This window comes from Argiope bruennichi, chromosome 9 (assembly GCF_947563725.1).
Source record: "Argiope bruennichi chromosome 9, qqArgBrue1.1, whole genome shotgun sequence".
Lineage (NCBI taxonomy): Eukaryota > Metazoa > Arthropoda > Arachnida > Araneae > Araneidae > Argiope > Argiope bruennichi.
Genome location: NC_079159.1, coordinates 87,294,669 through 87,366,757, shown reverse-complemented (window position 1 = coordinate 87,366,757; position 72,089 = coordinate 87,294,669).

Genomic DNA, 72,089 nt, shown 5'->3' with positions numbered 1-72,089 from the left:
GCTGAACAAAATCACTTTTTAATAGCTTTTGTTTAATATTCTTCTGTTCATGCGTCTATATGACTTCTATTACACTTTTTGATAACATCTGTGCTTTTTTTATAGATATGCAAATGAACATTGAATAAAGAATAAATAAAATAAATTTGTTTCCAACTTTCTCCAACACCTGAAATTCTTTCGTATTCCAATTCTCGAACATTTTCCTACTGAAGCATACGTGTTAAATATGTCCATAGAAAAAAGAAATTCTCAACGATAGCGTAACAAGTAGGGATTGCAATACCGGTATACCGATATACCAAATACCGGTATTTTGAGCCATTTGTTCATTTTGTAATACCGGTATTCACAAGTTTAAATACCGTTTTTTCGGTATTTACTAGAAATTTTTAAAATTGTCTCCACTATATGTTCAGGGATCGCGAGCATAGCAAAATAGTATACGTTTTTGTTTTTATGTCTCCCTAACGGGCGAAATTAATTAGATAATTAATGGTTTAATTAATTGATTACATCTAAATTAGCGAAACATGGATTATCCCTGAACGAATATATTGTATCCATAACGACTGATGGAGCAACAGTTATGAAAAAAGTTGGAAAGTTGATTGGTGCAAATCAGTAATTGTGCTATGCGCATGGCTTCAAGATACGAACATTGAAATTTTGGTCCGATATTGCAATCCCTAGTAACAAGTTATATTCTTTGATAAAAATTGTTGAACAACAGCAGTTCAGTAAAGAAAAATAAATCCCATCAAAATCTAGGCTGAAAAGTTTAGAACTCAATGGAAGAAAAACATTTTCCCATTATTCATATGTGCTTATCACTACCTTCTTTTCTTTCCTGTATATATTTTATATTGAACAAAAAAAAAAAAGAATAGAAGAGGTCATTAGCATTATTCAGTAAAATTTCCATTCCAGAGTTTGCGATCCTAAATTCTAGAAAAACAACAACAACAACAACAAAAAAGACAGAATAGCAACAAAAACCAGGCAGTGATTTCAGTGGTGGTCTTAAAATTTTTGTTCATATGGTTGCTCTTATTTTTTGAAATGTTTTTCAGAATGCGTTTTATAGTAATGCATTTGATAATTTGGAAATGGATTCGCGATCTTTAAGCTTTTTTACTCAGTTTATATAGCTTGTGAGGCGCATAGATTCTAACCTTTTAAGCATTTATGTTCTACGCATTAGTTAGATCCATCGATATGTATTAGATCATAAAATATAAACATTTTTGAATTACAATTTGAATTGATCTGGAGAATGTTTTATAATAGGGAATGCTTTGATAAAAGAAATATTTGTATTTTGAAAAAAAAAAAAAACTTTAATGGGATTTAGAATCTATCCTATACTGTATTTTCAAAATTTTATTCTATATTTGCTTAAAACATAATTAGTTTTGCCACAAAATTTCTTAAGAAATCTAACTAAATTGAAGAAGACTTCTAACCACTTTAGAAAAATATTTCTTTTTTGTGGACTAGACTTTTTTCTTCTTTTAAATTAGCTTGACATTTCTTTCTAAGTTCATTAGATCAAAGTTATAAAGATTATAATATACTTTGTCTGAAGCAAATCTAAACCGGATTTAGCATTTCGAAAATAAAAATAGTCTAAAAATTATAATATTTCGATATTTTTCTTAGTTTTTGTACACGATATCTCACAATACATTTATGCGGTGAATTTCATGAAAAAATACGAATTAATGAATATATAGAAAAAAAAGATTCGAAATTCTAATTCAAAACCTATAAAGAAATTTACAAAAAGCATGAGGGGAGAGAAAAAGGAAAATTGACCTATCTCATTATAGATAAATTGCAAAACTATTATTTAATTGCAATTCATAGGATTAAAGAAAACTTATAAGATATGCAATGTGTTATGTGTCTTCAAATTTGTTCACGAATGAAATATCTATTCATTGTCAAGGCCCGAAAGACATTCATTATTGATGCAATATTAGGGAGTAAAAGTTTTGGCAAAAAATTCAAGCATTTCCACAATTTATAATGAACATAATAAAGCCTATTTATAAAATATTGTGTTATCAACAATGTCAGTGTAAATATAATTATAGAAAAAGGCAAAAGACATATGAAGATTTTTATGACACCTTATTGAACTCTGAAACAATATTTTGTAGAGTTAAAAATCAATGCTTTTATTTCTGTGCATCGGTTTAGTTATGATTAAAGTCGTATTAGCAATTTTGAGCAGTATAAGTATGAGAATTGGACATTCCATGCCAGAAGGATTGAGATTAATTGAAACTGAACTAGTTAAAAACTTCAAAAGATATTTTTCGCCAAAAACAAAAATTCAACGATAAAAGAAAGCCTTTAATCAAAAATAAATAAATAAAAAAAGCTTATAATATTAAGAAGTAAGGTTAGATCTTTTTTATGGGTAATTTTAAACATTTGTAACGATAAAAAGAACCGATTTTCCAATTACAAAAAAAATCTTTAACCAAAATTTTTTCAAAGCTTTGTTTTTCGTAAAATCCCATCACCTTCTATCTATTTAATATATGATTATCTACCAGAGATAATTGCATGAAAGTTTTACTATAGATTTCAAATAATATGAGAAAAGAAATGAGAGAAAATTGTTGGCTTTGGGGAAATACTTTTCCATTTAGGAATCTTTACAGCAAAATTCAATTGTAAATTAATGAGAAAACTGCATATTTACCCACATTTTTATTTCTAATTTTTTACGTTAGAAAATATTTCTTTTATTTTGGTTTTTTTATAGAACATTATTTACCTTAACTTGCGTGCAAAGAAAACTAAACTTCAGCCTTACAACATAGTGCAGAGTGCTGAACATTTTGGTCAAGCTTCATTAAAATTTACTTCAAATTCCGCTGACCTTGAAGGAGAAAATATTATAAATATTAAAAAAAACAAACCTTTTTCCACTGTCTTTTTATATTCATAATTAAAAAAAATAATAGATAATAAAAGTTTATTAAAAAATAAAAATTAAAAATATTGTTTCGATTGTAGTACTCCATCTAAAAATACCATACTGTTTCTATACTAATGGAAAATTCCAGCCCTGCTCGAAATTAAATTCTTTTCAAGTCTAATATTTTTAACGCAAAACATATTTTTTGTAAAAAAAAAATAATAATTATACTCAAATTCCTTTTATCGTCTGAAGCTTTTTTTGATTGAAAATATTTGTCAGACTAGGAGGCTTTTAAAAATCATCGATAGTTAATTTTCACTTTTAATTATTACTATTCTCTCTATAAGTTTTTCAAACTTTGTTCATAATTGCTGAAATATATAAAAAAATTATTTTAAGAATATTTTGAAACAATTAATTAAATAGTTAATTTGGAGAAATAGAAAAATATGAAAATAAAACAAATCATTAGCTGTTCCAGATGCAAATTTTTAATCGTCTGCCTTAACATTTTTCGAATTTTGTTAATATGTTCTGGCAACAATTCTTTATTCATTCATTCGACAACCTAAAAAAAACTATTTGATTGTAAGAGTTTTGCTTTCCTTGCTTTTATCTGAGTTTGAGAAACAGGCAAAAGCTTGCCATCTTAAATTTAACAGTAAAAAAAATATTGTCAAGAGATATGCAGATAAATAAAAGAGAAATTAAAAATAAAACAATTGCAGAGTAAAGTTTTAATGTTATCTGAGAAAATAATATCTAAAAGTTCTCTTATTTCCAAAATCGTTTGCTTTAAAATTTGAAGAACTAAAACAATTGAAAGGAGAAATTCACAAAAATGAAATTGGCCATGTTGAAAAGATAACATTTTGAATTTTAAGAGTACTTATGCTTTTTCGGAAACTTTTTCTCCGAAGTTATCGCACAGGTAAGTCAAAATATTGGATAATTTATCAACATCGTCAGAATTCATTTTATTTGTTTTCAAGAACTTTGCTTTTTTTACTTCTTTTTGATTAATCGACTTTTGCCTGCTTTTAATTATTGTTAAATTACTATCTTAGATGAGTAAAAACATTATAAATATATATTTCGAAAAAAAAGTTTAAAAAATAGTGGTGTGGTAGTTTAAAGTTAATATCAGAGTCATTATGCTTAAATTGTTAGAAAAGTAATATCAATTAAAAAATGACAAAGAAATAAATCAGATATTATTTAAATAATATGATTTTGAATATTAAAACGGTGTAAAAATAATTCTTGTGGATTAATTTGCTTTGAAATTCCTATGGACAAAAATATGGAATTTTGATTAATTTCTAATTAATTGAATTTTTAAATAATTTTGGTGCTTTGAAAATATGGCAATGCTCTTTCTAATGCCATACTTTACCCTTTCTTTTGTCTCAAATAATAAGTATACAAAATTTGACCAATAAAAACCTTTTTTTGTATTAAGAAAGTTTATAGTTATATAAGTCTTCAAAATACTATTTTATGTATTATTTTTTATATCTCATAAATTGAACGATGTATTACGGTACAGTAAAAACGTTTTTCATTCCTTTATGAGAATTAATTCTGACTCAGTTTTGGTATTAACATGATGATCCAAATGCAAAGAAAAGTTGCTTAGCTAAAATACATTAGTAGTGATGAAGATGCTGAACACCATGCTTGCATTTTTGTACTTTGATTAAAAATGTGTTTTTAGTTAGTTTAGATGCTGTAGATAGTGTAGGAAAAATTCTCATTTAATCATAAAATTAAAAATTATCTACATTGTTATTTATTATTACTAAAAGGAGGAAAAATTAAAATAAAATAAAAGAAATTAGTTCCTTTTAAAATTATTTTGGATAGATAGATGGATTGAAGCATACGGAAATTAAAATCGCTTTACAATTTTCCGGCAATAGTTTCAGTAGAAATTTAAAGAATTAAAATTAATATTATTGAATAAAAAATCATAACCAAAACTTTGCCATTAATGAAAACCAATTGCTCCAACAACAAATAATCATTCAGAATTTTATATAATAAATGGAGAAAAATGTTTCAACGTTAAATTGGTCATTTCTTCTTTTTTATTGAAGCAAAAAATTAATATTTAACAGACAGGTATTTTTTTATGTAATTAGGTGTTTAAAATGTGTAATTATTAAAGGAAAAATCATTTGAAGATAATTTTACTAAGCAATTTATACACCATTATCAAAATTATTTCCATTCTTAATACCTATTATATCTTCAGTGATAAGGCACCGAGTTAGGAAAAAAACTGACATTTGAAACATCTATACTTATAATAAAGCTCAATGTGTGTGTGTGTGTTGGCGCTCTACAGGCCAGGTCATTTGATATACAGCTATCAAATTTGGTACATGTATACCTTAGAGGTCGGGAATGTGCATCTGGGGTCCCTTTTTTTGAAATTTTAATTTTAATTTTAATTATTAATTAAAAACTAACTTTCCCGCCAAAAAAATCTTCCATTTTCCCTACCGCCAAATTTTCCGCCAAAATAATCTTCCATATTCGCCACCGCCAAATGAGTAAGGCTTCAGTTATTTTTTTCTCCCAACAATAATGAGACTAGGGTTAATATTTTTCGGCGGATTATTTCAAACGATTCTGTTAATTTTCTGAATGTTTGATGCATTTAAAATGAAACATTGTTAATAAATCCATGTTTCAGATTCATTCTGAAGTACTTTTGAATTAAAATAACACAGAATAAAGGAAATTAAAAATGTCTAATCTGCATAGCGTTACCCCAACTGGCGTAGAAAAATTCACGCATTTGCGTTACCTAACTGGCGAAGAAAATTCACGCATGCGCATTGTTCTGATTGTTGTCATGACAACCACTATCAACGGATGATTTAAATTATTTTTAGGTTAGTTGCATGCTTTTGTAAGTAAATTGTATTTATGTTAGTTATATATTTTTTGTATATGCTTATAGTTTTAAGTACATCGTTTTTTAAGTAGTTTTTTTAACCTGTTTTCAATGATTTAAATTATTTTTAGGTTAGTTGCATGCTTTTGTAATTAAATTGTATTTATGTTAGTTATATATTTTTTTGTATATGCTTATAGTTTCAAGTACATCGTTTTTTAAGTAGTGTTTTTTAACCTGTTTTCGACCGAATATTTTAAACGATTCTGTTTATTTTCTTGGTGTTTGATGCATTTAAAATTAAACATTGGTAATTAATCGATCTGTTCATGATGAATCTGAGAACATTTTGTTGACAAATTCTTGAGATATTACATAAATTAAGAAATATATTCTTTAGTGCCCATAAATTTTAAACGCTCAGTGACTCTATTATCAGTAATCATATTATTAAAAAAAATGCTTTGCTTCTGTAAAAAATATTATTATATTAATTGCAGATTAATCATTTACACTTTAATTTAAAGCATAAATTCTACGAGGGGTAACAGAAAATGAGAGAGATACATATCACGTTATGACTGAAGACCTTTATAATATTATGAGTGAATTATATGACTATCAAAATTTGAAGTTTTAAAATATTTTGCTGAAGAATCTATTAAAGTTGGAATTGCATAAAATATTTAATTATTAAAATTTTAACGAACATTAAGATTGGTGAACCGGCTGGTCGCCAAAGGCGGCTAGTTTCAAATAAAAAAAAATATTTTAATTGTTTCTAATTTCTAATTTTGCTTTAATCGTATACCATTTATAATATTCATAAAAATATGAATAATCGATGGAAAAAATTAGCTATTAGTGATTTTTAAAGTTCATTAACTAATATTACGATTTTAAACTAAGAATTTTTCAGACACTAAAAGATTTGTAATTACCACAATTATTTATACAAAATTTGTTTTGACATGAAAAATATTATTGGTCATAAAAGTATTTTAACTCCGACAATCCTGGCCCTAAATATTTATTATTAACACAGACACACACACACACACACATTTGAAAAGATGACACACATACATATACTTGAAAGATAAAGCTCAAAAATTCTACAAACATCAAAACTCTTGACAAACTCAAACTGACATTCAGTATTTCATTTTTTAAAAGCTGTTTCGATACATTTCCTCCCTTTCAGAACTAAGAAGAATTCGTATTTTCAATGTATGAAAGACGGCAGAAAAATATAATGATTACATTTCTTTTTCACCAGCAATCTAGTAATGTTTTATGCATTACAAAATTCTTTTTGAAGTAAAGTGAAAATTTCAAGAAGTTTCTTTCTTTTTTTTCTGGGAAATATCTTTAAAGTTAAATCGTCATGAAAATGAATGGATTCCATTCCATTATCTCGAATCCATACTTTGTCCAAGATATCATCAATGGATTTTAAAAGATATTTTTTATACTATATATTTTGAAAAGTGAAGACAAGTATACTGAATTTATGAGAATTCATTTCCAATTGTTGTGGCGATATAAATTTATATAAGTGTGCTATAATTTTTCTTCTTATAATTGAAATAAAGAATATTTAATAAGTTAAAAAAGGTAATAGATAAAAATATTAATTTATATTTAAATAAAAAAAACTAAGAATAATAATTAAAATGAAAATGATACGAAATTGGTATGAAATGAAAATATTGTGACCAAGATTATATTATATTATGAACGCAATATAATAATATAATGAACGCAACATAATTTTTATGAATATTATAAATGGTATACGATTAAAGCAAAATTAGAAATTAGAAACAATTAAAATATTTTTTTTTATTTGAAATGTTTCAAATGTCAGTTTTTTTCCTAACTCGGTGCCTTATCACTGAAGATATAATAGGTGTTGAGATTGGAAATAATTTTGATAATTGTGTATAAATTGCTTAGTAAAATTATCTTCAAATAATTTTTCATTTATTAATTATGAACGCAATATAATGTTATGAATCTTAAAGTAGTCTGCTAATTCTAATATCATAATCAATAGAATATATGAAAAAGTGAAAAACAAAAAAGTATTATTCAGCAATTTTTTTTTTATCTTTACAATTTTTAGTTTTAAGAAAATTATTTAAAATATTAATCGTTATATTAAAAATAAAAAATAATACTTCATACTAACTACACAGTGCTAAAGGAACAAAAGCAACGCAATTTTTTGAAAATTGAATGAGATCTAATAGAAGTTTACTTATGTTTTTTTTATTTTTCTGAAATGAATATAGTACCAATTGGTTTGATTGTCTTTCACAAATAATAAAAATGTAATTTCTTTGATATCCCAAATTTTAATAAAAAAATGAAAATAAATGTTTCAAACAATAATTTATTCCCTATGCCAAAAATTATTTCTTTTGCCTAGTTAAAAATATTTTCTTCCCAAACAATTAATTTACTTTTTATCTTTTATATTTATTTATTATATTAAATATTATATTTATGTTTATGCCCATGCATTCTCTGAATCTTCCCTATCTTGTGAACTTCAAATAACGTGAAGTAGCCAACGCCATCTATTTTTCTAAAAATGTATTAAAAATTGAATAGAATAACGTGTGTCTATAAATTTAAATTAACAAAAGTTATTTGCTTTAAATTTTGTGAGCACTGTTAAGATTTGGTTTGTAAAAAACCTCACATAATGGTAATTCTTTTAACGTAGAATAAGAAAATTTTCCATTTAAATATTTTATAAAGATGATGTAATAATAAAAGTTATAAAGAAGATTTGTTTGAATATTTTTCAGTACTGCAATACCAGAATTATGCAAGATTTATCTTTATTTCAAAATTGATATTTCAAAAACAAAAGATTTAGTGAGAACTAAAATACTAATCGAATTTCTAGTATACAGTCTCTATTACATTTTGAAATTATTACTATGCTATTAATTATTATTATTAATTATTAATTATTATGTTTTCTCATAGCAGAAAATTTCTGGCTGATTCGATTGAAATTATTCTTAATTAAATGTATCGAATATATTGTTTTATAAAGCGCAAATATAAAGGCTAAAAACATATTTTAATTTAAATTTATTTAAAAAAGGAAATCATAATTATTATTCGAGCTACTCGAATCAATTAATCACGAATGAGGGCATGAAATTCTACTATACTCATTCTAATTTGGCATATTTCGTGCTTACAAAAATATAATTATGAAATTAAATTTTCATTCATTTCTTGGCTATGTCTTGTCTATTCTTGGCTATTCTTTCTAGGCTATGTCTTTGAAATTTTGTACATTTATGTATTCCTGATCGAATTACATTTTTCTAATATTTTCAAAACTTTAGTTAATGGGTTTATATAATTAATATTCGATTATTTTTGCCAATATCTGTGCCTATTAGTGACTTTGAAAAAAAAAAGAATTGATTATATTGTTTAAGATAATTTAAAATAGTTACAATAAATATTTTCTTAGTAAACCAATAAATGTACGTTTCTGAATATTATTATTGAAATTATTTGTATTTTAATTGTTTAAAAGATAGCATTTTAAAACAAATTTTATAAGGGAAATTGGTTTTTATTAAGTTCAACATACTAATCATTCAGTAATATAATTGTAATGAATAAAAACTGATTTTTAAAATAAATAATTTTTAGGGATCAATCACGTAATTGAACGTTTCAGCATTTTGATAGCTAAATGAAATTGTTCCAATCAATATCCTACATTTCAATTTTAATGATGATGATGATGATGTGTTCGTGTTACCACGGAAATAGAGTGCAGTAGCTTCTGATGGTAAACACCCCTGCGCATCCGAGAGCAGAAGTCTAGCTTATATGAAGATGACACTCACACACTTGCATACACAACCCTTTTTTACAGCGGGGGGGGGGGGGCTCATTCACACAACACCTCACAGAAAGAACACAGGGGGTAGAACAACCATGCCCAAACCAGGATTCGTAACCGGAACGTCCAGACATAGGGGAGACACGCTACCCCTAGACCAGGGCTTCGGCTTCTATTTTTAGGAGAATTGAATGAAGCAATCTAAATGATAAAGGAATCCTCACCGAATAAATATTTAATTTTGCTTCAGATTTCAAAATTCAACTCGAACCAAATGCAATGAAAACAGGTCTGCAAACTATAACCATTCTGTCAGAAGCAAGCGAAATTAAGAGAAATAAATTTTCCGATCTGCACGCCTCGTCTGCAGACGATACTAAAACAGAAAATTCGAAATAAGCTGTCTATTCTGAGTCCCAAAAAGTAATTAAATCTCATACTAAGACTAATTAGCAGAGCACGGATCGTTAAATTATTTTTATTCCGATCAGCAAAAGGTGTTTTGGTTAATGGAAATCACGCCCGGTTTGTTAATTCGATATTCTAACGGGTGGAAACGATCTTGTGTTTAATTGCGATCATCTGCTTCTGGCGGAATGCGTTCATTCTTCTCAATACATGCGGGTTAATTATGGAGAGGTGTCCGAGCGAGGAAAAAAATCCGTTTCCTTTTCTTCTAGAACGTTGAGGATGTTTGCTAACGGTCTCAAAAATGAATCATTTATTTGTTCCAATGTCATTTTCAGATATTCTTAAGAGCCTATAAGATGGTAATAAAAAAACTTTTATTGTATTTTGTTACAAGAGAATAAATCGTCTCCATGCTGTAAATTAAGAATTTATTGCTTAGCGATACCTTGTTTTGACAGGAGTCAGTGGATTTATTATATTATAAGCAGAGAGATATTAATAAAAAATTATGAAACTTTTTCTATTGCTCCTAAAATTTTATCCTTTTCTTGGTGATATTATAGGCTATGTCACTTAATTTTTATAAAAATGTGTTGTATTTTAAGAAACCATATTATTTAAGAATATTAATATTTGAATTAATTAAGGTACCTGTATATTAACCACCGGACAGTTATCACCAAAGTTGCTGTTTGTTGCTAATGCCGATTAAATGTACAAATTATCATGTTAGTTCATGTTCACCAATGGTATATGGTAAATGTTAAAGCTCTCTGGTTGCTAAGAAAACAAATTATTTAAGAATACTAATATTTGAATTAATTAAGGTACTTGTGTATTAATCACAGGACGGTTAATCGCAAAGTTGATCTGTTTGTTGCTATTACCGATAAATTGCCCAAATTATCATGTTAGTTCATGTTCGCCAGTGTTATATGGTAAAACTTAAAGCTCTCTTGTGGCTAAGAAACCATATTATTTAAGAATACAAATATGTCAATTAAGTTAAGGCACTGGCATATTAACCACATGACAGTTAATCGCCAAAGTTGCTATGTTTGTTGCTATTACCGATTAATTGTCCAAATTATCATGTTAGTTTATGTTCACCAGTGGTATATGGTAAAACTTAAAGTTCTCTGGTGGCTAAGAAAACATATTATTTAAGAATGCTACTGCTTGAATTAAGTTAAGGCACTTGCATATTAACCACATGACAGTTAATCACCGAAGATTACATTTTTGTTGCAATTACTGATTAATTGCCAAAATTTTCATGTTAGTCTAAGTGCTATGTTCTCCAATATTGCATGGTTAAACCTAAAGCTCACCAGTAGTCTGTGGTTAGTTCAGAAATACATAAATAAATACATTTGAATAAATAATTTATTTTTAAGAAGAAGTGTCTAATTAAAAAAAACGCAACTTTTATATGTAATAATTCCTAAGCTTGTAAGAGTTTAGAAGCTCACTTAAAACTTCTAAATTTAATTCAAAATATATATCAAATTTCCATTTCTAAACATCTGAAACGTATATAAACATTTAGTAGCAATTATTTGTTTATGTAAACACTTTTACATTATTTTGATTTAATGTTTTCTCGTACTTTAAATTTTCAGTTTTACGGTACCCTGTTAATATCCAATAAATTACAGTCAATTATTTTAACTCTGAAACAAATATAGTAAAAACAATAGGACATATTTTTGAATATTTCTATTTTTTTTTGGTGATAAACTAGATAAAATAACTATCATCATTCGGAATGAAATTTTCATGTTTGTTATTAATGGAAAGCTTATGATTAAATTAACTGCTGTTAAAACCTCATTAAAATCTTGCTTATACTTTAGCATTTTTGAGTAAAGTTTTAATTTTGTGTGGTAAATGATAAATTGAGAATCCAGTATTAGCATTCGAAGGAAACCAGAAGTTTCTATAAACAAAATATTTCTAAATAAGTTACTTTAAATGCAAAAGTTTTTTTTTATTGTACAACAATTTTTTAAATAATCCTCAATTTTTATTTTAATGAATAAACTTTAATTTTTTAAAAAAAATAATAAAAGACAAAGCTATTTAAAAAATAAAACAGAAATATCAAAAATTAAAGATTGAAAATCTATAACTTTCTTTTTCCAAAATCAGCATCAATTGAATTATTTATTAAATTCTGAAGGATCAATAAAAAGGAATAGAAGTTAATATCTTGGAATAAGTGTAGATTAAAATAGTATAAATATAGCTATATAAAATAGTATAAATAAATTTCTTATGGGGTAAATTACTGTTAATTTACAGAAGGGCTACGGGACAAAACTGCTGTCAGTTTCTAATTAAATTAAATCCAACTTAATTTTTGAATTTTGAAAAGCTGAACAGATTTCTTTTCTTGACATAAATAATAAACAGTTTGGGTGATTCGAAGGGCATTTAGAACACAAATGCAAATCTACAATGACCTTCATTTATATAAAGATCTACCATGCAATATATTTAAAAATGCATTTTAAAAGACATCGCATCACCTATTAATTCTTGTGATTTCAGGAACTAATTCGAATTTTCTGACAATCATTCAGCATTTTAATATCGATCTTTTATCAGATTTAGAAAAATAATCACTTTACACGGCGAAGAAAAAGCTTTAAAAGAAATTACTTTCTATACATTAGATTTACATTTTGGGACATTCTTGTCAGAATAGAAATGTTCGCTTGTAAAATAGAAAGTTTCGAGGCAGAAACTGACAACTTTCCCATTGGGTGCAACAACCGCCATGGAATTCTAAAGAATAAAATTGCATTAAGTAGTAGTAGTGAAAACTGTCGAAACTGACGTTTTGCAATTGCAGAATTTTCATTCAATTTTCCAGCACGTATTATTACTTTATAGTGATGAATATTTAAGTCGGTTCTATTTACCAAAGAGGAGAAGACATCTGTGAAAGCTTTGATTTTCTCTTTTTTTTTTTTTTTTTTTGAAAATGTCAAATGAGTCAGTTATTTGAACAAATGTTAACTGAGAACATAGAAATTAAGTCTGCAATAGAATAAACAAGTTTATTTAAACTGATTATAAACATGCATTTTATAACTGTAAAGATTGAAGCAGAGGTAAATTATTATTAATAATAAAAAGGAATTTTTAAAATTTAATCATCCAATACTTTTGGGATTTTAATTTATGCTTTAGTATTATTCAAATATAATCTTTTGAAAGGAATTTTTTTCTCAAATTTATTATCAGAGGTTGCAGCAAGTATGAAACCAAAATTTAATTAAATAATCGACGAACTGAAAATATCAGTTAACTAACTGACTGAATTAAAAAAATAGTTACATGAAAATTAAGTGTCCAAAATATTGTTGTCGATTACACAGAAGTTTATAAAAGTTAACAAATAAACAAATGAATAAAAATTGTTGAAAAATTAAATTCGGTGGGAAAAATGTTTAGAAGAAAAAATTATTTTATTCATTATGTGGAACGTTGGATTAGTTGAAACAGTGGATATCATAAATGGCCTGTAAATGATACTATTTTAAAATATTTGAAATTCATCTGCAATGCAATTAAATAGTCTTTGGATGTCTTCTATTTTGTTTTCATTTGTTAGAAGAAATATGTTACTGAAACTGTCTGTTTCAATAACAGACAGTTTACTGATGGTCTGTTTCAATAACAGAAAGTTTACTGATGGTCTGTTTCAATAACAGACAGTTTACTGATTGTCTGTTTCAATAACAGACATTTTTTTTAGTTGGAATGTTTGCATTGGTAAACTGCCAATTTACTTTTCGAAAATCCATTAATATTCAACAAAATTATCAAGAAAATTATCAAAAATTTTTTAACAGCTGTTTTATTGGTTTAAATTGTTGAGTTAATTATATGAAGAATAGGGGATAATTTTATATAAATGAAAAAAATACCTAAATAAAATATTATTATTCTGTGTGAAAAATGTCTAAATTAAATATATACAGTGATGGCCAAAATTGTGGACACTTTTGAAAATGTTTATGTTTTCTAACTTTGTATGCTTATAGAAAATGTAACGTTTCACAAAATGGAAACACTTACATATCATTTTAAAGAGAATTTAATGCTGATTCCAATACCAAAAGCAAAATCCTAATGTTTGAAATACAAAAAAAGTTGAGAGGCAATAATTATCGAGATACATTAGATGCTGATGACTGCAGTGAGTTATTAGTCCTTAGTAAGGTAGCTTTTATTTTTTATTACAGCTTCACACTGATGTTTCATTGAGTTGAAGACAGTTTTAAGCTCTTCTTTCATTACTGCTTGATGCCAAGAAACAATTATAGACTCAATTAATTTTCTTTTATTTGATATATACAAGAGTATATATTATATATATATAAGAGTTTTCAAACGGTCCCATAAGTTCTCAATAATTTTGAGTTTAGGACCGTTTCCTGGACATGATAACAATTCAATGCTCTTTGTACTAAATCAAGTTTCGATATTTTTGCTGTATGGCAAGGAGCTGAATCCTGCTGAAAAATAAATGATGCATTGTTGGGAAAGGAAATCAATGATGGAAGGTGGAAGTTTTAGCTCTAGACCAGTGTCAATGTATTTTCTTGCATTTAATGTCCCATCGATAACATGAAAGAGTCTAATACCGTCTGGTGACATGCATGACCAAATCATTACATTAACTGAGTTCTTCATAGTTGCCTGAATGCAGTCAGGATGTAGTTCTTCGCCAATTCTACGTCTTACCTATTTTCGCCATCGCTACTAAATAACAATATCTTTGTTTCATCACTCCGTATAACTTGTAAACACTGATTCATCTGGGCAATTAATGTGTTCTTTTGCCCACTGTAATCTTTTTATACACTGCTGTAAATTTTTTCGTTGAATTACCTTTAAATCTAACATCTAATAATCTTCTCCTGATTGTTCTTGAACTGACATAAATGCCAGCCTCATTCAATTCATTTCTGGTGGCCGCTGATGACATTCTTTGATCATGCTGATATATTCGTTTTATTCTTCTGTCATGAACTGATGTGGTATGCCTTTTTCAGCCATTTCCTGCTTTGTTTTTTATTGAATTTGTCTTCTGGTATCGTAAACAAAACTTTCGGACGCCATATGTAGTTACTGAACCACCAACTAGTTTTGCAATTTCAGCTTCGGAAAGACCACATTCATGTAACACAATAATCTTGGTTCTCTTTCTAGGTGTCCAATCTATTCTTTTATTTGATGACATTGCTTCATGACTAAATATTAGAAATATTTACAATAATTCCTACTAAATATTAAAAGGCTTAAGAAAATTTCTTACTTGTGATTTGATTACATAAAAAACAGTCTTCCTTCTTTAGAAAAAGAAGGAAAGACCCGTTCCTTTAAACATGATGTCATCTTCTTCTGGCAGTTATTAACATTTTATTGGTTCCCAGAATAAGAACAGTGATTGGTCAGGAAAGTTAGAAATTACAATGCACTTCATCACTGTGTTTGTTATTCAGATTAAAGTAAGAATAACTTTTTTTTGTATTGAAAATATTCGAATTTTGCTTTTTGCATTGAAATCAGCATTAAATTCTCTTTAAAATGATATGTAAGAGTTTGCATTTTGTGAAATGTAACATTTTCTATAAGCATACAAATTTAGGAAACATAACGATTTTCAAAAGTGTCCACAATTTTGGCCACTACTGTATATATATATAGGTATTAAGAAAACACATAAAATGTGCTGCTGAGCATTATAACTTAGACAGTTTATTAAATCAGGAGCAAGTTTCAAAAATAAATAAAAAATGATAATTTTTTTCATTTGAGAGACATATTTTGAATTTCATTTAAGAATCTATTACACTGAAGGAAATAATCAGCAAAAAATTCAAATGGTTATTTTCCTTATCTCGATTTTTTTTGAAAAAAAAATTCAGGATAGTCGGAAAAGGCCTATAAGTATTTTTTTATCAATAAGAATTCGCCAGCAAAATATAATCCTATTCACCAATTTCAGATTGTATTATAATCGTTAGTTTTAACTAAAAATTGGTGAATTTATTTGAAGCTAATATTTTGTCTTAATTATATGTCTCAACGTATTTTTTCAGTTATGTTCGCGACGTTTATATTTAGTGTTTTTCAGTAATCAGACTTTGCAAAGAAGGGAATTTTTTCCTTTTTTAAATTTAAGAAATTATTTTTTTAAACATAGCTGAAGTTTCCGAAAAATAATGTAGTTATCTATATGGAATCTTTACCATTTATTCATTTTTATGTGCCACGGAATTTTAGAATTTTTCTCTTTAATTTTGAAGAAATAAAAGATTTTATTTAAATTTACATTTTTTGAAAGAAGTTTCCTTATTTGAAATTTTTACCGATAAATAACCTTTTGTAACATATATATATATAAATAAAATTCCGAAAATAATTTTCAAATTAAAAAAAAAGAAAGGAAAGAAATGTTTTTAATTTGAATGAATTAAATTTAATAAATTAAAAAACTATATTTTACGTTTAATAATTAAAAAAGTGCGCATTTCGAGACACATAGTGTACAACAAAAGATAAATATATCTCATTAATAAGGATTTTTGTTTACCTCTAATTATGCAATTAATAAGTTTTTTTTAACATTTTAAATCTTAACTTTTGAAAATGAAATAAATTTAGATTCATAACAAAGAATTTCATTTCCTCATGGAACCGAACTTATTTTTTATTTCAGCATTTAGAATTGATTCTTCATAAGAAGTAAAGTAAAAAATAAAGAAATAAATATGCAATGCTTCAAGAAATGAGAATATATTGAATTGATTAGACATAGTTTGCCGAGTAAGAATATTTTTTATTATTTTCCAGTTTTAAAGAAAAAAAAATATTTTCAATCCTTAATTATTCATTTTTTTTTCTCAAATTAAAACTTTTGGATATTTTCCTCTTACATTTCTTTTTACAAAAGTCATTTTTAATACGCATTCTATTAAATAAAATAAAATAAAAATTCGAGCTTTTTTATGTAAGCAAATTTGAAATTAAAAGAACAGAAAAATTTTTCCTAAAGAGGAGAAATTTTTACTTATCATATTCAAATTGGAAAATAAAATTACTAAACATTTGGCCATGTTTCATTAAAATTAAAAAAAATACTAATAAATGTTGTTCAGAAGGTTTACTCAAAATTAATCTTTCAGAAATGTCAATTTAATTATATTTTAACAAAAAACTAGTTTAATGAAAAATTAGAATAGGGAAAAAAATCCAGAAAAGTATATTAATCAAAAACTTGCTTCTTTAATTAAAAGAAGCTATATTAATTACGTGAAATACTAATTACTTCGTTCATTTAGTTGAATATTAATTTACCAGTGCTTTTTGAAAGCATTGCAGAACTTACCATGAGAGTGAATATCGATTAGCAGTTTCCATTCTACTGATTTGAATGATCAATTTATTACTTCAAAAAGAAAAGAAAATTAATCTATTGAAAATTAACAACGCATATTAGATATCAGATGTGATATTTGTATTAAAAATGGAATGGAATGATATATATATATATATATATATATATATATATATATATCAAGTGAATTAAAATCAAAAATAAATTTTTAGATTCATTATCATTGAGTTTTGATTCTGATTTAATTCATAACGACAAGCAGGAAGAAAAAGTGTAACTGTTTAGGTTTCGTTCTAATTTAAAATTTAATTACTGAAGTAATTTAAATGGAGCAAAGAATCTTTTCTGGTTTGACATTTTTGTATAAGGAAAGACTGACTTGATTCCAGGTAAGTTTTAAAATGAGTATTTCTTATTAAAATTAGTCATTATTATTTGGAGAAAAGATTAATTAATAATAGAAACATCACGTCCTTCATTTCATTCTGCATTAAAGTAAGGATGTTTGATGATATAGGATTTCATATAGACCTGAAATCTATAAACAAAGTAAAACTTTAATAGACTGAATTTCGAACATTACTGGCGGTCCTCTGAAATCACAAATCATCGTAAAAAACAAAAAGAATGATAGAGCCAAAAAATATATGCCATTTAATATTAAATTACTTTTATGTGGTGTTTAAATGTCACTTTTAATTTAATATAAAAAACTTCACATATATCAGAAATACATAAATAAGATAGACTTTTAATAGACTGGATTTTTAACGGTACCGACGATCCTTTGATAAAACAAATCATGGTAAAAAACAAAATGAATGATAGATTAAAAATTTTTCCAATTTAATATTAATTTCTATAGTGGTTAAATGTCACTTTTATTTAATTACTAGCCGCCTTTGGCGACCAGCCGGTTCGCCAATCTTAATGTTCGTTAAAATTTTAATAATTAAATATTTTATGCAATTCCAACTTTAATAGATTCTTCAGCAAAATATTTTTAAACTTCAAATTTTGATAGTCATATAATTCACTCATAATATTATAAAGGCCTTCAGTCATAACGTGATATGTATCTCTCTAATTTTCTGTTACCCCTCGTAGAATTTATGCTTTAAAATAAAGTGTAAATGATTAATCTGCAATAAATATAATAATATTTTTTACTGAAACAAAGCATTTTTTTAATAATATGATTACTGATAATAGAGTCACTGAGCGTTTAAACTTTATGGGCACTAAAGAATATCTTTCTTAATTTATGTAATATCTCAAGAATTTGTCAACAAAATTTTCTCGGATTCATCATGAACAGATCGATTCATTAACAATGTTTAATCTTAAATGCATCAAACACTAAGAAAATAAAATGAATCGTTTAAAATAATCGGTCTAAAACAGGTTTAAAAAAACTATTTAAAAACGATGTACTTAAAACTATAAGCATATACAAAAAATATATAACATAAATACAATTTACTTACAAAAGCATGCAACTAACCTAAAAATAATTTAAATCATCCGTTGATAGTGGTTGTCATGACAACAATCAGAACAATGCGCATGCGTGAATTTTCTTCGCCAGTTAGGTAACGCAAATGCGTGAATTTTTCTACGCCAGTTGGGGTAACGCTATGCAGATTATACACTTTTAATTTCCTTTATTCTGTGTTATTTTAATTCAAAAGTACTTCAGAATGAATCTGAAACGTGGATTAATTAACAATGTTTAATTTTAAATGCATAAAACATTAAGAAAATAAACAGAATCGTTTGAAATAATCGGCCGTTAAATGTTAACCCTAGCCTCGTTAATGTTGGGAGAAAAAAAAATGAAGCCTTACTCATTTGGCGGTGGGGAAAATGGAAGATTTTTTTTGGCGGGAAAGTTAGTTTTTAATTAATAATTAATCAATTTTATAATTAATCATATAATATCAATTTTAATTAATAATTAAAATTCTAATTAAAATTTCAAAAAAAGGACCCCAGGTGCACATTCTCGACCTCTAAGGTATACATGTACCAAACTTGATAGCTGTATGTCAAATGACCTGGCCTGTAGAGCGCCAACACACACACACACACACACACACACACACACACACACACACACACACACACACACACACACACACACACATACACACACACACACACACACACACACATTGAGCTTTATTATAAGTATAGATGAAAAGCTTCAAATGCATCAGAAATCCAAAAACAAGATATACATTTAATAAATAAGATTTCGAACTGCATCGGCTATCCTCTGAAACCAGAAATCATCTTAAAGACAAAAAGAATTATAGATATAAAAAAATTATAATTTAATATTAAATTTCTTTTTCATAGTGTTTAAAATTAATTTTATTTAATTATGAAAAGACTCTCATATATCAGAAATCCATAAGCAAGATAGATCTTTAATAGAGTGGATCTCGAACTCTACCGGGAATCATCTAAAATCACGAGTCTTCGTAAAAAACAAAAAGAATAATGATATACATAGTGATGATGATATACTTTAGTAATGATGATATACTTACTTAGTAGTGATGATATACTTTATAACACTAAATTTCATTTTTATAATGTTTAAATGTTACTTTTATTTAATTATGAAAAGCTTCACATGCATTAGAAATCCATAAACAAGATAGAATTTTAATAGACTGGATTTCGGACTATAGATAATAATAACTATAGAACTATAGAACTTCGGATAATAGACTGGAATAGATCGTAAGAAACAAAAAGAATGGTAGACTCAAAAACATATGCAATTTAATGTCAATTTTTAATAGCATTTAGAAATTGCTTTTATTTAATCATGAAAAACTTCACGTGTCTCAGAAATACAAACACAAGATAGACTTTAAACAGATTGGATTTCGAACTGTAGAGGCAATTCTTGGATCAACTGAGTATAATCTTATACAGTTTTATACATTTTTACAAGTAAAATTTTATACATTTTTACAAGTATAATTTTATACATTTTTCTAGAAATTCAGAGAAGCAATAGAAGTAATTATGTGTAGTAACTAACTATTATCCTTTCAGACGTATAAATGAAACTTACTGAAGTAATATAATTTCGTTCCAAAATCTTCTACAGAAGCACTCGAAATCAGTTGATACTTATTAAACTCGGAAAAAAAAAATGCGTATCCTTTGACCAGAAACAAAGCATAGGAGAATACACCTTCTAAGAGATTTGAAAAAATCCTACAACAATTGTGTTAACGTCGGGTTAATGGCTCCTTCTGGATAGTAGAAGAGCTATCCAATTCTTTTCTTTTCTTTTCCATTTCCATCTATCGCATTCAAAGAAAATTTCCTCTAGTATCCGTCTCGGATGCTTTCAGGGAAGAGAGATGCATTTAGCGGGAATTCGAAATATTTATTTTTATTTCTTCATTGTGCTCTTATGTTGTATTTTTTTAGATCAATAAATAAAAAAAAAAATATGTTCTGTCTGCATCAATTTTTCTGTTTTTTCAGTACAGAGTTGCTTTAAATGTATAGAAAAAAATAAAAGAAGTTTTTGATCTTTATTATGCAAAGCAGTATATTTAAAATGTGAATATCAGTAATCAGTTGCCGTGTCTTGTTACTTTCTCATTAATGAATTATTCAAAAAGTAATTACTATAGATGTCAAAATCACCGATAAAACGAAATTCTTTAAGAAATTAGGTAATTTTATCACATGATTTTCAAATTTTACGGAATTTTCCTAACGTTTTCGTAATAAAAACTTCTTTATAAATCAAATATAGAGCATAAACGTTTTATATTCAAAATTTTTGTTCTTTTAGTTGTTTCTGTTGTCAGATGAATATTATGGAATTAATTAATTTATTTTTAAATGAAATTATAATACAAACTTGTTGATGCTTATAAAATTCTTTATTTTGTTTAAAATTCATTTATTTCGGAATTTCCAAGTAGGAAGTTTTTAAAAAGCCAGTTCAGTATTGCATAAATTAACAATTTTCATTATACGTACTTAAATTAAGTAGTTTAACTACATTCGTTTTACTTTTTGAATCTTTACAAGACTGAGAAACAATTTTGCAATTTTCAGTATTACCAGGATGACATCAGAATCGACACACATGATTCCAAACTTTCACACCACACCTATTAAATTACAATTAATCCAGACAAGTTTAAAACGCATCAGATCCGTGTATGTGATACATGTTTTTTAAAATCAATCTTCGAATTTGCAAAAAAATTTACAAGCTATTTCACTATGCTTTAAATTTTGATACGTATGACGCTTTGAAAGGCTATACATTTGAGACGAAATAAATTGGTAGTAAATTTGCAAATTCAAAACAAGTATTTTTTGACAGAATTTCTACATAACTAAAGAAATCAAAAAAATAATATTCTTTTTAGTGTTGATTTATCTATTATTCGAAAAAATTAATTTTTAATACAAATATAATTTTTTTAATACAAATACATGTTTTTAATAAAAATATATTCATTACGAAAATTATAAACAACAAGATAATTGCTGAATCAACAAGTCATCAATTAAATTATCAGGATGAAGTGTCTCCAAACTTATTAAGCATGACAGGAATGATCTAAAAAAACTCAGCTTAGTCCAAATGATATATGGGAAAAAAATGGCTTTTGGTTTTCAAAAAAAAAAAAAAAAAAAAAAAAAAAATCCAGAAACGGCAGATAGAGGGCGCTAGAAATTGTAATTTTTGAAAGGAAATCTTACTTTTTTTATGTTATACGAAAAGCTATTAATGAAGTTTCAAGCAACTTAATAACCAGTGAAGAAGATATTTAAAGCAAAACAAATGAATGTCGTTAAATTATTAAGTAAAAAAAAGGAGAAAATTCAACAGAATCTCTATAGAAATAACGTTTTTATTCAAGGGATTCACTGAAATTTTAGATGCAAATAGTGAGAAAAATATTCCTTTTGATTTAACTGTAACCGTATGATGATTCATTCACCCTTTCATTTATTTTTTTCTGGCACTGCTTATCTCGTTTCAATTGTTTTCATTGTTCTAAAAAATTTCAAACTCCAATAAAAACTGAATTCGGAAACACACCTTTTCCTAATTGCTAATCTGATTGTCTTGCTAATTCAACCTGTAATTAGAAGAAATGAATGGTCTGTGGTAGGATAAATTGGATTATTAGAAAACCTATTCTGCTGTTGGAAAAAATTTCCTAAATTCACAATTAAGGAAATTCATTATCATGAGATTTTTCGATTTTTTTAAAAAAAATCTCTTTATTTCCTTATTATAATTGTACATCAGAAAATATTATTAAATGAATGGTTTCAAAATTATATTGGAATTTTTTAATATATATATATTTGTGTGTGTGTGTGTGTGTGTGTGTTTATACTTCAAATAATAAATAATTTCAAATAATCCTAAACGTATTTATGAAATATATACTGAAATAAATAATATAAACAGAAGCAGAAAGTATTCGAATTTTTTATTTCATTCCCATAATCTGAATTCTATGATTTTTTTAAAAAAAAACCCATTAAATGTTATTTAGAAATGAAACGATTCCTGCTTGTTCCCACAAACACGCATTGTGCCATTCAAATAATGGTCACTAAGACTAGAATACCAATCTGTTAACATTTTAAATTTTCATTATACCTTTAAATATTTAATTCTACGTATTCAATCTTCGCTTTTTTTATTAAAATATATACGCAAACTATATCTAATGAATAAAAATATCAATATATGGCTTGGCTTGAAAACTCGCCAAGTCATATATTGCTTTTAAAGAACCTTCTGTGAATACGGGCAAGAAAATCCTAAAGACCTGGCCAAGAAAGTCTATGACGTCTCCTTATAAAACTGAAATTCCAGTAGTTCCGAATGCTAATCAAATTTAAATTATATGGAAGAAATTCACTTTATGCTGCACATATAGAGTCCCCTTTTTTACTCTAATAATTTATATTTTAAGTTTGGGAAGAAAATCCAAGTGTTTTCATCCATGTGTTACTAGAATTCAGGAAACTTTCTCTGTGTTCGTAATCATATTTTTTTTTCTGTGTATAAGATATGTAAGATAGCGATTCTCTCACTTTTTTTAGAAGTTTAGAGAAATATTTCCATGCTTTTTTTGGTTTTTCGAGGTGTGCCTCATAACGTGTTTTATACCATAGATAATTGAATATATATATTTATGCTTCCGAAATGGAAGCAACGAACTCTATTTATGATGCAGATATAAAAGTTATATAATTGCATCTTTTAAAAATATTTGCGAAAATATATAGTTTTCGTTAAAATATAATAGTTTTTTTGAAAACAAAGACATATTTATATGAATCTTGAGAATATGAATTTTGTTAGAATAAAAAACGCAGTAATGGACTTCTCATGAATTTTATTAATAATTACTATTTGATTATTAATAATTTAAATTTTTTTAAAGTAATAATTAACATTCTTAAATATCTGTCTTTCTTTTTGTTTGTCTATGTGTCTAAAATAATAAAAAAAATATAAAATAATATAAGCAAAATAAAAATGTAACAACGAAAATCGAAAGTAATCTGGAGAAAAGAAAAAAATTGCCTAAGGCATATGAAAGGCAAATTCACGAATCTATTAAAAATGAAACAAATTATGATATTTTTATACTAAACCTACACAATTATTTAAAGAATTGGAGGTCCAAAAAGAATTCAGAAAAGTCTATTTTACTAAAAATTAATTAAGGTGTAAGGTAATTAATCAAGTATACATACTTGAAACTTCAAAAATCGTTCAAAATATCGCATATTTTTTTTATTGCTTAATAATGTTCTCTGATCCTTTAGCTTTCAAACGATACCAAGATGTTGTCAATATTCGAAATATTTCTCGAGTTATAATTATTTTTCTTGAAGTGCTTTCATTAAAAACTCTAGTTACGGATTTTTTTTAAAACTCATTTTATGAAGAATATTTTCCCACTATGTTGTTTCAATCAAATAATCATAACTCAACAAAAAATTAACCAAATACAATTATTTATGTATCAAAATAATCTGTATGAAATAGTGGATGTTTTGTGCCTCAATCAAAGTTCTATTTTAGAAATAAATGTTTAATAGCTAATTGAAAGTTAAAATTACAGAAAAAATCTCGCGTTTTCTATTCATCGTTGATGAAAAAATTGTTTAAAAAAACTATATATTTTTATAGCTTGATTGAGGCAGACAACAGGAAGACTAATATTAGGCATCATTTCCAACTAGAATTGTGTGATTGTACAAATTAGAATTTAAGATATCATTTTTCAAAAATATGCTGATTAGTTCATTAAATATTATTTAATTAATTAATAATTTGTGAAATATGGTTTTTTCTCACTGAAATGAGTTTAAACATATATTAATGACCTACTGTGAAAAAACTGTATTTTTAAAGTTAAAATTAAAAAAAAAAAATCTTCTAGTGTGTACGTACACCTTAAAGATTTTAATTAATTTTTTTCCATATGCCTAGGGTCATCTATTAGTAAATCGAATTAAAAACTGAGTATTGGATTCTATTACATTAGTGATAATGAATTATAGATTAAATATAAAAAAATCAAAGCTATTAAAATGAAAAAGGAAACATCTATTTGTTAATACACTGATGAAAGAAGATATTTTTCAATTTTTTAATTAATTACTGCCTAATCGACGAGCTATTTTGCCATGGATATTGGTCGTGTTTTTGTTCAATTAAATATTTTATTCAGAATTTAACATTCATTACTCCCACTGGAAACTACTTTTAAGTATAATATTGTGACAGAAATTAAAATCGGATAAGTACAATAGCTTACACCGGTTCTGTTCCTTGTTTACATGAACTATCTAAATAAAATCAAGGTCTATGATATCATAGTGTTATTAAAAATCTCAAATGTCCTTCTAATTTTCATCTTCCTTCTAATTTTCGTGGTATTGTAACTTTATTTTACTAATTCTTACCTAAACCATACATCTATTAAATACAATTCTTCTTTAGCTGTCAACAGGAGAAAGAAATCACTCTATTAAATATTTGATGAAACGGTAAAAACAGTTTGAATTTTAATGTCACAACGATATTATATAAAAATAGGGTAAAATGTTAAAAAAATATTCCAGAATTTAGGAAAACATTCCCTTTTTGTTAAATTGGTATCATTGAAATAGAAGTTCTTTAATTTTAAGATTGTAGGAAAATCATTTTTTTTTCGATAATAATTTCGGAAATTTTTATGGAGAAACTCTAGTATTTTCTGTATTTTTTAATGAATAAAAAATAGCATTTCAAAAAAATTACCACGAAGTGCACATTTTGACTAATTGTTCACAACGATTAATCATTGCCAGATTTATAAGTTCTAGGTTTAAAGATTTATAGGGCGCCAACATAAACGCATAAATTTTTTATAATATTGGTAGAGATTTGATTTCTCTACCAATAACTTCTACCACTTTTCTACTGTTAATAATTCATAAGTGCTAGCACAAAAAATAAATTTTTAATGTTAAAAAATTGCTATAATAAAAATCTGAGTTTTAAATTTCAAATTCTATTTAAAATATCAGGATTCCAAATCAATTTCAGTGATCACAAAATATAAAATTACATGATTTTATTAATTCTCAGAAACTATATCGAATTTCGTCATTTTGCGATATCTCAGATTTCTTCTTTAAGCTTTAAAAAATTTGCATTTTTGGAAAAGGTTATTAAATTATAAAACGGATGCATTCGAGAATTAATGTAATGACATTTCTTCAAAAGTTGTACAAAGGAAACCAAAATTGAAAATAATCCAAAATTAATTGAAATAATCTTGCATATATTAACTGTATTGTCAACGAGAACGGAAATGAGAAGTGATGTAAATTTATTAGACTTTTCTACTCTTTCATCAATCCTTGTAATTGTCAGATGCAAAACAAAAATTCTAAATAAGCCACAGATTCTGGTACCAAAAAGTAATTAAATCTCAACTGCTGAATAATTAGAAGCAGGAGGGTCGTTAAACAATTTTTATTTCAGGTTCAGAAAAGTGTTTTGTTTAATGGAAGTAAGGTATGACTAATTGAGGTATAATATGAGGTCTTTGAGTATTCTAATGGACGGAAATTATCTTTGTTTAATTGCTATTTTTTGCCTCCACAATTTATTCTTTTGAATATATTTTGATTTATAACAAGAGGTGTCTATACTAGAAAAACCATTTCTCTTTTTTATTCTTGCAGTTTAGGAATGTTTGTTAATGGATTTTAAAAAGAGTCCGAGCTATTTCTTTCTTTTAATTTGAGTTTAAGTTATCTTTAGATCTTTTAAGGCTTTTATGAGACACTTTTTTGTTATTTGCTTCATGGTAAGTCGCCTTTTTCCTAAATATTAAAGATATATTGTTTGGCAATTGTCCAATTCTGTCCTTTGATTAATTATATTGCAGAACATAGAAGCGAATAAAAAGTTTTTTTTTTTTTTTTTTTTTTTTTTGTGATTAAAATTTTATGTTTCCGTAAATGGCAATAGGAAATTATATTTTCTCAATAACATAGGATATTCTGAAGAATGTAAATATGGTTTTGATTAAAAATTTTGTATATTCACCACGTGATTTTTTTTCTTGAAAGTTAATACTATTTTGATTAGAAATGTTGTACAGTCACACATATTTTGATGAATATAAATATTATTTTGATTAGAAATTTTGTACATTCACATGTGATATTCTCATGAATGTAAATATTGTTTTGATTTGACATTTTATACATCCACATTGTGTTATCATGAATGTAAACACTGTTTTGATTAGAAATTCTTTACACTCACCATTATATTCTCATGAATATACATTTTGTTTTGATTTGAAATTTTGTACACTCTTATATTATGATATTCTCATGAATATAAATATTGTTTTGATTTAAAATTTTGTACACTCACACATGATATTCTTTTGATTAGATATTTTATACATTTAGATATGATATTCTCTTGAATGTAATTTTTATTTGGATGAGGAATTTGTACATTCACACATGGTATTCTCACGAATGTAAACATTGTCCTGATTGAAATTTTGTACACTGACACATAATATTTTCATAAATGTAAATATTATTTGATTAGAAATTTTGTACACAGTATCACACCAAATTATGTTCTCAAACTTAAGCTAAATTTAATACACGGCAAGCATTCCTCTCTCATTTGGAATGTTTTCAATTTTTAACGATAGCTTGAATGCAGAATTCACAAATAAGAATTAAAATTTAAAATAAACAGAAAATTTATCAATTCCTTTCAAAGATGAATCGGTATTAGCACCAAAAAAATTATCAATAACTCATGTAATAAAAAAAAACGCTGTCGATCTTGCCAATCAGTAAGATTTGGTAGTTCAAGTATTTTAGTCAATCAGATATTGGACTCGCATAGCAAAGAGTTGACACTCATTTTTTTTCCGAGACCACAATTGAAACTGAGATCTGCAAGAAGTTCAAATGACCAGTCACTTTAAGCTTGACAGGCAGCTTCGGCTCATTTGAAAAAGATTACAAATCTTTGAAATATTAGATCCAAAAGTTTAACATATTCAAACTACGAGAAAATAAATAAAATGATACATCAACAAAAGTATTTGTTAGATCTTAGAACTCCAACAACTTGGAAATGACCAATTTCGGTGCAACATTTTTAATACCAGCCACTTTTGATGATTAGCTGGTTTATCAGGAGAACCGGTTGTGTTTATTTTTAGTCAAATCTTTTATGCATCACTGGATGTTCATTATTCTTAGAAGAAAAGGCCATTATCCATTATGGCTGTGTTAATTTAATAGGCACATTTAGATTCTATTTATTTTGCACACAAGCATCCCTATAAAAGTCTTTTTGCACCATAAATAAAAATTTAACCGTCCGAATCATCTTTCTTCTAACGTTGGCAGTATTGTAACTTCACTTTCCGAATCCTTTTATAAATCATACATGCATTAAATATAATTCTCCCTTGAATATTATCATTCAAAAAATTACGCGATTAAATTTTTGATGAATCAATAAAAACAGTTTGCATTTCAGTTTAGCACTTAAATACATTGCAGAAAATTAAAAAATATCTTTAAAAAATTCCAAAAATTATAAAAACAGTTTGCACGTATATTAAATTGGTTCAAAAAATAATTGTTAAATTTTTAAATTGGTATAAAATTAGTTTTACATTTTAACATGTATGAAAATTAGCACTGAAAAACACCAAAAATGAGCTTCATTTTGAATAAATTACAATTATAATTAAAAGTTTTAAAACGTATCTCCCAGGGTCTCTTTTCCAGCTAACAAAGTTTATATGTGCCATACTTGGTAACTCTGAAACAAACAATTAGGCTCATAGAGCATCAAAGAACATATACAAAAAAAAGTGCAGACACTCAAAAATTCGTTTTCATTAATGCTAAAAATCTGCTACAATACATTGATAAAAATGAAACCGAATTCTTTGTTATATTATTCTTTTCAAAATAATTTTTTTTTCTAGCAATTGAATTAGAATTTGCATGTTATATACCTAATTAGATTGCGATTTAACCCAATAATATCACACGTTACACTGTTGTTTTGATAGTCAAAGGGAGTTAGGGGATTAGGGGATAGTCAAGGGGATTTAGAAGTGTAGATTGAGCGTGAAGTCCATTACGTTACTTATTCCTCCCCCCCCTCTCTCTCTATATATATATATCAATATAATATATAAGTATGTTTGTATGTATTTTTCCCTAGTTGGTTATAAGAATTTTAAAATATTAAAAAATCATAATAGCTGCAGCTTGAAACAAGTTAAGGTGAACTGTGAAAGTAGAATATGTCTTCAAGACATTCCAACAAACATCTAAAATAAATCTATCTTGTTTTCATTGTGGACTTATGTGGGTTTTTATGCATTTAAATAGAAGCAGCTTTCGTAACATTTTAACAATAACGGATATAAAATACAGATAATTTGAAAGTTACGTTGCGAAGAAGCAACTCCAGACCCCATTTGACAGTTACTTTATTAAATTTCATAAAATATCCTTATTTAATTAATTATTATTTATTTTTGGTGGACTCTATTTTATACCGATTGCACTGAAATTTAGCTAATATTCATTTCTTCATAGTAAACGAAAAAATAATCATTTCCTGTTCTGTAAATTCAAGTTCCAATTTTTAAAAAATGGGAAATTATTTAGTAACTTCGTTAGGTTTTTTCTTTGATAATTTTTATTTAAACTAGTAAGTATTTTCATGGAATACAAATGTTACTTAAAATGCTTTTTTTTGCTTGCATCCGATAAAGGTTTTATATCCAATTTATTTTTATGGATGCCAAAATAATTCATTAATAATATTGTCTTATATTTTCAGCCTAATAATTTTATTATAGCATTATTTTACAGTTGTACAAATGCAGCAGATAAAAATTCTCTCAAATAACTATTTTCTTATAAAAAGCACACAAAAAAACAAGCATTGAAACACAATCCATTCATTACCTGAATAATAAACTTTATGACATTTAGGAGTAGAATAAGTTTATTGATATACATTTTTTCACGAAAAAAAATAAAAATTCGATGCTTTAATGACTTAACTTTCCTGCCTCAGTCGCCGAAGAAAAACGTGGTTCAGTAGCCAAACAAGTAGGAGCAGGATGAGTTCATTTACATTAATTTTCGTAAGAACAGACATAAAGAATAGATATTTTAATGACTTAAATTTCCTACTTCAATGGCCAAATAAAAAGTTCTTCACAAATGCGAATTTATATTCATATACTCTTTCTTAAATTCCGTAACAATGATGTTCATTTCGGTCAATCGCATTGCAAAATACAAGGTTTTTTATTTCATTCCGAAATCTTCCATATAAGCAATAAGACATAGCACAATAGAATATTATTTGATTTACATTGAATTCCAACAGAAAATTCGTGTCCATTAGCGAGAAACAAAGCTCAGAAGAACATGACACATTAGAGATCCGAAAAAACCCCCCAGAAAACAACTGTTTTAACGTCCGGTTAATGGCCCTATCCGAATAATAGGAGAACCATCTAATTCTTTTATTTTATTTTTCCATTTCCATCTATCGCACTCGAGAGAAATTTCCTCCTGCGTCAGTCTCAAATGCTTTCAGGAAAGAGGTCCATTTAGCGGGAATGCGAAATATTTACTTTTATCTTTTTTGTCGTTTTTATTTGGCTTTTCTATGACTGATAAGAAATAATAATCTTCAGCAACAAAACTATATATATATATATATATATATATATATATATATATATATATATATATATATATATATATATATATATATATATATATATATATATATATATATATATATATATATATATATATATATATATATATATATATATATATATATATATATATATATATATATATATATAAAAGTATTAGAATCAAGTTAATAGGAAAAACAAAAATTAAACCAAAAAAATTTTGATTAACTTCGACAATACTAATATTATTACTAATTGCTATCCAAAAGATTTAATTCTAAAAGATACAAATATAAATCAACTTGAGGCTACCTTTCTGGATTTAAAAATCGAAATTGCTAATGATAAAACAATAGTTGGTATATACGATAAAAGGGATGATTTCAACTTTAAAATAACAAAACTATGTAACTACCATTCCAATCTAAACTCTAAAATTTTCAAAAATCTAATTTTCTCACAAGTTAACAGGATCAAAAGGGTTTGCAATAATAAAAATTCTTATATTGAAGCATCAAATATCCTCCTTAAAAATTTAATTAAAAATGATTTTCCTAGAAATTACTGTAATGTCAATTTTTTAATTAAACAAGGTATGGTTTGGGATTAATCTTTTGGCTTAAATAAAAATAGAAATTTACTTGCATATTGGATCACTCAATAGATGGCGCTGGGTGCCTACCTCTGTTTACATAATTTACCGTTAACTTTCAAAAACAGGAAATCACAATCGATTGTTTAAAGTTTCCTTCACTATTGGATGGTATGTTCTGGCCTTTTCGTTTTTAATTTTAATTTTAATTTTAATGCTGTTTTTGTTTTTATTGTTATTGTTTTTATTGTATTTTTACTTTGTGGTTTTTTTCTAATTTGTTATTTTGTATTTCCTTTCTGTTAAAATGGTATATCTCTTGAGCATAATTTCGGGGGATTTTCGGGTCACGAGGAATGATTATTAGACTTAATGTCTGTATGTCCTCACAGAAAAAATCCCTTTATTTGAATCCCTGCCTGAGGGTGACCCTTGAAAAAGTCTTGAGGCCGGATTCTTTTTTAATATTTTTTAATAATTTTTTTGGTTTAATTTTTGTTTTTCCTATTAACTTGATTCTAATACTTTTGTATCAATTCATCTGTGTTTTAGAAGTAGCTGCAATTGCGCTCTCTAAATACTATGAAGTTCCTTTTTGGTTTTAGTTTAAATAGGTAATAAATTTTAGTTGCGATTTCGAAACTGTTTTGTTTCGTTTTCATTTTAGTTTCGTTTTCAAACTTTTTCTTACTTTAGATTGGTTATATATATATATATATATATGTATGTATGTATATGTATATATATATATATATATATATATATATATATATATATATATATATATATATATATATATGTATGTATATATATATATATATATATATATATATATATATATATATATATATATATATATATATATATATATATATATATATATATATATATATATATATATATATATATATATAAAACAAAAGTATTAGAATCAAGTCAATAGGAAAAACAAAAATCAAATAAAAATTAAACCAAAAAAGTTATTAAAAAATATTAAAAAAGAATGCGGCCTGAAGACTTTTTCAAGGGTCACCCTCAGGCAGGGATTCAAATAAAGGGATTTTTTCTGTGAGGACACACAGACATTAAGTCTAATAATGATTCCTCGTGACCCGAAAATCCCCCGAAATTATGCTCAAGAGATATACCATTTTAACAGAAATTTCGAAACTGTTTTGTTTCGTTTTCATTTTAGTTTCGTTTTCAAACTTTTTCTTACTTTAGATTGGTTATATATATATATATATATATATATATACATTCATATATATATATGAATATATATATATATGAATATATATATATATATATTTAACATTTTTAAAATAATTTTAATATCCATTCTGGAAAGCATAATTATTTACAAGCGGAGGCGCAGACAAGGCCCGTCCACCCCAGTGCGACACAAAAGCAGAAGTAAGGAAGGGAGAGCGAAACAAATGATCACTAGTCTTATATAACATGGGATTTCCGGCCACGTGTCGATTGAATACTCGTGTTCATCTTGGCAAGTGCAACTGATGGAAGCAGTAATTTTTACACAGCCTCAGTTGAATGAAAAGTGGAATGAGATTAGAAAATAAGGGAATATTTTAGACTGACTTTTACATGGGCTGAATTAGGCTAGAAATTTAGGAATTTAGTTAGGATTAAATTAAGTTTAAAAATATCATTACACACACACACACACACACACACACACACACACACACACACACACACACACACACACACACACACCTTTATTAATATATATATATATATAGAAATTTCTATACTTCTTAAAAAACTGTATTCCTCTTTGGTAGAGTACATATTTTAAAATATGTTTATATGATTCATTTCACCGTGCAGGTAGGCTTAGACGTGCAATTCAGAATTGATTGTCATGTATTTTACTTTTAACTATTAAATTTGTAAATCTCGCTAATTAAAACTTCCTCCACGAAATTTGGAAACATTAAACATATTTTTGAAAATGTTTGATGTTCCTGGATTTTGAATTATTTTCATTAATTTTTGTAATTCATGTTATATTTAAAGAAGCTAATTTAATTCGATGAAAATTCCTGTTACCACAAAATATGCAGCTTATGGAAATTATACACTTAACTGTTATTAAATAATGACACTTTTTAATCACTCAATAGGTTGTTTTTGTCAGAAGTTTTGATAAATGAAATTGCAGAGTTCATAAGTATTTCTAAAATATAAAAGATTTCCAAATTAAGCGGAAGAGCTTTTTGACATTTGCATTAAATCACTGAATATTTTCATTTTAGATTTTTATAGATCAAATCTTTGAGAAGGAAACTTGAAAGATTCACACCAAGAGGATGCACAGTTTTAGATAAAAATATTCTTAATAAGGGAATATAAAGGACAAAAAGAAGTTAAGAGAGAGTTAACACATTTTGTATATATGAAATGAAAATATTTCAAAAATGCATGGCTATAATAATGCATTTCTAGATTTCATTGAAAGTGATGGTTTTAAGTAACTATGCCAGTTCTCTTAAGAATTTTCTAGAAAGTTACCAAAATCCTTACCATGTCTAAGATGGATTTATCTAAATCGGATAAACCCCGGGGGGGGGCACCTCGAAATGAGGATGAGATGCTTCCGGTATGATGGTTGGATCTCGCCACCCTGGAGGGTACACTAATAGGTGGGGGATCTGGCTAATCCCATCGATGACGGGACGTACTTCCTTCGGGGAGGGTTGTACCATGGCTGGTGACGGTCCTTAGGACTCAACCACAGTTCCGCCAATGTTGCTTTTGCGGCGGTCCGGCCTTTCAGTTTTATGGTTTAAATCCGTGTACCTTCGGGCGGGTCGGAGAGTTAGATGGTTGACTTATCTAAATCGTACCAATCAGAACTTGTATTAGATGATAGAGTATATGAAAGATTGTCTGGAAACTTCAGGTAATAGTTTGTATGTAACATTTATTTTGTATACGATATCTGCAATTTCCAAAATATACTTTCTTTTAAGATTTGGTTTTCTATTTATCTGCACTAAATTATAAATATTATCAAAGTATGGTGTGTTACACTGCTTTAGTAATGGCTCAACCTTTTTTGTCATATTAGGTATAAATCCTCTTGTATATTTTTCTCCTTACAGAATAAGCATTCTATAGCGCTTATTATCATTTTATCTCAGAGCTCCAAAGTATTGGAAAAATCCATCTTAAGGTCATCATTTCAAGTTTGTTTTAAACTACCCTTCTTGTTCAAATAGAAAATAAGGCAGCAATCTGTAATCCTTTAGATGCTATCGATTTCATATTCCCTGAAGCATTTCAATTTATAGTGTAAGTAATGGTTGGAACATAACATTCAAAGACAACCAAAGAAATAAAAATAAAAATTGAATGAAGGATTTTTTTTTTTTTTTTTTGAAAACAAATAGTCGATATTGGTGATATCGAAGCATTTTCTTTTTAAATCGTATTCTAAGACAGAACTGGAATTCTAAATAATTGTGAGCTTTCAGTCAGTCTGTAAATCAGCGTTCTAGGTTTATCGCTTTTGTTTGCGAAATGTCAAGCATTTCTGTTTGCAAAGCATAAAGCCCGGAGGGAAACTGAGAAACTGGATCTGTTGCTGTATTCGATAATGCTATTCGATATTTTGAAATTAAATATTTGTATTTTAGTCTGAAATCAGCTGGAGTAGTCTCCCAGAAACTATCTCGTATACTCTCTAATAATTTTATCATGCCCAAGAATGCTTTACATGGCATTGGCGTACAATAGTCACGAAATATTATCTTTTGGCTTCAATTTAACATTTTTATTGAATCTATGGTTTTATTCATGGCGAGATATTTGGCTATTAATCCTTGGCATGCATTCATAGCATCAAAAATCGAATGTGTGGTTTAGATAACGTTTTTCTCAACCGTTTGGAACAAAACTTTGACATAAAACTTCACTTCTAGTCACAAAATCCCATAACAAATTTGATATATGTAAGTCATTGCGTTTTTAAATGATCACGCTTACATGTTCCTGAAACTACAATCAAGTTCTTGTTAGATTTGGCACAAAATTCGATTGGTGTCCATACTATAGATGTTAATTCTGCGCATCGAATTTTATATATGACTCTCTTAGTGTTGTAATCATCGTATTAACTTACATTCGAACAGTCAAACAAACGGAATTCCTCTGAACAGATTTTACACAAAATTTGATAGAAATCTGCAAATGTAGTGTAAAGACCGTATACTAAATTTCAACCGTCTAGCTCAAAGTATTTTTAAGTTATCTTTGTCACAAATAGAGACATTTTCCAAAAATGCGTTTTTCGAACTTCCAAAAAATGCGTTTTTCGAAGTTCCAAAAAGTGGAAATTCGTCAAAATTCCGATTTTTTTAAAAAAATTTTTTACGATTACTATACTTTTTCTGTACTACGTATACATAATAATAAAATAGTAAAGATAAATGTTTTTTTGTGAATTTTGCCATTTCTACTTTAAGTACCAATTTATTTTCTAGTGCTTAAATTTTTTTTAATATTTTTTTCAAAAAATTTACATTTGAGAATAAATTTTTATAGAAAATATGTAAAGACTAATACGGTATAAATTTATGCCGTACGAAAAAGGGAAACAAACGTTAATTGATAAGAGATAAGTTGGGCCACATGCATAAGCATAAACATTCGGAACAATAATTTATTAACAGCATTACATACAAGTATATACTTTAAAAAAACAACTTTTTTCCATGCGTAATAATTAATTTTTTTTTCATTGAACAGATGACCCTGGAGATGTACACCATAAATTTGTAGCTATCATAGAGATATATTGTCATATTGTTTCAGAAATGCCAAGTATTTGTTCCAACTGCGCAGCTGAAAAGATTATGCGAGCAGCTCTTTAGTGTTAATTATTCAGTATGTTCATCAAATAATCTAAATCAGCATGTTTTGAATCATTTACATGTTTTCAGTTTGATATTTTCATAACATTTATATTAATAAGAGAATTAATCAAGAAATTCTTCTTATGTAGGACTTAGAAAAGAATATTTATAAAGAATATCATTATTGAATGGCGAAAAATCTATTTAACGCATCATGACTTAAAATATGATTGAAATGATAAATACGTTAGACTTTAAAAAAAAAATACTTTTTTAATTATCCATAACACCAAAATAAAATTCAGAGGGGAAAAATCTTTTATATCGTCAGTATGAGATCTCTAATTCCAGACTGATGGTAAACTAGAAAGTGCATTGGTGCTCTACAGGATATACCATTTCTCTTAGTATACAAAAATTGAGTCAAATATACTTTTGACGATGAAAAAATGCATTTGAGGGAGATTGTTTTGAAATTTGAGTTAGAACGTTGATTGAATGAGATTTTGATATTTCTCTTGTACAAAAACCGAAAAAATTATAAAACAAAATTGATATTTATATAATTTAATGTTAAAAATATTGCCCTTTTAAGAATGTCAGTTGATTGTCACGTAGTATTTTCTTGAATTTGAGCATTTTTTATAGATTTCTTTTACATAATTTTCAAAAATAAATGGCATTCTTCTATTGAAAATAAACTACTTTCATTGTTTCTCGAAATACTTAAATTGTTTAGTTTTCTTGCATTGATAAAAACTAAGGAAGGTGCATTCCATTGATTAAATGTGTAGTTCACATGAGAAATGAAAGAGAGTTATCATCCTCAAAGTTTCATGCTTACTTTCTAATAAATGTATTTTCTTTCTCTCCACCATAAAACTTTGGACCTTTTACACATATGTGAACAGCCAAAAACTCACATTTTTATTTTCAGAGTCTCGTGCATTAGAATTGTATACTTTGTTGTAAAGTAAATTAAATCTGAATTTATATATTAACTTCTATTATGTGAATTTTGCATTATGTTATAACCTTAGTATGGCGATTAATCGCTATCATGTGGTTAACAAAAAAAAATGACGGAAAACCGAATATATATTTTGGGTGTTTTTCGCTAGCTTGGCGTAGATCTGCAATTGTAATTACAAGATAACAAAGTTAATATCATTTTTAAATCATTGTGCTTTTCAGTTATGTTTACAGGTTTGCAAATGAGCTGACTGACAAATGATTAAACCTTTGGCTAATGTAGCGCAAAATTTAATAAGGATCTGAGCTTTAAATGCTGAAACTACGAACCAAACTCTATTCATCTAAGTTACTCAATTTTTGAAATGATAGCATTTAAATGCTTTCAAAATTAGAGGCAGACATACCCTCAACCCCTCAGACCCTTACTGCACTAATGGTGGCAAATCTAAATCTGGCATTAATTTTGGGGCATCTTTTACTAACAATATTTCAAAATCAAACAAATACACTGCAGTACTTTTATTTTACTTCGAATCATCCAAACACTTCTACTTCATTAAATTTTCTTGAAATGCGTGACTATTAGGTCTAAACAAAAACGAGAAAGAAAGTGCTATCCAAGCGATTTGAAAAAATTCGGTAGCCAATTGTTTCAACGTCCAGTTAATGGCTCATGTCGAACAAAAAGAATGCTGTCCGATTTTTAACATTTATTTTTTTCCATTTCCATTCGACGCACTCAGGAAGAGTTTCCTTCTTGTACCTGCTTTGGATGTTTTCAGAACAAGAACCCATTTGACGATAATGCGAAATATTTATTTTATTTCTTTTTCGTTCTTTTATTCAGACTTAATAAGATAAATATTTTTTCGCCAAGTGTTTTTTATTCGATAGTGTGGCATTTTGAAATATATAGAAGGAGTCTTTGATACTCATTTTACGAAGGAGATTGGTTTGGATGTGGAATACAAGTTTTTATATTTTAAATAAAAGTTGGTTAAGATAAGGAACGACTTAGTTTATGTTCATATTGTCATGTAGGTACTTTAGCGTGGAACCAGAATACTTTTCTGGAGACAGTAAGAAAAGTCCAGAACACTTGTCTGGTAAACTAAAGAAATGTCCTGAATCTTCTGGAACATGAAATAAAGGGAAACATAAAATCAAGAAATTAAATATTTACATAAACTGTGAATCACATTGTCTCTAGCGGGACTCGAACCTACAAACACTTTACCATGAGTTCAGTGCTATGACCATTCGGCCATGGAGAGGCGGCTGCCACTTTTCAATGCGGCAATATTACGCAAAAATCATCATTTTAAGAATACTGCTAAAGCGTTACACTGTTGGATACTAAAAGTTTTCCCAGTAAAGCCATTACCGCCATTTCATTATTTGTTATCTTTTGAATTGTTATTGATTTGTTACATTCTTCAGTGTCTAGTAAATAAGATCTCGCTACCTAATCCTATTTAATCATGCTTCGTTATGCATAAATATCCGGAAAACTAAACGTCGCTCCTTATTTATTTATTTATTTTTGTAAAATCGCGTTTTTTCGGAGAAAATATTTAGATACGAATCACATACTGATTACATTTGAATATTAAGGTTCCGATTTGTGAGCTGTAGGGTTTCAGGTTCGAGACCCGATTCCACCGAAGAACCATCGTGTAAGGGGGTCTGTTGTGCTTTAAATCCATCATGCCAAACGTACTAACGCTGGTGTGGTGTGGAGAGGGGGGTGCCAGCTCAGGTGTAGTCCTCGTCATCTGACCGTCATCTTCAAAATTACGAGGTCCGTCCCAAAATAGCCCTAGTGTTGCTTTACAACGGGACGTTAATATAACTAAACTAAACTAATATTTTTCGTTCTTGCCTTCATATGAACTGGTCGTTTAAATAATAAAAAACCCATGAATGCACTTAGTTTAACATATTATTCGAAACAACATGCTACATTACTGTATTCGTTTAGCAGTTTATCTATGATTATTTATATTTTTGAACTTATAATCAGTTTTACGATGGTGAAATCGTTTCCAAGATGGCGCTAGATGACATTGCCACCATCAGAGCAGATAGAAAAAAAGTTCTAATAGTTATTATTTTAAAAAAAAGTGTATTTTTTGCACGCGTGTAAAATTGCTTTTTTTTTAGAAAAAAGCACGTATTTAGATAAACTTATGCAAAAATATTAAATATAAATATTTAAGTAAACAAATAAAGCAAAGAAAGCGACGCCAACCGAAGATCCGCAACACAAGGAACATTCATGTTGTTCTGTCACTACATTGCACTTCCCATAATGAGATGTGGAAAATGAATATACTTCTTCTAATAATTAGTTGAAAAACAGTGGATTTTTTTCTGTGTAAAATGGCATTTTTTCAGGAAAGACACTTGTATAGATAAACTTAAAGAGGAAAAATTTATATAAGTATAAAATTTGATTTAAATCGTTATGACCGTTTCCGAGGCACATGAAATATATATATATATATATATATATATAAAGAATTGCACTTTTAAAGTTATAAGATTCTGGGTATTAAAGAAATCCATCAGATTCTGTCTTCAGAATTTTTTGAGTCACGCAGTTGTCAACATACAGTGAGAATTTTAGTTTCACTGCAAGGCTCTTCAAAGGCTCTTTTACTTGATCTAGCTCATAGTTCAAAATTGCTGCAAGGAGGAAAGGGCTGCATGATATCCCAAATACAACCCTACAATGTCTATAAGTGATGGTATTTTGGGGATTCCCATCATCACGATAAAACATCTCTATTTGATTCATTTAGGGTTATTTGCAGAAAAGCATGTTTTATGTCCGAGATAAATCCGATTTTTCACCATATAAATCTATTTAGGATAATTGGGATTATTTCAGTAAGGTTGGGGCATTTTTCAATGCATTCATTTATTGACACGGAGTTCCTAGTTTTAGCGGATCCGACAAATACAAGCTTTATTTCAGTAGTAGAATTGTCTTTAAAAACTGCTCTATGAGGCAAATAATGTATCCCTAGACCTTCAGGATTATTCTTATTTGTATTAATTTGCTCAAAGATATCGTCACTTTCCTACTGATTGAAAACTTTGTGGTGGTAACTTTATACACCAGATAACAACCTCCTGAATATTCATTTTATTTATTCTTTGATTTCAAGGATTTAACTGTGAATTTAAGCTTTTTGGGGGCTTTTATTAGAAGGCAAAGGCGGATGTCCATCTAACCAGAGTAAATTTGCCTTATGTCTACCTGTATTATCTTTACTAACCATATCTCTGAAATATTCTAAAGTAAGTTCCTGGGTTTCTGCTTTAGTACGTTTTGTACTATCAAGGAATCTAAATTCCATAGATCTGTAATCTTAGCATTATTGACATGCAATGATAATATTAACAGTGAACAATTTTTGTTTGCATTTATAACATCAGATTTACCCATTACAGTCCATACAACGAGTGTTTGTACAGCAACCTAGTTCTTTTATATCTTCCGTTAAAAATTAACCTGTGTAATCAGCTCCAATATGCAAATGAATTTCACTAGGATTTCTTTTCATATAGACATGATTTTTCATTTATCACCACATAATTTACCAGAATGCCCATATATTTTAACTGGTTCAAACAACGAGCATTGTAAATAATTATTACTGTTGCTTTTCTTGATTACACAATATTTTATTCGATAATGAAGACTGTGGTCTGGGTGAAATGACTTGAAGACACATGTTGTCTTTTATGTGATTTATTGGTAATATCAACAACAGAAGGCACATGATTGCGCCAAAGTGTAGTAGGCCTGGAAAACTACACATAAAATTTCTCGGGAGAGAGAGAGAGAGCTGATATCACACTCCCCCTCGTACTGAATCAAGTTCGCTTCTACTGGAAAAAAAAAGTATACTAAACAACAACAAGGAGACCACGTGATACATGATTGGCAGCTAGCTCCGTCCAGGAGAATCACGTCGTTAACTGAATTCTTAACAAGCATCATTCATTTTCGGTAAGGAAGCACAGATTTTCTTTTCATCGAGAACATCTAATTCGAAGTTCTAGCTTCCATCATCATTCAACAGACTAATGCGGTACCTTTGGTGCATTTCTGCATGTTCAATTATTCCGAATATATCATGATTTACGGATTCCTCTCCTAACCCCTTAAGTTTCATTTTCCTAGCAATAAATTTAGAAACATATGATCGTTGTCTGCCCATGTCAATAATTACCCTTATGCTTCGAATTATTTTCATTAATATAAACAATCATAGTCTGAAGATAAACTTCCCTCGAGCAACTATTATTTGCGAATGTTGTGTTTTCAATTTCTTACATAGATTCCGATCTCTCATTAACTGAACGTTTATTTTCATCGTAACAAATTAAAGTTACATGTCTCTTCCCACAAATGGTGCGGTTGACCTTTGCCCTGCATAAAGTGCTTATATGCCCATATGCCCTATCTTAACGCAACGAAAACAAGATTCCTTTTTAATGAGTATGGACTTTCGCTTTTCAAGTGGCAAGCTTTTACCGTAAAGCGCAATTGATGCTTAGATGAGATGAATTGTCACAGAAAAGGCATAACTTAGCTATTGGACCATTGCTATCATATACAAATAATTCACTCGCAGTAAGATTTCTGACTCTTTCATTCTGCGCTTTGACCTTGGCTCTTATCCAATTCGAATGATTTATGTATTGAGGCCGTAATGATTTTTTCATTTGTAAAACATAATTCGTTTTTTTCTTTCTCAACTAACTGCCTATTCAGAAAATAAAGCAAGTCCCTGAGTGAATATTTTTCTCCGAATTCGGCCGCGGCGGCCTGGTGGTAAGGTCTCGGCTTCGGAACCGGAGGGTTTTAGGTTCGTGACCCGATTCCACCGAAGAACCGTCGTGTAAGGGAGTCTGTTGCACGTTAAATCCGTCATGATCAAACGTCCTCCCGTTGGTGTGATGTGGTGTGGAGAGGGGGATGCCAACTCAGGTGTCGTCCTCGTCATCTGACCGCGGTTCAAAATGACGAGGTCCGTCCCAAAATAGCCCTAGTGTTGCTTCAAACGGGATGTTAATATGACTAAACCAAACCAAACCAAACCAAACTTATCTCCGATTTCCTTATTAAATTCCAATAATAAGAGTCATGATAGCGACTTTAAAATCATAGGAGACAATAAGGTACTAAACGTATCTGATTCAATTCCTAATGATTTTAAACTTCTAATATTATAGGTACAAAGGTTTATATACACAATAAACAGAATTGAAGTGAGATAACGAAAATAATAATGAAGGTTTGGTAGAATGACGACATGAAAAATCTAAAAGACTTAAATTAAATCCAGCAAACGAGCTGGTTTCCAAAAGCGACAAGTATATATACATAAACAACTATAAGGGGATGATAGAAATCACGTCACTAAAATGGAAGTAGTTATTGTTAGTCATTTTAAAATCTGTAAGAATGGTCTTTTATATAAAAAAAGTTTAATTGATTGATTTTTAATAATTACTCATAAGCATAAAAATGATAGCTTGCGCGCAATGTCTATAACGATAAATTAAGTTTTAATTAATATATAGACCAAAAAGAGTCTCAAGATTTTTTACTCTTTTCCGATTGCTACATTTAATGTTATGTATCTCCAATCTTTTACGAAATGACTCTGATAATAGAAATAATTTTTTCCCGATTTAGTGCTCATTTAAGCTAACATTATTACAAAATCGAATCTATAGATTGTATTTTTGTTTTTGTTTTTTGTTAAGATCTTTTCTTCAAAGCTGGGAAAAAAACTCATCCTCATTGTATTTTACTTGGAGTGTGTATCCATTAGGCTCAGAGAAAACGAAGAACACGCTATCGAAAAGATTTGAAAAAATATAGTAGGCAATTGTTTTAACGTCCGGCTAATGGCCATTTCCGTATAACGGGAGAAACATCCAATTCTTGTCTTTTATGTTTCCATTTCCATCCGATGCATTCGGAAAATATTTCCTCTTACGTAACCTTCTCGGATGCTTTCAGGAATAAAATCTACTTACCGAAAAAGGCGAAATATCTGCTTTTATTTCTTTGATCTATCTTTATGTGGCAAGTTTGAGATGATTTGACAAGAAATGAAAATTTGTCTGAGTCATGTCTTCTTTTTTTCAGAGATATGCTTTAATCACCTCTAAAGCTGTAGAATGCTAAATTCATGTATTTGTAAATAAATATAATAGAGTAATTTGTCCTTTTCTCATGATTTTAATCATTATATAAATATTAATAAACATTAAGTCGAAATAATGTGTATTAATATTAATGGCTTACTGGCATTATTACTGGGTTTATTATTATGAGGTTATATATATTGTAACATTCTCCGTTTCCCAGTTCTGATAAGACATTTACAGCCAGCTGTGTCGAGGCTGTTAAATACTAAACTCCTCGACATAGCCAGATGGTGGATCTTTTCACCTGGGTGGTCTCGCATCTGTTCATTAGCAACTACAGTGAAAGATCACATGTAGGGATTCCTCGTCCAAGATATATTGATAGTACCTTCAAAGAGAAAGGGGTGTCCAAACATCTGGATGCTAAATGTTTCTCATTGTGAAAGGTACTTCACTAAAAGGACCTTCCCACGACCGACTGGCGCCGCTGAGAGAGCATATTGCTGAACCCCGACTGGCCGAAAGAGAGCTCAAATGACCAATGTAAATTAAGAGGCGGAGAGAGATTGTTGGACTACGCCCACGAGTTCAGAGTTCGTGAACCAACTCAGTTTCAAGAAATCCTTTGACTTTGACTGTTGTATCTCCTACTACAGGAGTACAGGAGCAAACAACTATTTATTTAACCAAGATTAGAACAAGTTGTTCTTCGTATATATAGGGCTGTAAAATAAAGAATCAGTCTAGATCAAGACATTACAATATATATATATATATCTAATATATAAAATTCTCGTGTCACAGTTTTCGTTGCCATACTCCTCCGAAACGGCTTGACCGATTTTGATGAAATTTTTTGTGCTTATCCGGTATCTATGAGAATCGGCCAACATCTATTTTTCATCCCCCTAAATGTTAGGGGTAGTCAATTATTAATTAAAAACTAACTTTCCCGCCAAAAAAATCTTCCATTTTCCCACCGCCAACTTTTCCGCCAAAAAAATCTTCAATTTTCCCCAACGCCAAATGATTTAGGCTTTAGTTCTTTTTTTCTCCCAACAGTAATGAGGCTAGGGTTAAGATTTTTCGGCGGATTATTTCAAACGATTCTGTTTATTTTCTTAATGTTTTATGCATTTAAAATTAAACATTGTTAATTAATCCATGTTTCAGATTCATTCTGAAGTACTTTTGAATTAAAATAGCACAGAATAAAGGAAATTAAAAATGTCTAATCTTCATAGCGTTACCCCAACTGGCGTAGAAAAATTCACGCATTTGCGTTACGTAAAAGGCGAAGAAAATTCACGCATGCGCACTGTGTTCTGATCGTTGGCATGGCAACCATTATCAACGGACGATTTAAATTACTTTTAGGTTAGTTGTATGCTTTTGTAAGTAAATTGTATTTATGTTATATATTTTTTGTATATGCTTATAGTTTTAAGTACATCGTTTTTTAAGTAGTTTTTTTTAACCTGTTTACAATGATTTAAATTATTTTTAGGTTAGTTGCATGCTTTTGTAATTAAATTGTATTTATGTTAGTTATATATATATTTTTTATATATGCTTATAGTTTTAAGTACGTCGTTTTTTAAGTAGTTTTTTTAACCTGTTTTCAATGATTTAAATTATTTTTAGGTTAGTTGCATGCTTTTGTAATTAAATTGTATTTATGTTAGTTATATATATATTTTTATATATGCTTATAGTTTTAAGTACATCGTTTTTTAAGTAGTTTTTTTAAACCTGTTTTCGACAGATTATTTTAAACGATTCATTTTATTTTCTGAGTGTTTGATGCATTTAAAATGAAACATTGTTAATGAATCGATCCATTCATGATGAATCTGAGAAAATTTTGTTGACAAATGCTTGAGATATTACATAAATTAAGAAAGATATTCTTTAGTGCCCATAAAGTTTAAACGCTCAGTGACTCTATTATCAGTAATCATATTATTAAAAAAAATGCTTTGTTTCAGTAAAAAATATTGTTATATTAATTGCAGATTAATCCTTTACACTTTAATTTAAAGCATAAATTCTACGAAGGGTAACAGAAAATTAGAGAGATACATATCACGTTATGACTGAAGGCCTTTATAATATTATGAGTGAATTATATGACTATCAAAATTTGAAGTTTTAAAATATTTTGCTGAAGAATAAAATATTTTGCTGAAGAAGTTGGAATTGCATAAAATATTTAATTATTAAAATTTTAACGAACACTAAGATTGGCGAACCGGCTGGTCGCCAAAGGCGGCTAGTATATATATATATATATATATATATATATATATATATATATATATATATATATATATAACCAATCTAAAGTAAGAAAAAGTTTGAAAACGAAACTAAAATGAAAACGAAACAAAACAGTTTCGAAATCGCAACTAAAATTTATTATCTATTTAAACTAAAACCAAAAAGGAACTTCATAGTATTTAGAGAGCGCAATTGCAGCTACTTCTAAAACACAGATGAATTTATACAAAAGTATTAGAATCAAGTTAATAGGAAAAACAAAATCAAATAAAAATTAAACCAAAAAAATTATTAAAAAATATTAAAAAAGAATCCGGCCTGAAGACTTTTTCAAGGGTCACCCTCAGGCAGGGATTCAAATAAAGGGATTTTTTCTGTGAGGACATACAGACATTAAGTCTAATAATGATTCCTCGTGACCCGAAAATCCCCCGAAATTATGCTCAAGAGATATACCATTTTAACAGAAAGGAAATACAAAATAACAAATTAGAAAAAAACCACAAAGTAAAAATACAATGAAAACAATAACAATAAAAACAAAAACAGCATTAAAATTAAAATTAAAATTAAAAACAAAAAGGCCAGAACATACCTTCCAACAGTGAATGAAACTTTAAACAATCGATTGTGATTTCCTGTTTTTGAAAGTTAACGGTTAAATTATGTAAACAGAGGTAGGCACCCAGCGCCATCTATTGAGTGATCCAATATGCAAGTAAATTTCTATTTTTATTTAAGCCAAAAGATTAATCCCAAACCATACCTTGTTTAATTAAAAAATTGACATTACAGTAATTTCTAGGAAAATCATTTTTAATTAAATTTTTAAGGAGGATATTTGATGCTTCAATATAAGAATTTTTATTATTGCAAACCCTTTTGATCCTGTTAACTTGTGAGAAAATTAGATTTTTGAAAATTTTAGAGTTTAGATTGGAATGGTAGTTACATAGTTTTGTTATTTTAAAGTTGAAATCATCCCTTTTATCGTATATACCAACTATTGTTTTATCATTAGCAATTTCGATTTTTAAATCCAGAAAGGTAGCCTCAAGTTGATTTATATTTGTATCTTTTAGAATTAAATCTTTTGGATAGCAATTAGTAATAATATTAGTATTGTCGAAGTTAATCAAAAGTAGGTCATCAATATATCTCCACCCGTTTATTAAATTATATTTAATTATTTTTTTCTCATAGTAATGCAGGAAAATATTAGCTAAAGCACTTGAGAAAGCTGTCCCCATTGGAATGCCCTTGACTTGTTTATAAAAATTAATACCATTAAACACGTAATTTTCAGTAATATTAAAATTACATAACTCAAGCCAGTTATTTTTAGGAATGATATTTTCATTTAAATATTCGTCATATATAAAAGTGCAGACCTTTATTAATTTTTCATGAGGTAGATTAGTGTATAAATTTTCGAAATCAAAAGTATTAAGTTTATTAATGTTGTTATCTTTAAGAAAATCCAATACTTCTTTGTTACTAGAAATAATAAAGTTGTCTTCATTTTTTATTTTGTCCAGGATAATTTTTAAGTATTTAAAGAAATGTTTACCCGTATAGTAATTATAACTACCAGTGCTACAGGTTACGAATCTGAATTTTAATGGATTTTTATGAAATTTAACTGTTGGGAATAAATAAGGATAGTTAAGAGAGCAAGTCTTAGTTTTGGTTTTTTTGCAAAAGCTAGCATTCTTTTATCTAATTCCTTTTTTCCGGTGTTCTTTAACATATAAGTTGCATTAGAGTTATATTCATTAATTAAAAGTTCTTTATAATAATATTTACAAATTAAACAGAAATTATTTGCCGATTTATCTATTACTGTAATAACAAATTTTTCTTTTAAATTTTTTATTTCATTTTTTAATGTTTTACTAAAATAAATCCCACGTTCTTTAGATCTGTCAAAATCAGTATTCAATTTTATTTTAATTTCCTTTAAAATTCTCACTTTCCATTCCCCGAAACCTTCCGCAGGCCAGTGGTATTTTCTAGCTAATTTGGCAATAAAAACATCCAAATCATTACCAATAGAAAACAAAATTTTGATTTCTATTGGTAATGATTTGGATGTTTTTATTGCCAAATTAGCTAGAAAATACCACTGGCCTGCGGAAGGTTTCGGGGAATGGAAAGTGAGAATTTTAAAGGAAATTAAAATAAAATTGAATACTGATTTTGACAGATCTAAAGAACGTGGGATTTATTTTAGTAAAACATTAAAAAATGAAATAAAAAATTTAAAAGAAAAATTTGTTATTACAGTAATAGATAAATCAGCAAATAATTTCTGTTTAATTTGTAAATATTATTATAAAGAACTTTTAATTAATGAATATAACTCTAATGCAACTTATATGTTAAAGAACACCGGAAAAAAGGAATTAGATAAAAGAATGCTAGCTTTTGCAAAAAAAACCAAAACTAAGACTTGCTCTCTTAACTATCCTTATTTATTCCCAACAGTTAAATTTCATAAAAATCCATTAAAATTCAGATTCGTAACCTGTAGCACTGGTAGTTATAATTACTATACGGGTAAACATTTCTTTAAATACTTAAAAATTATCCTGGACAAAATAAAAAATGAAGACAACTTTATTATTTCTAGTAACAAAGAAGTATTGGATTTTCTTAAAGATAACAACATTAATAAACTTAATACTTTTGATTTCGAAAATTTATACACTAATCTACCTCATGAAAAATTAATAAAGGTCTGCACTTTTATATATGACGAATATTTAAATGAAAATATCATTCCTAAAAATAACTGGCTTGAGTTATGTAATTTTAATATTACTGAAAATTACGTGTTTAATGGTATTAATTTTTATAAACAAGTCAAGGGCATTCCAATGGGGACAGCTTTCTCAAGTGCTTTAGCTAATATTTTCCTGCATTACTATGAGAAAAAAATAATTAAATATAATTTAATAAACGGGTGGAGATATATTGATGACCTACTTTTGATTAACTTCGACAATACTAATATTATTACTAATTGCTATCCAAAAGATTTAATTCTAAAAGATACAAATATAAATCAACTTGAGGCTACCTTTCTGGATTTAAAAATCGAAATTGCTAATGATAAAACAATAGTTGGTATATACGATAAAAGGGATGATTTCAACTTTAAAATAACAAAACTATGTAACTACCATTCCAATCTAAACTCTAAAATTTTCAAAAATCTAATTTTCTCACAAGTTAACAGGATCAAAAGGGTTTGCAATAATAAAAATTCTTATATTGAAGCATCAAATATCCTCCTTAAAAATTTAATTAAAAATGATTTTCCTAGAAATTACTGTAATGTCAATTTTTTAATTAAACAAGGTATGGTTTGGGATTAATCTTTTGGCTTAAATAAAAATAGAAATTTACTTGCATATTGGATCACTCAATAGATGGCGCTGGGTGCCTACCTCTGTTTACATAATTTAACCGTTAACTTTCAAAAACAGGAAATCACAATCGATTGTTTAAAGTTTCATTCACTGTTGGAAGGTATGTTCTGGCCTTTTTGTTTTTAATTTTAATTTTAATTTTAATGCTGTTTTTGTTTTTATTGTTATTGTTTTCATTGTATTTTTACTTTGTGGTTTTTTTCTAATTTGTTATTTTGTATTTCCTTTCTGTTAAAATGGTATATCTCTTGAGCATAATTTCGGGGGATTTTCGGGTCACGAGGAATCATTATTAGACTTAATGTCTGTATGTCCTCACAGAAAAAATCCCTTTATTTGAATCCCTGCCTGAGGGTGACCCTTGAAAAAGTCTTCAGGCCGGATTCTTTTTTAATATTTTTTAATAATTTTTTTGGTTTAATTTTTATTTGATTTTGTTTTTCCTATTAACTTGATTCTAATACTTTTGTATATATATATATATATATACATGTGTGTTGTGTGTGTGTGTAGATAAATGGATAGATAGATAGAGAGAAAATAACAGACATGCAAAAGTTAAATGATAAAAATGAAAATATAATAAAAAATTTGTAACAAAAAAAATTGGAAAAAAATTAAGATGAAAATCGAAATTAAAGAAACTGTAAAAAAGAAAAAATAGGGCTTAAAAATATAGGACAAAAAAGCAAAGCCACATGTAGACCGAATGTACGAAATGCTGCAATTGTAGGAAAGTTGTGAAAATAGACCGTAAATTAGTATTAAAAAATGGAAACAGAGAGTGAAATTTGCAAAACAACGCATTTATTTGTTCATCAAGGAATGGAAACAATCCGGATCTCGAAAGGATATATATAACATTTTCTGCAGACAGTATCGGACAAGTGAAATGATACTGTTATTATCCCGAATGCCATATCAGACCAAACCTATTGACATGGAAAAGGGGCATATATCAGATACAAAAATGTAATATAAAATAAATAATAATAAAGTAATAATATAAATTTAAAAGTAAGTGTACATTATAACAAGGTTACGCTAAAAGGGAAATAAAAAAATATAACGAAAAGAATTTAATGAACATTTTGTGTGGGTGAAAATTGCCAAGTATTTTTGAAGTGTGTCAGGTGACGCTACTTAAGCTACGCGTTCGTGAGAGTTTCCCCTGTAAAGGGTGGTGGTGGTGAAGATATCGATTAAAGAATAGGTTGCTAATGGAAAAAGTAAAAATTTTTAATTAAAAAGTGGCTAAAATGGTATTGGAGGAAAAACAATCACTAGAACACTTTTGAGAGAAAACAGAATTTTCATTTAATATTAATAAAAAGAATTAAAAAAAACAATTAGCTTTCACCCCTTCAAAAATGTATAAAAAAATTTCTGTTTATGTATGTTGTTCATACATTGCCTCCTTGTGTTTATTTGCTATCGTGTTTACAACGATTGATAGAAAGTCAACTCTTTGACAGATTTGGTTCAAAATTTGCGAGTTCAGATGTTAAATATGTGTACCAAATGCTTAATGCTTTAATTGAACAGCCAGGTATAAGATAGAATATAAAAATATAACAGTTTGCATTTTTCATAAAAAAATGGTCAAATGAATCAAAAGATTAATTCACTTTAGTGGTGAAATTAAAATGGATATAGAACTGTATACGCTATTGATATTAAAAAAAAACAACTTTTATCTTACAATTTTTTATGGATATTTCCAATAATAATAAAAGGTTCATGAATATGAACCTTTTATTATTTTCTGGTTCATGAATTCTTTTAGGTTCATGAATCTAATACCTAACAAAAAAAATTCAAAAAAATTATCCAAAGCAGATTAAGATATTTTATAAAATGGAAATGTAAAAGGAATTCATTAAATTTTGATTCACACAGTTGGCTTTGATTGGAATTAAATTTAGGACAAAATTGAGCAATATATTTTATCTTATTTATTATTATTAATTATAAATTAATGATTAAAAAGAGCGATAAATTTAAATTAAGAGTATGCTATATTTATTGATATACTAATGAAAGGATATTCTTTAATTTTTTATTTCTAATGCCATTTATGCCCAATCTTCTTACTGACAATTCTAAGAAAATAAATTTTCAATTCATGCAATATTTGGGGAATAAAAGTTAGCAAAGAAAAGCAAAGTTTTAAATCTTGTATGAAGTTGCCAGAAAAATATCAGGTCTTACAAATTAATTTCAGTGATCAAATAATTCAAAACAGCAAAATCTTGATAGCTTTAGTAAATCGACTGATTAAAATCGAACAGTTCAGTTCAGTTATATTAACTTCTCATTTTAAAGCAACACAAAACTATTTTGGGATGGGCCAAGTAATTTTGGATTCACGATCACATGAGGTGGATGATACCTGAGCTGACACCCCTATCCTAAATTCCGCATCACACCAGCCGGAGGACGCTTGGTCCTTATAGACTTAATATGCATAGGCATACGCAACAGTTTTTCTGTGGAATCGGGTCTCGAATCTGAATTTCTTGGGCTCCGAAGTGGAGATTTTATCACCAGGCTATCATAGTCTTGCTAAATAAGATCGAATTTCGATATTTTGTTGCCTTTCATACATTTATTTTATGCGCTATATATTTTATTTACAGAATAAATTTGAATATTTGGTTTAATATGTTAGATAAAAAAAACTCCATCTAAATAGATAAGTAATAATATTTCTGAATAATTTGTGTCCTGAAAATCGAAATTAAGCCTAGTCCGGAAGTAATAGAAACAGCCCTATAAGCATTAACTGCACTGTCAAAGCAACTGAAAAGATAAATAAATTAATTGCAGATTTTTTAGTTTTCCCCTCAAATATCGTAATTGTCTCATGCAAAACAGAAATTCTAAATAACCCATTGATTCTGGACTCAAAAGGTAATTAAATCTCACCTGCCGAGTAATTAGATGCGTGAATATCGTTAAATAATTTTTACTTCTATCGGAGAAAGGGGTTTTGTTGAATGGAAGTCAAGTATGTTTTGTCAGTCGAATATTGTATTGAGAGGAAACGATTTCGAGTTTAAATAGCATCATCTACCATTCAAAGAATGAATTTATTTTTCTGAATACATTCTAATTAATTATGAAAAGGTATCCAAAAGCGAAAAACTCCTTTTTTTCTTCTTGAGTTTTCAGATTGTTTATAAATGAGTTCAGTTAACTGTTTGATCTCATTTCAGTTTAAAACAATCTAGGGAACCAGGGAGAAATTAATTAAAAGCCTTTATTTTACTGCGTACCCCGGTAATCAATACTTATACTGCTAACTAAGAGCCTATTGTTTGACGATATCTTCCTGGCGATTAATTATATTACAAAACATAGATACAAATTAAAAAAAACTAATGATATTCTTTTGTAAAAACCTCGCCGTGGATGAGAAAACATGACTTTTTCACACATGATATTCCCGCGAATGTAGCTATTGTTTGGATTGGAAATTTCGTACAAAATATCCCTCCAAATTACTTACCCAATTAATGCGAACTGAAAATGGATACTAAACATCCGGTGGTTAATGCTATTGTACACTCTGCCGGCGTCCTGGCATAGGGGTAGCGCGTCTTCCCCGTGATCTGGGCGTCCCGGGTTCGAGTTCCGGTTTGGGCATGGTTGTTCTTCTGTTGTTCTATCTGTGAGATGTGTGAATGTGCCCTCCTGTAAAAAGGGGTTGTGCAAGCGAATGAATGATGCGTGAGTGGCAAAGTCGTACTCTTGGCCCTAGTTGGCGCTGCTATAAAAAATAAGAGACGTTCCCCCTCAGGCTTAAATCGCTGTCTTCGTAACAGCGGGCTTGTCAGTGGCAAGTGCCATAAGAAACAAACAAACAAACAATTGTACACTCTAAACCAATTAAATCACTAAGGTAAAATGAGCTGTTAATAGTATTTTAAACACTGCTTATGTCTTTTAATCAATCAAAGAGCCATTTATATTATTTTTTAACTATATTATTTTAGTGACAAAAAGACAAATAGGCGATTTATGTTTTAAAATTGAATCCCTAGAAAATCCATGTGGGATGATTGATGCTAAAAAATTAAAACGAAACTAAATAAACAAATGTTTACTGCTATTCGCTGTGCAATTTCTGTAAGTTTTTGTGGTAACAGAAGCAGAAATATGCTGAGAAAAAAATCTCCAGTATTTAATATTGACCCTCAATTTAGAACAAAATCACATCGTTATAGTTACAATTGAAATGTAAAACAAAAATTGATCTTTTTTGTTACTAAATTTACATTCCGGGATATTTTCTACGTATTCACTGTCAAAATGGAAATTTTCGACTCCAGTAATTGACAAACTTTCTGTTGAATATAGCAATTGTCGGGGAATTTAAAGGAAGAATAAAATTAAATGAATGGATAATATAGAAATCCGTCAGAGTTTATCGATGGAAAGAAATCCAGTTCAATTTAAAAAATATTTTTGTTATCTATACTTATAATAAAGCTCAATGTGTGTGTGTGTGTGTGTTGGCGCTCTACAGGCCAGGTCACTTGACATACAGCTATCAAATTTGGTACATGTATACCTTAGAGGTCGGGAATGTGCACCTGGGGTCCCTCTTTTTGAAATTTTAATTATTAATTAAAAACTAACTTTCCCGCCAAAAAAACTTCCATTTTCCCCACCGCCAAATGAGTAAGGCTTCAGATATTTTTTTCTCCCAACAGTAATGAGGCTAGGGTTAACATTTTTCGGCGGATTATTTCAAACGATTCTGTTTATCTTCTTAATGTTTTATGCATTTAAAATTAAGCATTGTTAATTAATCCATGTTTCAGATTCATTCTAAAGTACTTTTGAATTAAAATAACACAGAATAAAGGAAATTAAAAATGTATAATCTGCATAGCGTTACCCCAACTGGCGTAGAAAAATTCACGCATTTGCGTTAACGTAACTGGCGAAGGAAATTCACGCATGCGCATTATGTTCTGACTGTTGACATGACAACCAACGGACGATTTAAATTATTTTTAGGTTAGTTGCATGCTTTTGTAAGTATTTTGTATTTATGTTAGTTATATATTTTTTGTATATGCTTATAGTTTTAAGTACATCGTTTTTAGGTAGTTTTTTTAAACCTGTTTTCAATGATTTAAATTATTTTTAGGTTAATTGCATGATTTTGTAATTAAATTGTATTTATGTTAGTTATATATTTTTTTTTGTATGTGCTTATAGTTTTAAGTACATCGTTTTTTAAGTAGTTTTTTTAAACCTGTTTTCGACCGATTTTTATAAACGATTCATTTTATTTTCTTAGTGTTTGATCCATTTAAAACTAAACATTGTTAATGAATTGATCTGTTCATGATGAATCTGAGAAATTTTTGTTGACAAATTCTTGAGATATTACATAAATTAAGAAAGATATTCTTTAGTGCCCATAAAGTTTAAACGCTCAGTGACTCTATTATCACTAATCATATTATTAAAAAAATGCTTTGTTTCATTAAAAAATATTATTATATTAATTGCAGATTAATCATTTGTTGCATAAATTCTACGAGGGCTAACAGAAAATTAGAGAGATACATATCACGTTATGACTGAAGGCCTTTATAATATTATGAGTGAATTATATGGCTATCAAAATTTGAAGTTTTAAACTGTTTTGCTGAAGAATCTATTAAAGTTGGAATTGCGTAAAATATTTAATAGTACGATCGGAGTTTAACCCCCTACTTGGCGAAATTTTTAAAAACCGCCAATAATGGCCTTGCGAAATGTTCGAAAGCAAAGGAGCAGATGTTCAATTATAGTGCATAATAAAGATTGCAAGCTTTGGCGCGTTATCGCAACTTGGCGAAGAAGGGGGTTAAACTCCGGTTCAACCTATTTAATTATTAAAATTTAAACGAACATTAAGATTGGCGAACCGGCTGGTCGCCAAAGGCGGCTAGTTTTATATAAAAAAGAAAACGAAACTGGTTACAATATGTTAGATTTTCAAAGGAAACACACAAATGATTTATTTTAGTGATTTTTTAAAACAAACACATTTACAAAAATGTGTCAAAGAATTTGCTTGAGAGTTATTAGAACTCATTAAAAGTGGAATAATGGAAATATTTATCGTTTAAATGTAAAGATAAAGATGTTTATCAGTTGACAGTTTTATTTTTAAGAACAAATATTGTACAGCTTAGATGTCAAGGTTATTTCAAAGTGAAGAGGAGAATTTCAAAATGAGTTGAAATTCAATGAAATCATGAAAAGGAAAAATAACTATTCTAGATAAATTTTTGTGTTAACATCTCCATTAAATTTTATCAAACACTTAAAGTGTTTCCTTATCGAATTTCATTACTTATTTTAGAATCCAAGTTCAACAAACTGAAACATTTTTGGCATTGGTAGAAAACGATTGATTTTGTTGTTTCTAATTCGACTGTTTTTATAATTCGATTCAAAATATATCGATTAAATAGTAAATAAAAAATGTGGGGTTTTTCAAAAATCTAAATATTTTCTTTTTGTATTTGTTCTTTAAGTTTCTACATTTTAATTATAATCTCACCACACATTTCACACAGTAATAGATTTGATAGCATCATTTTCTGCTTGTTCGCTCTACTATCGTTTTATTCAGTAACTTCTACTAAAACGAAAGAATAATCGATTACAATCACATTTATATTTGCATGTTTCAACAAAGTAAAACATTTACATTGCGAAATTTGAAATATTCCTATTTAACTGTCCCTCTCAACATCTCCAAACATCTTTTGAATTTTTTATAAAAGTCTTTTGAACTTATTGAAAGAGACTAATTTACTATCATGAAAGTATATGTAACAAAATGCAAATAATTGAAGCAAACATCACATAATTATTTTGGAAGTTAGAAATATTTTAATCACTTAAAATATAATTTTTAATGAGAAGTTTTGAACAAATAACAAAATGTTTAACAAGAATTTTACTGTAATTTGTTTTTTAAAAGTTTATTTTTATTGAAATGGTTTCAAAGTAATATTTTAAGAGTCTTAAATGAACTTCAACGGTGAATATTTACTACAACTTCCAAACCTAATGCATTTTAAAATTAGCTCCTTTTGGCTGCTTAGTGCATTAATATTTTTTTGTTAAAGGTTGGCATTTTTAATGAGGTCCAATACAGTTTATGTATTCAATCAAATTTTCTAGAAAATAAAGTACGTCTTAAATGCCAAAATTCATATATAAATTCTTTTAAGATTAATGAGATAATGATAAAATTACGAAATTATATATGTTTTATAAGGAATCTTTCACTTTAGGAATAAAAGCCCGTGATATTTTTTTAAAAATCGTTTAATTTTAACTGTTTAAAATTATTAATGAGAGAAGCTTTCAAGAATTTTTATTCATATTGCATCATCGAAAAGAATGGTATTATCGTGATGTCATTATTTCAAAATAATTAAACTTGTTTCTAGAAATTATTTTGCTCATCTTCATTTGAAAGTTTGAATGATTTACAAAGTTTCCGAAATCAATGTACTAATTTAATGAAACTGTACAGAGTATTTCACAATTTGGTGAAATTCGCCCGTAGGTGATATGATCCCAGTGGATGCGTTTTTAATGCAATAATGCAGTAGGGGACGATTTGTTCTTTATGGATTTCTATTTGATTTTCGAAAATTATAGAAAAATGTATGGAGTTTGTTATAGAAATGCATTTTATTTCTCTTCTAATGTAATAAATTACATTTCATTTTATAAAAAAATAAATATAGTACATTGCGCGATAAGCTTTAGCTGAAAATGCGCAACAGTGTTTTTAAAATGATTAAAAATATAATTCTTGATGTTATTACCTATAATGTAAATAAATATATTGTCACTCTTCGTAAGATATGTCCGGTGATGGTGGTTACCACGGAAAGGGGGTACAGTAGCTTCTGAGGGTAAACACTCCTGAGCACCGGAGGGCAGAAGTCTGACCTCTAACTCATATGAAGATGACACTCACTCATTTTAGAAGGGGCACATTCACACACCTCACAGATAGAACACCGATGAAGAACAGCCATGCCCGAACCAGGAACGCCCAGATCACGGGGAAGATGCGCTACCCCTAAGCCACGACGCCGGCAGATATATTTAGTGAGTACACAGAGAGAAATCCAATCAGTTCATTAACAATAAAACGCTTTATTCTAAAAGAAAGCACAAAACGTAAAAAGCAAAACACAGCATAAACGTACAAAAAAGTACAGCAGCTGCAGAATTTATCATCCCACATATGTACAGCAAATTGCTAATTAAATAATGGTAAAACATAATAACGGTTAAATTTCAGCTTGAGAGCTCGTATCTCAAATCGTATTTCAAAGAGAAAATTCCCTACTAGTATTAGCCTCTCGATTTCTATAGGTTTTCAGATAGAACATCGAAAAATCTAGATGTATCTTCGAAATTGAGCTCCTAATAGTCCTAAATATTGTATTTTCTAGAATCACTTTCTTTCTTCCTCCTTTCTGTTTTTGTGTCTGTAGAGGCCGATGATGGCTCTACAAATGATAATGAGAACTGAACTAATAATTGCGGTGTAACAAATGAAAATAAACGAAGGAATTGCGGTGTAGTTAAAATGATGAAACGACGCTTCTATAAAATGCGGTTTATTTAACTATAAGAAGGGGCATGAAGTCACACCGCTACAAAAGTTTCGGAGTTGTTACAAAAAAGAGCAACCTTATAATGGGAGCTTGCCTACTTTGCAGGTTGGTAGCAAAGTTCTGAACAGTGTCCAAGTCATCATACCATATTTTCGGTTACTGACCTTTCAAAAAATTAGCACATACTATCTGTTCCAAGTAAGTAAGCATTTTCTTCTTTTCATCTATGATCGCCATGGAAACTGGCTTATGCGTTGTTGCTTAGGAATTAAATTGCTAATCAATGCTTAGCAATTCCGATTTTGCAATGTCTAATTAGAGATGTAGTGGCCAATATCTTTGTGTTCGTATATATTTTCGTGTGCATCAATAAATGCCATTCTGTGTTTATTGATATATTTGATTATCTATACTTATAATAAAGCTCAATGTGTGTGTGTTGGCGCTCTACAGGCCAGGTCATTTGACATACAGCTACCAAATTTGGTACATGTATACCTTAGAGGTTGGGAATGTGCACCTGGGGTCCCTTTTTTTGAATTTTTAATTAGAATTTTAATTATTAATTAAAAAGTAACTTTCCCGCCAAAAGAATCTTCCATTTTCCCCACCGCCAACTTTCCCGCCAAAAAAATCTTCCATTTTCTCCACCGCCAAATGAGTAAGACTTCAGCTTTTTTTTCTCCCAACAGTAATAAGGCTAGGGTTAACATTTTTCGGCGGATTATTTCAAACGATTCTGTTTATTTTCTTAATGTTTTATGCATTTAAAATTAAACATTGTTAATGAATCCATGTTTCAGATTCATTCTGAAGTACTTTTGAATTAAAATAACACAGAAGAAAGGAAATTAAAAATGTATAATCTGCATAGCGTTACCCCAACTGGCGTAGAAAAATTCACGCATTTGCGTTACCTAACTGGCGAAGAAAATTCACGCATGCGCATTGTTCTGATTGTTGTCATGACAACCACTATCAACGGATGATTTAAATTATTTTTAGGTTAGTTGCATGCTTTTGTAAGTAAATCGTATTTATGTTAGTTATATATTTTTTGTATATACTTACAGTTTTAAGTACATCATTTTTTAAGTAATTTTTTTAAACCTGTTTTAGACCGATTATTTTAAACGATTCATTTTATTTTCTTAGTGTTTGATGCATTTAAAATGAAACATTGTTCATTAATCGATCCGTTCATGATGAATCTGAGAAATTTTTGTTGACAAATTCTTGAGATATTACATAAATTAAGAAAGATATTCTTTAGTGCCCATAAAGTTTAACCGCTCAGTGACTCTGTTATCAGTAATCATATTATAAAAAAATACTTTGTTTCAGTAAAAAATATTATTATATTAATTGCAGATTAATTCTTTCCATTTTAATTTAAAGCATAAATTCTAAGAGAGGTAACAGAAAATTAGAGAGATACATGTCACGTTATGACTGAAGGCCTTTATAATATTATGAGTGAATTATATGACTATCAAAATTTGAAGTTTTAATATATTTTGATGAAGAATCTATTAAAGTTGGAAATGCGTAAAACATTTATTAAAATTTAAACGAACATTAAGATTGGCGAACCGACTGGTCGCCAAAGGCGGCTAGTTGGGAATAAAAAAAATAGATTTTAGACATTAGATAGATAATTAAAACCACTGAATCACATAATAGATTTAGAATGAAGCAATTGAAATAGAATTAGTTGTTGAAATCTTTAGGACCATATATACCAGACACGACTGTCCTCAAATAAGATGGAACTACCTCGATTTCCAACATATTCATATAATCACCACCTGTTCAATAAAATTTTGCAGCATTTTATCGATTTTCATGGAATATAATGTGCAATAGCTTTGGAATTATAAGGTTTTAAAATAAGGGCATTCATTTTTGCTAAAATTGTATTTGGAAAGAAAAGTAACTACTGAAATAGAAATTAATAGGGAATTTTACATTTTTGTTGACGTATAATTAATTATACGCAAGAGATGAGAAAACAAGAAGCTTTGATTTCACATTACTCTCTAATATAAGTGATTACTTATCTCCAGTAAAAATTTTAATTCTTTGTAAAATTATAATTATAGCAGTTTTTACAATATTCTGAAATTTAAAAAAATAGGTTTCGATGTCGGTCATAATCTAAATATCGATTTATACTGATAAAAAAGTGCTACTAATAAAGTGCGCTTGTGTATTGCTATCAAGTTTGGCACATATATACCTTGGAAGATGGAAATTTGCACCTCAGAGCAATTTCTAAAAATAAAAAAAAGATGCTTAATTAGTTAATTAAGTGAGATTTTAGTGTTTTCCTGTAGTAATTCTTGAAAAAATTAATTATTATTATTCGGAAATAATTTTCATAATATATAAAATTTAAAAAAAAAATTAACTTTATAGTATACCAATTTCATATTCGCGTAAAGTGTACATAAATTTAGGCGATTTATTAAATTTATTTTTAGATAATTTGGCAATTAGTTTTATTGTTGATTTGAGCTTTAAACCTTTTTCAATGTTCTGTAAAAAAACAAAATCACCCGGATTTTTTTTTCCTTGATTTTTTTTCTCGATTTGTTGCAATCTAACGAGAAAAGCTTCCCTTTTATCCTTTCCAGGGATATAGGACATATGCTTCCCACCAAAATGATCAATATTTGTATGAAGATATGTAGGTTGATATAAATTCGGGGAAATTTTTTAATCAGACAGAAACTTAGACACTTCTGTTCCTTATCTATGATATATGTCTTGATTTGTTACTTAATTATTAATTAATGAAATTAGCTTTTAAATTAATCGAATTAAATTTGTTTAATAAGATGAATGAATCATTTTTCTTCAGTCAATCTCAAACTTAAAAATATTTTGATATATCATGGCTAAAAAAATGATATTTGACAGAGTTAACATCGATATAATTTACGTGAGATAAAAAGGAAAGTGAAACCACAATTTAATGAAATTTAGAAGATAGATTATCCTGAAATTTACTTACTTCCTATTTATTCAATTTACTTACTTACCCCTAATTCAATTTCCCTAATTTACTTACTTCCTCTTTAGTATCATAAGACATGAAGATGGTTTAAATACATAATGAACAGAATAGATCTACATTAATGAAATAACAAGTCTTTAATGTCTGTCATTAAATAATGCTTAAATTTTTTTTATTTAGATACTCATTAACATTAAATTAGTAATAAGAGATATAAATGGAAATAATATGAACAGTTTTCATAGGGAACTATATGGATTTCAAAGCCTCTAGAGTGTTATATCAGAAAAGATTCATTGATTTATTGAAGCATTTATGGGGATTTTTATGTGTTAGATTTCGTTAAGAATTCTAGTTCTAGGTCAACATGGAATTCGAATTTAACAACAAACGTTTATAAAGATTTACTTATGTTGTTGTTGTGACTTATGGCACTTCACAAGCTCGCTGTCAGTTATCTGTCAGCGATTTAAGCTAAGTGAGCGTCTCTGGTTTTTTCAGTCGCACCAACTAGAACCAGGAGCATGACTTCGCTACTTCATGCGTCACATTCCTCTTTCTACAAGGAGGCACCTTCACATACCTCCCAGATAGAACAACCATGCCCGAACCGGGACCCCCAGATAACGGGGAAGACGTGCTACCCCTATGCCAGGACGCTGGCAGAATTTACTTATATAATAACAAAAGAATAATGACTTTCCTTCCATTATCTGCTTCACATTTTCATTCACATAATATAGAAAGACAAAAAAGAAACAGTGCAGATTTTTATTTCAAATAGAAGCTATATTCGAATCCTTTACTCACGTAAAAATTATGAAAATTATTGTGATGTTTTAACCCCTGTGATACTGAGCTGACATCTTTCCAAAAATGATTTCAAAAGTGAAAATTCTTTTTATTTTGACCTCAGCTTCAACTGATCCCATTACAAAATCGAACCGTAAATATCCGCCCTTTTTACTATGCTCTAAGCTTCTGTGTTGAAGTTAATGATAAACACTTTTTCCATAAAAACATGTTATTTATCAAAAAAATGAAGTTCAAAAGAGGTGCCAACATATAAATTGGAAATTTCTGGCATTCGATTATTTTACTGCCTGAATAATAACCTTTTCTAAATAATAGCAGAACCATTTCAAATTTTCACTTTCCTTTTTACATTTCCATCCGATGCACTCAAGAAAGGTTTCGTCTTGCATCTGTCAGGGATATTATACCAGGATATGGTAAAATATCCATTTAGTGGCGATGTGAAATATTTTCTTTTATTTCTTGGTCGGCGCTTTATGCAGCTCTTCTCAGGTGGGGGTGGGGTGGGGGGTAGAGAAGAAATATAAAATTGTTTACATCAAAAGATGTTTTCTTTGGCAGTGTTATTCTCTAAAATATATGGTAGGAGCTTTGCTGTTTATTTTACAAAGCAGTGATAGTTAAGACAGATTTTAGTAAATAATAATTCCATGGTTAATAGATTTTTCATCAGTTTTAGATTATCTATGTATCTTTGCTTGCTATTATCATAATTTTCAGATTCGCTTTTGTTTATTTGGCATTACACTTTGCAAAAATGACTTTTATTATCAAAATGATTCATTTGTGATTTAATTCCTAAGTGACTACTATATGACTGGCTAGAAATTTTGGATAAATTATTTTTTATAGTTTAGATTTTTATCCCTGTGACTGAATCAAAGATCGCCATGAGTCTATTTCCCAGAAATTGCAAATATGCCTTTAAATCTATAAACAAAAACAATGAAACATCTTGAAGCAACTATAAATAATTATTTTATTATTATCGCGAAGTTAAATATTTATTTCAAATAAATGATAGGTAACAAATATAAAAATAATATACAAATATAAATTTGCTACAAAGTTTATATTGCTGAAAAATTTTGAAGTTTTTTAGTGAATACTATTGTTGTATCAAAGGGCAGGAGTTAAAAGTTTATATCTGCATTTTAAATACTTTTAAGGAAATTAAACATTGTTTGAATTATTCTTCCTTCAATTAAAATGCAGCCTACCGTTTTAGGATAGAAAGTACAAATTCATCGTTTGATTTTTTCTGTTATACTGGAGGGGGAATCTTTTGCTTTTCTTAATTAATGTTAGAATGAAGATATTCTCTGTTGTGCTTTTCAAAAATTCGTTTATAACCATTAATTGGAGTTCAAGGGAATGTTTCATTAGTTTTTTTTAATATACATTTCAGTATTTTTATATTAACTGCATCCAATTAGAGAACCTCAGGTGTTACTCCATGCCATTAGCGTACATAGTCAATAGATTAGCATGGTATCTTTCAGTTATATGATTAATACACACACACACACACACACACACAAATGTCTATTATTAGTAGAGTTAATAATCTAATTTTTAAATCGAATGTTTATAATAATTGTATAATATTGACAAACTGCAAATATTTACCTTCATTTCCATACCGATGGATCATGTAAAATTAATCATAACTTATCTGTAGTAGGCAATAGTTATATCATCAAAAGTAATTCAAATTGAAAGCAATAAGCAAAAGATTCCTGTACCATCAGACGAAGTAATGACTCACGCTGAGATAGGAAATTAAAAAGGGTAAATCAATCTGCAGCTGAATGGTAATTAAACCTCAACTTCTAGGTAATTTGCCACACTAGACTCCTTAAAGTGATTTTTATTGTTATTGGAACGAAGAGTGCTTAGGTTGTTGGAAGCCAGAGTCAATTCGTTGAATCAATATTTCTAATGATTGGAAATAATATTTGGCTTAATTGCGATCATCAGATATTGACTAAATGAATTTATTTTCTTGAATGCATAACATCTAATTGTCTATAAAAAGTGAATATCTAAGGTTGTTTATATTAAGTATGCAACCCCCCTGGGGTCACCTCATAATGAGGATGAGATGCTTCCGGCTTGGTGGTTGGATCTCGCCACCCTGGAAGGTACACTAATAGGTGGGAGATCTGACTCCTCCCATCGATGACGGGACGTACTTCCTTCAGGGAGGGTTGTACCGTGGCCGGTGACGGCCCTTAGGACTTGATCACAGTTCCCACCAATGTTGCTGTTGCGGCGGTCCGGTCATTCAGTTTTTATGGTTTAAATCCGTGTGCCTTCGTGGCGGGTCGGAGAGTTAGATGGCTGACTTATATTAAGTATGCAAGTATTTGATAATAATGATAATAATGCAAGTATTTGATAATAATGATAATAATGCAAGTATTTGATAATAATGATAATTTGAAGAATGTTCACATGGCATGCCTATTTCTAATAATAATAAGGATGAATGTGCATGTGAGTTGGCGCTCTGCAGAATAGAGCATTTCATCCTGAACTAGCATATTTAGTATGTAAAATTGAGATGCGGATTTCGAAGCAAATTTTTATGAAATTTTAATTAATAACCAGCGTGAATAGTCTCCCCAAAACTTTCTCGCATTCTGTCTAATAAAGGTGTTATCCCAGAGAACGCCTTGCATAGCAGTGGCTTACACTAATTAAGAAATACTAACCATTAAGACCGAATTTAGAATTTTTTCTATGAATATATGAATCTATCGTTTCATTCTTGGCGATTATTCCTTGGAATCAGTAAATAGTATCTTAAAATCGAATTTGTGCTTTAGGCGCTTTATTCTCAACAGAGTGAAATAAAAATTTGACACATATGCCACACAAAATTTGATATATTGAACTAATTGCATTTTGGGGCTACACATGCTTCTAAAAGTACAGACCGACAGATGGTCAATCCGGTGTTGTATTTAGCTTGAAATGTGAAATGTAAATGCACTGTAAATCTAATTTTTTTTTTTGGTGTGTGTAGTGAATTTTCTCTGTTTAGCTCTCTTCGTTTTGTAATCAACGTGTTAAATTATATTCGAATGGGCATACAGATTTCAAATTTGAACGGATTTTGCTCAAAATTTGATAGAAATCTACAAATTTGGTATAAAGACCGAATAACAAATTTCATCCGTGTAGTCCAAGAATTTTTGAGTTACCTTTGTCACATACAAACACACGGGCATTTTCTAAAACATGGGAGGTCTAAATCGTGGAGATTTAGATCTTATGAATATATAACGCTTTCAGAAGTCTTATTTTTCAATGAATCATTTAGTTTGTAACCATATAATTATTGTTTGTGGATGGGTTTTAATTTTTAAAAACGTTTTCAGTGTAGCCAAATACACATTAAATCCAAATCTTTCTATGAATCTGTAATTAATTATTTAAAATATCATACTAATTTTGTGATACTAATACTTGTGATACTAATTTTGTCTCAAAAACCTCAATTTTCTTTTTATTTTCGGGTCACGAGGGTTCAGTTTGTTGGACGAGAGTCAGACCCCTCACAGAAAAAATCCGTGGTTTGAATTCTTGCCTGAGGGTGACCCTTGAAAAAGTCTTCAGGACGGATTCATTTTATCTTTCTTTTTGATTTTTGACTGTAAACTTAATATTTATTTCTAATTCTATTTTGGTTAAGCTCATTTGTGTTTTAGTTGTAGCAGCATTAGCACTCTCTAAATACAATGTATATTTTATTATATAGATTAAGGAAATTTTATATAGATAATTTTCATATTGTTTATTTCTGGATTGATAGTTGCTTAGAATATCATAAATTATGCTTGAAACTCGTTCGTTTATTTCGGAATTCAGGTTTTCGAATTGGCTATTATTCGCGCTTTTGACATTTTTTAGTCAAAAAAAAATGTCCAAGCAGTATATTGTGAAACAACTTATGCCAAATTTTCATAAAAATAAACTTCGGTCGTGCCTCGTGGGTTGAACCGGAGTTTAACCCCCTTCTTCGCCAAGATGCGATAATGCGCCAAAGCCTCCGTTTTCTCTAGATTAGCAAACCTATTATCTTTCGCCTTTATTATGCGCTATGATTGGACATCTGCTCCCTCGCTTTTGAACATTTTTCAAAACACGGCGCAAGACCGTTGTTGGTGAGTTGGCGATTTTTGAAAATTGCGCCAAGCAGGGGGTTAAACTCCGGTCGTACCAAATCGTGCTTGTTGTAATCAAGTATCATAAAATCTCTAACATTAAGACGAAAGTCATCCATTCATTTTAAATCAGCATCATGTTTAATTAGTAATTCCATTTCATTCATTTCAATTTTAAAAACATTTCTCACATATCCAGCGATCAAAGACGCAGATGATATATCGCCCTGAAGGTTTATAAATTTTCACTACAGTGTAACTCAGATGCAAACAACCTCCAGAAAATAAATCTTTTGTCATATTTTATCGCTTTAATAAACTATCAAAACAAATAACAAAATTTGTAGAATACATATCAAACACATTATCGCATATCTAAAATAACAATGCAATATTAAAAATATTTCAGTATTATTTTAATTATTATTACATTACATTGTTCTAGATGTACTATTATATAATGTTTATTTTCTTAATTCTATTATTGCAAAACAATGGTAATTAAACATGATTTTCGAAATAATGGGAATGATTGTGAAAAGAGGACCGTCATTGAGAAAAGGGGCATATAAAACAATGATATGTTGCTTGTAGAAACAGATCTTTGATAAAATTTTCATTGTTGTGAGTTTGGTATTGGATTATAAGCATCAATTCAAATTATCACTCAGAATGTTTATTAATTCCGACTCATAGAACATAAAGAAAAATTTACAAATTTGATTTATTTAATAAGTTTTATCGAAATACGTGGAATTTGGACAATGCAGTTAACGAATATTAAATTTATTTTAATTAGTTATCGATATTGATGTCGTAACAATATTGTTCGGCATTTTGTGCTAATGGACAGTGTTGTGACATCATAGTTCTATTAAAAAAGAAAATGTTTGTTTAGTTGCAGCGTCACTTTTCTTATTTGTCCATACACAAATAACTAACAGAATAATTTTTCTTTAACTTTCAGTATCGGAGAAATGATTCAATTTTTGATGGAACAATGAAAAAGTTTCAGAAAAAGGACTTTCAGAGTAGAATTGTAATCTATTGTTAAAAATAGAGTAAATTAGTTTTTAAAAAAATACCAGAATTCAAAAGAATTAATAAATAGCATTAAAAAGGCAATTTTTTGAATTTTAATATAATTTGATTATTACAGCACAAATTTTAAAATGAAGATGGCTATAATAAGAAAATGTTATTACATTTTTGTGCTGTAATATTTTCTAAAGCTGTGGTGGAAAACGTCAAATCGGATTTAATTTTAGCTAAGGACTAACATATACAAATAGTGAGATAGATAGATAGAGAGAGAGAGTAAGAGAAACAGTAAGCCAGACACACTACGCTCAGAGAGACATACATATGTACGAGCACGTTCAGATTCAATTATATTATTAGTGGAGATATATATTGTGCTAATGAATTCTCTTGGATTAATATATGATTATTTGGATAGTTGTAAAAGCATTATTTATTTTAGAATTTTGCTTTAATATTGCTTTGCACTTTAAAAATTTTCTTAGTTATTATCCTTTCTCTGATTGAATCATATTCATAATACCTTCATAATTTAAAAAGATCGTTTTCAGGATCATTAAACTTAATTCTGAGAATATTAAGATGAAAAGACTAAAAAGGAATTAATTCAGATTATTTGCTAATCCTTAGAATTCTTTCATATATGATATTTGTGTTAGGACAATACAACACAAATGTTTTAGTAATAACATTTTTTTAATAAACGTAACTTGTAATAAACTAAATAACTTGTTTTAAACTTGTAATTAACAAACTTAATAAAACTTGTTTTAAATAGCTTGTAACTTGTAATAAATAACTTGTTTTTCATATTCTTTTTTTTATTTTTAAAGAAACTATTTAACACAAGAAATTCACAAAATTGATAATGAATAATGCAACTTTAAACAAGAGAGGATATAATGATATAAGACATAATAGAGAGAATATACAGAGAATAATGATAAGAGAGAGGATATAAGAGGAGAGATAATGACACTTTAAACACAGGGAGGAAAAGCACAGACTAGGCATACATAAATAACATGACGTGCAGAAACTCACAACACAAATAAGGAACAAATCACCAATACGAAAACAGCAACTGCTCCAAGAATGCACGGTTAGAACTCTCTCTATGAAAACAAATCAGAAATGAGAATCATTGCTTGTGTAAGAACTTTTCCCTTTTATAACTTCGAATCATAATACGAAATTTCTATAAAGATCTTAAGATCTCGACTCCTAATAGAGATAATGCCATTAAATCTTACATTTTCCTAGAAGATTCATATGTGCCATCATCATGTCACCAAATTCCTCGCCAAGATGCCAATTTGTTACCAAATTTAAGAGTTATTGATCAGCAGTCTGTAAATATATCTTTTTAGCTATGAGAAAAACATTACAGAAAAGAAATAATATATATTTCTGTAAACTATATTGACCTGTAACAATATATATATATATATATATATATATATATATATATATATATATATATATATATATATATTTAAAAACGGCTCCTTGATATCTATAAAATTATGATACTTAATAATTTTACATCTTGTAAAAAATCCGGTTTTCTGCACCATCAGAATAGGGATAATTATCCCAAGTCTTTCAGAAAACGAATTCATCTTTTAAAACTAGTACATTTATTTTGTATTCACTTCAGACAATGATACAATTTCAAAATCTTATCTGTCTGTCTTTTTATTCCGCCCAGAGAACCTCTATCGAAGCATAAAGAATAAGATCTCAATCTCATTCATTTTCATTAGAAATCTCTGTTCATTAACCAAAAGACAAAAAACAAAACAAAACAGAATGTTCCATCTGAGACATTTGGAAGAAGCCGGCAGACAATTGTTTTAACGCCCAGTTAATGGATCTTTCCAGATAATAAGAGAGACAACCAATTCCACTCTTTTTTTTATTATTTTTTCTGTCTGCATCCGACGCACTCGGAAGAGTTCTCTCTTGAGTCTTTCTCGGATGCTTTCAGGAAAGAAATCCTTTTAGTGAGAATTCGAAATGTTTACCTTTATTTCTTTTTCGTATTTTTATGCAGTTTTGTTTTGCATATTTGTGATTCTCTGAATTATATAGATGAAAATTTTGACGCTTATTTTATAAAATAGAGTTGCTTGGAACATGGAATTTATTAAATGATGCTCAATAAAACAAATTTTTAATCTTTGAGTCCTTTACCATTTATTATTTTGATGATATTTTTCTGCATAAAATTCTGTATAATTATTACCATTTTATGCATACTGTAAAATATGCATATCCTGCTCTTTTACCATATTGTGAAATGACTAATTTAATTCTAGTCCATTATTCATAATTTATTAACTTACAATCTTGATATATCTACTTTAGTAGTCTTGGTTTTAATCACAATACTTGACAAATTTCCTCACGTTTGGAGCTTTTTTCTGAAGTAACAGATTTTCTTGTAGAATTTTCTTAGATTTGTGGTGAATAGCTTATAAGCCAGTTAACAACTACTCTACCCGAGCAATTGCTTTTGTATCGTGGCCATGTTACTGGACTGCGAACTACAACGTCTCAGTTTCTATCCTCGTGCATCACAATCTGCTACATTGGTGACCCGGACATGATTTGAACATGCAAACCACAAGGTCCCAGGTTCTATCCTCGCGCATCACAATCTGCCATAGATTTGATGGAATTATCGGGCTTATATTCCATTAAATGTATAATATTAGTTATTTTTTAATGAAATTATTATCGTAATCGTTTCAAATAAAAGTGAATATAATAACATCCATAAGAAATCTTTAATTTTATCTAGCTAATTTATATTGTTGAATCATCGGACATGAAACCTATTGTTTGCTAGGTCCATAGCCATATTGTTGAATGTATGGGTTAACATCAGGCTTATTTGGATTGCAGTGGGTTACAAAAATCAAAAGAACGAACTAAAAATTAAATCAGGAGAAAATTAATTATTTAATTTTTTTATTAGTATGTGAACATATTTGCATTTGCTTTATCAAACTACGTTACTGTACCATTACTGACAACGGTTGCCTGATAAGAAAATAAGCAATTGCGACGAATGCAAGTACAAATATAACAACTATTTACTGCTACTCACTGCTTACATTGATTCTATATAAGTAAGATGCTATTTTTGTTTTTATTGTTATTTTTGTTATTGTATTTTTACTTAGTAGTGGTTATTTTCTTCTAATTTGTTGTTTTGTATTTTTCTTTCTGTTAAAATGGTATATCTCTTGGGCCTAATTTCAGGGGATTTTCGGGTCACTAGGAATCATTATTAGACTAATGTCTGCATTTCCTTCACAGAAAAATCCCTTTCTTTGAATCCCTGCCTGAGGGTGACCCTTGAAAAAGTCTTCAGGCCGGATTCTTTTTCTAAAAATTTTTTTTTGGTTTAATTTTTATTTCGTTTTTTTGATTTTCCTATTAACTTGATTTTAATACTTTTGTAAGTAAGATGAGAGATATTTCAACTGTTTTCAACTGTCACTAAAAACAGAGCGTATACAATCTCTGATGGTTCCATATTTTGTAAATCGGATAAAATCGTGAAAATAACAGAATAATATTGGCCATTTTGTACTAATTTGGGTTACATTAAGATTGCAACTGCGGTTATAGGATAAAAAAAAATCAAATTTGATTCTAATTAAATAGCTGTTTGCTTTGATGTCAAGTGAAATGACTCATTTAGAGAACAAACATGTTCTTTCACATGATATAGTAAAACGTGAAAGATAATATAGATTTTTAAATGAAAGCAAATTATTTCATAATCCAATCGTTGAAATTATTTGTCTTAACCAATATAACAAAACAAATAAAATAGAGTTAAAATTTTGTCAATATAAAGATGTTGCTAAAGGAAAGATATTTATCAACGTTATTCATCTTTTCAGCCAATATTATAGGAGCTGAACTAGTAAGTTACAGATTTAAATATGTCCCACAGAGAAGGAGATCCAGAAGTCTCACTCTCATAGACACTAATGGCAACTTTTTTAACATGGCCATTCACATAGACAGTAGCGCCATCTCTGTTGATGCCTGAGACTTGGAACTATTGCGTGGTGAAATGACGTCATTTTTCTTCTTGACGTCATCATACGTCATGATACGAATGTCAACAAAGCAACTGCATTTATTATATTAATATCTTTCTCTGTGATATGTCCTATATTTTTCTAAAATATTAACACGTTCTTAAAAATTATATTTGAGTACAATTAATAAAATGAAATTAGATATCACATTTGAGTTTCAAATCTTAGAATTCTAATGACATTTGAAAAAAAAAATGAGTTGCAATATTTTGAAATTTTTCTCAGAAAGTTTCTGTAAAAAATAAAAGGAAAAAATAGAAATTCATGGTCAATTTATTAATCATCTAGGGATCATGATCGATGAAGAACTAAAGAAATTTTCCCGAAGACTTGTCATGTGAACTATTGAAATAGGTAGTATTCTTATAGGAATCAACCTAATATTTATACCCTCCAAATATATGAAATTTCCAAAAACTCATATGAGTTCTCATGAATAAAGTATATATTAAAATCAGCTGAATCCGAAAATAAATTCTCGAAATATTAAAATGGAAAAAATTATTTTTTATGTAGATGAAGTTCAAAAAATGTAAAATCATCGAAATTTCTGAAATTTATTTTATATATAATGAATTTTTTTTAAAAAAATTATATGCTCGAAATGAATTATTTTTCATTTAACATCGTAGATATATACATTGTTCTAAGGGGATGCCGACAGAAGATTTTTTATCTTAACTAAAATAACTATATGATTATTCCATTTGGGAATTTTTAACATTACTGAATCCTTTTGTGGATGTTGAGAATTAAATTTCTTCATCTCAAATGTTTTGTTTAAATGCCTTGAAAATTAAATTGCTGGGAGAATGGATGAATCTCATTCAATTATTTCGATTTTTTATTTTATTTAGTATTAAAGAAATCTTTTTTTGACCAAAAAATTAAAATTTCTTTCAAAAGATAAAATTTTAATTTTTCTTAGAATTTATATTTTTTATATAACTATGAAAGAATAAATAATATGAATGCCTAGATTGAAATTTTTAATTGTATTGAAAAAAATTGATTAAACCAAAGAAATGTTTTTTTTTCTTATC